At 46.8% G+C, this 62,096-nt stretch overlaps 2 protein-coding genes across 4 annotated transcripts; one reads left to right on the top strand and one right to left on the bottom strand.

Annotated features, from left to right (window-relative positions):
- Positions 1–16,770: 16,770 nt before the first annotated feature.
- On the bottom strand, positions 16,771–47,421 carry TSPAN32 (tetraspanin 32). 3 transcript variants are annotated; one of them, XM_053946847.1, is made up of 8 exons: positions 47,285–47,421; positions 45,156–45,270; positions 43,774–43,871; positions 37,204–37,278; positions 24,923–25,024; positions 23,336–23,428; positions 21,152–21,235; positions 16,771–19,016 (listed from the first exon to the last, which is right to left on the bottom strand). In XM_053946847.1, the coding sequence occupies exons 1-8, from the start codon at positions 47,348–47,350 to the stop codon at positions 18,921–18,923; spliced, it is 729 nt and encodes a 242-aa protein (XP_053802822.1). In that variant the 5' UTR covers positions 47,351–47,421; the 3' UTR covers positions 16,771–18,920. The 3 variants fall into 3 exon arrangements, with proteins under 3 accessions (XP_053802822.1, XP_053802823.1, XP_053802824.1); XM_053946848.1 differs by lacking the exon at positions 21,152–21,235; XM_053946849.1 differs by lacking the exon at positions 23,336–23,428.
- A 7,708-nt stretch (positions 47,422–55,129) lies between these two features.
- On the top strand, positions 55,130–56,645 carry ASCL2 (achaete-scute family bHLH transcription factor 2). Its single transcript, XM_053945817.1, has 2 exons — positions 55,130–55,729; positions 55,829–56,645. Exon 1 carries the CDS (start codon positions 55,203–55,205, stop codon positions 55,716–55,718), a length of 516 nt encoding a protein of 171 aa, XP_053801792.1. The 5' UTR covers positions 55,130–55,202; the 3' UTR covers positions 55,719–55,729; positions 55,829–56,645.
- Positions 56,646–62,096: the final 5,451 nt, after the last annotated feature.

The raw sequence follows: 62,096 nt of genomic DNA, 5'->3' as shown, positions 1-62,096 counted from the left end.
GAAAAGGCATCAGTGAGCAGCTCCAGCCAAGGTCAGCACCTCACTGAGCTAAATATGAACCTGGGACCCGCCTGCAGAGTCGTGTGGGGAAACCTCCCCTCTTCCTGCCTGGGCACTTCCTGCCAGTGAAGGATTTCAGGGAGCAGCTTCTGAGCCAAGCATTTGCACACTCTGATAGAGTCTTCCCACCCATGCATCCCATAGTCAGGAATGAGCTGTTAGCCATCACACATTTCTGACATATGTATGTTAAAATCAAGTCAGCTTCTTCCAAAATCATCCCATTGCCCTCAGGGGTGAGTTGGTCCAGGGCTTTGTCATGTTCATCAAAACTTTCTGTGTCCCTCAGTAACAGCCCATGCACTGCATGGTAGCAGGGACCAGCAATGAACAGAAGTTGGCTCCGTTCCCTAATTACTTATGCTGAGTATGTCCCTGATTGTGGACTAGCCATGGATTCATAACCCCTTTGTCTCTAAGCCATATTCACTCATCCAGACTTGCCAACAAAGCTGGGGGATCACCAGGCTATTTATGCATGTAACTGCTGTCCTGAATTATCAGCATGACCCATCTGGTTACAGCAACAGCTGTAATCCTGTGTGGCTCCTGCTCATTCATTCCAAATGATAACGGCAGGATCCCAAAGCTGCTTGCTTGCTCCATCACACTGTCCACAATATCTTCTTTTCTACACCTCTCTCTGTCCTTTACAGCTATAAATAGCAAAACACCCCCACCCCCTCCCCAAGAAAAGAAAAGAAAAGAAAAGAAAAGAAAAGAAAAGAAAAGAAAAGAAAAGAAAAGAAAGAAAAGAAAAGAAAAGAAAAGAAAAAAAGAAAAGAAAAGAAAACAGAAAAAAGAGAAAAAAACCCTAGAGGTCGAAACCAGGAAACTATATGAACCAAGAAGCCTCTCGTGCACTTAGGCAGCTGTTCCCAAAAAAACTTTCAGAGATGCTGCTTGGAGAGCCTGTGAGTGGGAGAGGAAGGAACCAGTAGCAGTAAGGCCTTCAGCAGAAGCAGCCCCACTGCCTATGAAGGAAAATGTCTCTCAAATCAACTGTTGTGCACTGGAGAGCAGTGCAATCACTGCCACAATGTTGGCATTGAGACTGCTTCCAGGGAGCTTAGGATTGCTTTTTTTTTTTTGGTGTTGTTTTTATCCCCCCACTGTGGCTTTTCTTTTCTTGCTTTCTGTCCTTTTTTCCTCCTGTGTTGGGGAGCGAAGGAAAATGCAAAATAAGAAATAATTTTTTTGTATCCTCCAAAAATTGTATTAGGCAACAATTTGGTTTGGAGCCAACAGAGTTCTGTTTCTGGGACCTTCCTTAAGGTTCTGTTGGAGCACATGTGCTCAGGGACAGATGTGGCCCTGGCAGGGGCAGCAGGGCCACAGTCCCACCATCTCCTGCAACAAGAAGCTCCCAGTTACAGCCTAAAGCCTACTGGGTTTAAACTCGCCATGCCAATAAAAGTTGGAAGTGGAAAAGTATTTCAAGGTTTGTCTTTTCTTCTTCTTGTTATTTTAAGCAGCTCAGCTGGGTATATTTGAAAACTTTGGCCTTTAGGTACAGGAAGAAAAATGCCATCACCATAGCACAGTGACAAGATAACAGACATTGTTTCCCAGGACTATTTGTGATTTCAGGTGTTGTACACTCATTTCTCATGTTTCATACTCATTTCTCACACTGCATTACTTGACGTACAGCCTATAAAGTATCACAACTACCTTTCCAAGGCTCTCAGTAGCTTTAGCAACTCTTTATAAATAAGTAAATCTAATTTGCAAAAATTCAGTTCGTATCTGGGTGTCACATGCCAGTATTGAGTGTGAGTGCTATGAATAGGGCTGATGACTTCCCTCTTCAGGAGGAAAAGTTGGTTCAAGTGCTCGGGGGGTGAAGTCATTCACAGAGCAGCCAGCTGCAGGTAGGGCTGTGAGAAAGCCACCTACCTCCCCCAAACCTTTCATCCCTGAAAGAAAAAAGAATAAACACTAAAAATATTTTTTAAAAAATCTCCCAAACCCTGCCAGGGCTCACACCCAGATTGGGGTGACCCCAAAAGATGGAAAAGCCTCTCCAACCCGCGCCTTCAAAGAAAGACTCAGTAGTCTTCAGTCATCCGGTCTCAAGGTAGTTTATTGTATGTTATCTAAAGATTTTGTTCCTGAATTGCTGCGGTCCATTCAGCAGGTCAGATAAAGGCACACACACACTCTCTGACACACTCTGATTGCCCTGGAGGCTGGTGCCATCTTTTATATCATACATTACATGTTAAATGTTTATGGTTTTTCCCCAATGCCTATTACATATACTGAATGGTGACTTTCTACTCTAAACCAATATGTGAGTGCCAACTTCACCATGAACATGGAGGTTAGGAAGGAGAAAGAAGGAGGACAGGGCACGCCCAAATCCCTCCATCTTAGAACTTCTGACCCCCATGTACAAAACTTAGACCCCTCTGTACAAGGCCTAAACCCCCCCTGTACAGCACTCAAAGATTCTTCCTTTCACTTTGTGACTACTTCTACTATAATATCTAAACTTTTGTGATTTCTTGTTCTTCCTGCAAGGTTAGTAAATTGTTCCATGGATCAAATTCAAAGCCACAGGGGTTTCCAGCTACATGCCAGGGTCTCAAATGCTTCTGACCTGGGCCCGGAACATCCAAGAATGTCCGAGGGACATTCTGGGTTCTGACAAAACCCCAAATTAAAAAAATAAACCAAGCGGCTGTTTGAATGTACATCTGCAATTGGGTTTGCAGGCAGAATGAAGCAGATGAGAGAGGAGGCACTTGTAGTGTTTTTTTCTGTTTGGCTTGGGTTGTTGGAGTTTTTTGTGAACCTGTTTATAAAAGCCAGTGTCATGCCTGGGGGTTTTGGCACCTCTGGGTATGACTCACCAGGGTCCGTTAGAGCAGATGCTGCCTCCCAGTCCGAGTTTAGCAGAACATCCCTTACCAGCGGGACTCAGCAAACCCAATCCCTGGGGCTTTGAGCCTGATTATCCCACAGAGATGCCCACCTGCCTTCCAGCAGCTTCCCCTTAAAACCCCTTTTGTTTTATAAAAAGTGAAGGGGGGGATGAGGGGAGAGGACAGACACACATCCTCCCCTGCTCTTACACAGGCCTGGACAGCTGGCAACCAGGATGTGAATTGATTACCATCAAGGCAGGCTCTAAACACCTACTGACAGGTCTCCAGGAGATCTGGGAGAGCAGATGGGAATCCCTTATCCACTGGGGACCACAGGATGGCTGCTGATGTCATACTCTGGCTGCACGCTTTGGGCTTGCATGACAATCCCCCTGCCCTCCTCAGCCAGCTCAAAACTGACAGATAAATCATGGGAAAAAAATGCACATTATTTTGCTGGTGAGGTCCTAGTTAGCTTTTAACCACCACTTCTTATTTTTATTGCAAAATACTACAGAAATAGTCTGAATTTTCAATTTACCTCTGGTGGTAAAAAAAAACCACCAAACAACAGCAGCATTACCAAAGATCTTTAAATAGGACATTTTGGAGACACATGATAAGAAACTCAGAAATTCATTCTGTGGGAGGTTAGTAGTCCCAGAGCACTCAGGGGTAACTTCCTTGGCAGCCAACATACCACAATGCTGTTTTTCAAGGAAGAGACTTGAGCAAAGGCAAACTGCAGTGTATATACTGGCCTATGGAGCTCCATCACCTCAGGAGAGACCTGTCTACACCCCTGGGGAGCCAGCCAACACCTTCATTTTGAGTAGAGAAAAAACAATATGAGGAATGTAATCCCCAAGTCTAAGGGGGCATTTTCAGAATACCTTTCCTGTGCCCCAGCAGGAGAGGATGGTGCCTGCTTATCCAAAATCCCCATGACCATCTCTACAAGCTGAGTCAAAGCCTGTGACAGTGCAGGGTTGCCTTGCAGCCTCAGGGGAGAGGGATGCAGCAAGCAGAGACCTGTAGCTGAGCCTGATCTTTCTGTTTCTAATAAACTCAACAAATGGTTCCCATCTGCCTGGCCTGTCTCTCTGCCATCTTTAAATATTTATATCAATGTATCTATGGTGATAGGTCAGGTTATATAAGTGTGTGGGGGGGAAGGACAGCATCAGCTCCTGCTGGAGCTCCAGTTGAGGGAGTGAAAACCCAAGTGGGCTTCCTATCCAAGCAGACGCTCTCTTCTTAGCTCATGAGCCCAGAAAGTGAACACTCATTCTTCTCAGGGCATCAGAGAAGAGTGAGTCACAGCTGGGCTGAGCTGTGCTTTGGGAGGTGCCAGAGCCCAGCTCATCAATGCAGAGAGCTTTTATTGTATAATCAGTGTGTAATTCATTAGTAGGTGAATAAAGACTGGAATAGTTTATTGCTGATGTAATAGGGCTAAAAAGAAACCAAGCACGTCCGTGAGCAAGCTGCTGCACATAGGGGTTAAACAATAGCACATAGTGATGCTGAGGGGAGACGGGGATTCTGTCTTGGGATAATATAAACAACCCAGCAGCTGATTGCCAGTGACTCTGGGATGAGCAACACAGGGATATGCATCTTCTTGGCAAGAAATGCTGGGAAGGAAATTTCTTCTTTGCTTGCTGGAGTCTAAGGGAATAGCAACTAGCAGACAGCAAGGCTTTAGCTGTTGGTGAGCACCTCCAGGCTTGTCTGAACATATTTCTCCCAAGATGTGCCACTTCCTTGCAAGCTGAACAACCACCACATATATCCGTTCCAGATTAAGAGATGGGGTTTTCCCCCTTGACCCTCCTGGCAGGAGTAGATATGCAGTTTGCCTCCAGGTATGAATCTGTTGAGGCACCCCCAAACGCCAGGTGATGAAGGTAGCAGTAGTTTTTGTGAGAGGGATGGCATGGTGGGAGTGGAGTGGGTTCACCAGCAGGCCTGCAGTCAGTTATGGGTTTGACAGCTCTGGCCAAAAGCTGCAAAACACACACAGCCTGTGTTTTTCCAAAACAGCCTCTGAGACTTCTCCAGAGCTCTCTCTCTTCACTCCCGGGCTCGTCCCCGCTGTCCCACACATTGCTACATCTCTCAGTGGACAGGTTTGATCCTTGCTGCCAGTTGCTCATTCTGCCAGAAGAGGAACTACACAGTTAAGAAACAGATCACTTTTCCCTTCAGCAGCATTTTACGAACAGAGAGAGCTGCAATGACACTTCAGATGAAAGTTGCAGGATGTGTGTGATCTAACTGTGTTCACTGCAGCTTCTGACAACTGCTTTCAGCTGTGCTGGCCAAGATCTGTGTGGGGCATCTTCCACCTCTGGCTGCATTTCTAGAGGAGAATTATAGCCAGCTGCTTTTCCAAATGCATTACTTTTGCATCTGGTTAGAAAAACATGTGTCTATCAACTATTACTTCCAAAAATATTTTGTGCGTCTGCAGCTTATAAACACAGCTTTACCTTGGCAGGAGTTGGCTTCCTTACACTCCAGCACTGCAAGGGTCCACCCAGATTTGCCAACTTCTAAGGCTTTGGAAGGACTTGCTCAGCAGTGTCTTCTCTAGGAGCATGCTGCAGGCGTCAATCCAAACTGCATAGTGAAGGGGCTGCTGTATGAAGAAGTTGTATTTCAAGGACAGTAGGAACTCTCAAACCCATGGTCAAAAGGGCAGGAAATAACAAAGCAGTTTGAAGTCAAGACAGCACACCACAAGATTGAAAGATTCTCACTCTCCTCACCACCAAATCTCTGTAAAGAGTTACTGTATTATATAACCAGTGCTTTCCACAAGTGCTCTAAGCATCATCCACTGCCATCAGAGAGAGTGGAAAAGCTGGCAAAGCTCCTCTGGCTCATAAGCAAGCTGTGGTCAGTCCAGCCATGATCATATGGTGAGCACCATGCAGGGTCTCTATGGAATTTAATGCCCCTGTTGGCAGAGCAGTGCCTGAGCAGTGCATGGGCAGTGAAAGGTGGAGAGTAGCACAAAAGGTGCTTGCTGCTCCTGTGGGCTGATGCTCCCCAGCCCCACAGGCTTATAGGTAGCCCTAAGGGTGACCATACAGACCAGAGCAACCTGACCTTATGCTGGTCCCTCTTCCTGTGTCCTCAGATAGAACTGGGGGGTTGTCTAAAGTAAAAGGAAAAACGTAACTCATGAGCAGAAGCATGCTCAGAGAGAGGCAGACTGCAAAGTGCCCAGATGATCTTAGCGGAAATAACTGATAATTGCCGCAAGTTAATTGACAAGTATCTGGAGCCAATTCACAATGAAATATTTAATTTTGCACCTTTGGTCTTAAAATTCTATTTTTTTTTCTCCCTCATATGCCTACATAAATAGGATTTCTTTCCTAGCAGAATGTGAGTGTTGACATGCTTATAACAAACAGCTTCCTCTAGAGCAAGCCCCAGGAAGGCTTACTGCTCTGCAGGTGTTTCCTTGTCTAGCTGCAGGTTTGCATCCCCAGTGCTCAGCTCCGTGCTTTTCTCCCAGCAAAATCTCTCTCACACAGGTTGCAGCGTGCAGCTATGCAAATGGAGCAAAAAGGCTTTGTGAATTTGAGATGGGAGTTTCTATTTCCTAAACCTAAAGCTGGAGTTTCTATTCTGTATTTTTACATGTATTCATCCTTCCCCCTGGAGTTATTCCCATTGGATTTTACCTATAATGTATTCACACTGGGCATTGTTCTATTGGTCTCACCTTATCTCTTATTTTCCCTATAAAACCTTTGTCTGGACCCCAGATCGGGGTCACTTGTACGTGTGGCGATCAGGCAAATACAACCTACTTTGGACTGCACAGCAAGCGTCCAATCTCTTGAGTCTCTTTATCCCGGTCTTGCTCGCGCTCTCTAAACAACTCTGTCCGTATCAGACGAACCCACAAAGGTGTTTGTTGCCTCTCTCTCTCTCCGGTGGTTTCCGGAAGCGCCTGGCCAGTGCTCCGGGAAAGTGTAACCGGGCGAAAACAAGGAAGTCGGAGAGAGGAGAAAAGAAAAAAAAAGCAACAAGTGGCGCCCAATGTGGGGCTTTGATGCGGAAACTGTTTTCATAGCGCGGCAGATAGCGCTCCGGTCTGGGGCTTTTCCAGACGCGGGAGACACGGCTGCTGGCGCCACCACCATTGAGCCGCCAGAGTCTGCCCGGCGGGAAAAGCCGATTGGACCACAGCGAGTCCGAGGGGGCTTCCGCTCCCTCCGCTCAGCTCCGCAGAACTATCGCCGCTGAGAAACTCCTCTGGCTCCTGCCAGCTTCCAGGTTTCCAGTGGACCGAGGACGCAACTTCTGCACACCCCAGAAGACGTCTTCAGACCGGGAACCGCTGCTCTTTTTTGTTTTCTAAGGGTCGATGGATCGGTAAGATTCAATACTAATGCGGGAAGGCCCCGGTTAGTGGATCTGGGTGGAGGCAACCCCTGTTCCCGCGGAGGGAGAGGGCACGTAAGCGCGCTGCGTGCGGGGTAGCTGCCGTCAGGTTTTAGACTTTTTTAGATTTTTTTTTCTCTGTTTTTTCAGCAGCAGGCGGGTGAGGCTTGCTGGTGGGCAACATGGGTGGGAAGTTGTCCAAGCAGCAAAAAGAGATTTATTACCAAGTAAAAGTAACCCTGACAGAGTCAGGAGAAAGTTTTTCTAAAAGTTTTGTGAAAAAGTTTATAAAGTGGTTGACTTTAAAGTTTCCAAACGTCTCAGCTCAGGATGTGAGGCAGAAAGTCTTTTGGAAGGGGGTTGGCACAGTTTTAACAGAAGGCACCAAGAAGGGGGATCCTTCAGTGAAAAAGGCTTTCATGAGGATCTTTTTGTTAGTGTATGACATTGTTAAAGTGGGTGCAGACAGTCGGGAAACGCGGGAAACTGAAAAGAGTCCATCTGCTTTAGTTCCCCCGTCTCCCCGACCCCCACAGTCTGAAAATGCTAATCGCTCTGTTGAAACTTCTGTTCCTAAACCTTCTGCTTCTTTTCAGAGTTGTTGCTGTTCCCAAAACTTCTGTACTCCTTCTAACCCCTTCCCTCACCCCCCACGGGACGAACCACCACAAAATGGCAGCGGCCGCGTGGCGGGGTCTTTGTCTCATCGCCAGATGGACAAAGAAGCGCGGCAGGAACTCCTCCTTCCCAGGTACCCCCCCCCACACCAGTTCCTGACCCTCCTTCCCTTTGTCCTGACCCCTCCTCCTCCTCTCTTGCAGCAGACCAAACCCCTCCAAAATGCTACTGCAGGCCTCCGCCCACAGCACTGCCCCTCCAGGTGGTTCCTTCAGCTCCACCCCTTGAGGTTGCATCACCCAATCCCGCCCCGCTCCACACGGCATCACCAACCTCAGCCACTCCCACACAAACCTCCACCCCCGAGCCTCCGGGCCCTGCCCCCCCTCCTCCTGTTTCCCAAGGCCCGGCCTCTGGTTCCCATGGCGACGGGAAAGGTGGGGAGGCCGAAGCCGGGAAACAGAAAGCAGGCAGGGATTCAAACTCCTTGTTTCTCGCGCCAGTGTTGTACAACGCGAGAGGGCAAAACCCCAGATGGGAACCACTTTCATACGAAAGCATAAAGGAACTCTGCAAAACGAAACGTGAATTTGGGCAAAAAAGCGAGTTTTTTAAGAGCATGTTAAAAGCAACTTTCAATTCTTACACCTTAGTTCCCACTGATTTAAAGCGCTTATTCAGTTGCTTGCTCCCTCCATCAGAATACAGAATGTGGGAAAGAACTTGGAAAAGGTTTGCAGGAGACCTTCTTCCAGAAATTTTGCAGAGTCCCAATTATGCAACAGATATAGAGGATGATGAGATCACCCTCGAACATCTTGTAGGTGCAGGGGTCTGGAATCAAGCCCAAAAGCAGGCAGCAGGGATTCCAAAACCAGTGTTAGATCTCACAAAAGATGCAGCAGAACGGGCATTTCTTAGTATGCCCTCAAAAGAACCTATAATACCTTATATTGCTCTCAAGCAGTCTGTTTCAGAGCCATTCATGGATTTTGTTGATCGAGTGAGAGACACGGTCGAGAGAAAGGTGGAAGGGCAAGAAGCACGAGACGAACTCACGTTTGATATTGTCACCACAAATGCCAATGATGCCTGTCGGCGAGACATCATGGCTCTTCCAGCGTCACCTCCACCTACGCTGGATCAGCTCATCGAGGAGTGCACAAGAAAAGCCACACTGATAGCAGAGGACTTAGTGAAAAGGCCTCGAGAGAAGGTGGTTGCTCCAACATCGGCAACCCCAAAAACTCTACCGTTAAGACCTCCTCCACCCAAACGCAGGTGTTTTTACTGTAATCAGGAAGGCCACTTCATCAGCCAATGCCCTTTTCAGGGGAAAGCGCCTCCCCAGGGGGGGAGGGTGGGAGGGGGAGAAGTCTCCAACCAGAAAAAAAACTAATTGGGGAGCGCGGATCCACCCCGCGCGATGACACAAATGGGGTGGGTCAAAGCGTTTGTGCTAAGGCAGCTGTACACCGCATTGTGCCTAGTGTCAGCAGCCAGGTTTACACCACTGACAAAATTGAACCTTACCGGTTGCGACTCACTGAACCCATTCATTTCTCTAACCAGGAATGGCATTTCATCATAGCAACAGCAGAACTGTTGCCCAGCATTCAGGACTGCGAAACTCGCAGAAGGAATGATCTACTAAACTGCAAGTACCTTGTCACTGGTGACACAAAGTACACCCCACAAGAGATAGAGATCCCTCCTGCCATCCTTTCACTTGATCCTAGGACCTTCTATCCCATGGCACGTTGTGTCCACCCCCCTCTCTTCCTGTCACAGGGACAGCAATTCCAGTGCCTCAGCTTTTGTGTGATGATCTAGACCTGTCAGTCTTCTACACTGAGACGCTGGGAGAGGAGAAACCCCTCGTGTGGTGTGGCCTTAAGAGCAAGGGGCATTCCATTCAACTTCAGGGGATGATGGACACGGTGGCAGATGTAACAGTCATTCCCTCACACAAATGGCCTCAACAATGGGAGCTTGAAAGTGTGGGCAACCCAGTTTTAGGTGTGGGAGGTCCACAATTGGCACAGCAGTCTAGGAACACAGTCCAAATTGAGGGGCCGAATGGGCAGTTAGCATCTCTGCGCCCGTTCGTTTTGGATTCAAAGTTTACTCTCTGGGGAAGGGATGCTCTGACTCAATGGGGGGTAAAATTAGAACTGCCAACCCCCCAGGGTTTTTAGGTGCAGCCACTGAAGAGCGCCCTACCCAAAAACTCAAGTGGCTCACAGATACGCCCGTTTGGGTAGAGCAGTGGCCGTTGCATACAGAAAAGTTAAGAGCGCTCACTCAGATTGTGAGGGATGAATTAGTGAAAGGACATATAGTGGAAACCAACAGCCCTTGGAATTCGCCGGTTTCTGTGATTAAGAAACCGGGGACAGACAAGTGGCGACTCCTCCACGATCTCAGAAAAAATTAATAACGTAATTGAATATTTGGGAGCTCTTCAACCAGGGATGCCTTCTCCATCTATGCTCCCCCAAGATTGGAAATTGGCAGTGATAGACATCAAAGATTGCTTCTTTCAAATTCCCCTGCACCCAGACAATGCACCATGCTTCGCCTTCTCTGTACCTTCCATAAACAGAGAGGCTCCCATGAAACGCTACCACTGTAAAGTCCTACCTCAGGGCCTCAAATGCTCTCCTACCATTTGCCAGTGGTACGTTGACAAAGTTCTATCTCCAGTGCATGCCAAGTGGGAAGACTGCATTTTTTATCATTACATGGATGATGTCCTTGTCTGTGCTAACAGTGACAGTGTACTTGCAGAGGCGTTGGAGGACACTATCACAGCCTTGTCGGAGGTTGGATTTGAGTTGCAGAAGGAAAAGGTGCAACACCTGCCGCCTTGGAAATATCTGGGCCTTGACATTAGCAACAGGACCATCACGCCCCAAAGGCCAATGATAAATGACAACCCAAAGACACTATGGGACCTCCACCAGTTGTGTGGGTCTTTGAACTGGGTCAGACCCTGGTTGGGGCTCACCACGGGAGATTTATCCCCCATTTTCAATTTATTGAAAGGGGGAGAAGAGTTAGACTCCCCGAGAGCTCTGACCCAAGAGGCCAGGGTTGCCTTGGAGAGAATTCAGTCCACCCTGGCAGACAGACAGGCCCACAGATGCCGCGAGGGCCTGCCCTTTCAATTTATCATCCTTAGTAAGTTGCCACACCTGCATGGGTTGATTTTCCAGTGGGACACAGACCAAAAGGATCCTCTCTTAATCACAGAGTGGGTGTTCCTGGGTCATCAGTTGTCCAAAAGTATCACCAAGCCACAAGAGTTGATGGCCCAACTGATCATGAGGGCCAGGGCTCGCCTGCGGGTGTTGGCAGGGTGTGATTTCATGTGCATTCATCTCCCTATTAGAATATCTACGGGGAGACTCTCAAAGGAAACACTTGAGTACCTGCTCCAGATAAATGAAAACTTACAGTTTTCCTTAGACAGCTATACCGGACAAATTTCCATTAACCATCCAGGTCACAGACTGTTTGAAATACAGTTTGAATTGATTCCAAAAATCATTCAGAGCAGTGAACCACTGAAGGCATTGACCATTTTTACCGACGCGTCAGGAGGGTCCCACAAGTCGGTGATCACATGGAAGGACCCCCAGACTCAGCAGTGGGAAGCTGATGTAAAGGTTGTAGAAGGTTCCCCACAAGTTGCTGAGCTGGATGCTGTAGTCAGGGCTTTTGAGAGGTTTTCAGAACCAATTAACATAGTTACAGATTCAGCATATGTAGCAGGTGTTGTGTCCAGAGCAGAACATGCAGTGCTCAAGGAAGTTTCCAATCCAGCAATATTTAGTTTACTCTCGAAATTGATCCATCTAGTTTCCTACCGAGAGCAGCCTTTTTTCATAATGCACGTGCGATCACACACTGGCCTCCCAGATTTTATCACAGAAGGCAACTGCAGGGCAGATGCTTTGGCCGCTCCTGTACAGCTGGCTGGCCAGCCAAGCATTTTAGAACAGGCCAAACTAAGCCATCAATTGTTCCATCAGAATGCACCAGGTCTGGTCCGCCAATTCAACCTGCGGTGTGACCAAGCCAAAGCAATTGTGGCTGCTTGCCCCGAGTGTCAGGAGTCCACTTTACCAGCCCTGAGTTCGGGAGTGAACCCAAGGGGACTCCGCAGTTGTGAATTGTGGCAAACTGACATTACTCACATTCTGGAGTTTGGGAGATTTCAACATGTCCATGTTTCAGTAGACACCTTCTCCGGAGCAGTTTTTGCCTCGGCCCACGGAGGACAAAAGGCCGCAGATGCAAAAAAACACCTCATGCAAGCATTCGCAACCTTGGGGGTCCCCACCACTATCAAAACTGATAATGGCCCAGCTTATATTTCAAAGGCGTTCGGTGAGTTTTTACAGGAATGGGGGGTGAATCATCGGACTGGAATTCCACACTCCCCCACAGGCCAGGCTGTAGATAGAACACATCAGACCTTGAAAAAGGTCCTCCTTCGCCAGCGGGGAGATACCCAAGTTGTTTCTCCACAACTCAGGCTCTGTAAAGCTCTTTTTACTATTAACTTTTTAAATTGTTCTTTTGATAGTCCTGAGCCGCCAGTCCTGCGACATTTTAAACAACATCAACAGCTCAAGCCTGACGAGAGACCTCCAGTGATAATTAGGGATCCAGACTCTGGAGAAATCCAGGGTCCACACCAGCTCATCACTTGGGGATGGGGGTATGCGTGCATGTCCACACCTTCCGGTCTCAGGTGGATTCCTAAGAAATGGGTCAAACCCTACACTCCTGGACGGGGAGGGAGTCCAACACAGAGTAACCCCCCCGATGCTTCAGAAGATCCCACAGATGACGCCGTTGCGTCAAACAGGAAACGCCGCAAGGGAGGAAGAGAACCCTAATTCCTGTTTTTCCTTTATACTGGCAGAATTTTTATAGTTAGTTTACCCTGTTGTATGATTTCATTTTTCTTTCAGATTAGCAGGATGTCAATTTCTACGTTCCTGCTCCTCATCTGGCTCCAGACAATGACTTTCTACCTGTCCACAGGGGACGCATGGATCGTCCCTCAACCACGAAAAAATGTGTGGGTCACCCTTGCCCAAGCCTTGAAACAAGAACACCTGTGTTTAGCCACTGCCTCAGCAGAAAATCCAATGTCCACATGCCTGGTAGGGATTCCAAGCAAGGGGCAAGAATTTCCAAAGTCTTTGATTCATTTGCAAACTGAGTTGAATGAAAACAATCCCCCGAATATCTGGGCAGAGTTCTACAAGCACAAGGATGTTGTAGAACGTGTTAAAATACCTGTTCAGAATCCCCTGCTCCTGTGGCAAAAGTTTGTTCTAAACTTGCCCGCTGCTGATGGGGAGCCCCAGGAATTAGAACTATTGGGCTCCACAAAAGCTGAATTTTGCGTTCAATTTAATTTTTCACCAGATAAAGAAATAAAACTATATGCACAGGTCAGACAATACAAGATGGAATTCAGAGCAAGCCAATGGTGCACAGCAGTTGCTGTTTTAGAGGTCCCTAGCACCACGGATTTCTATCCCCGCAAGCTGGAAAAGGGAATGTTTTTCATCTGTGGGGATAGAGCATATCCAGGAATCCCTTCTTGTCTGGTTGGAGGTCCGTGCACTCTGGGGCGCCTTTCCCTTGTTTCCCCCAACATGACTCAAATTCCAATCGGGCAAACGAAAAGTGAAACAAAAATTACTAAACGGAGTGCAAGTCAATTTGATGAACATTGTGATGCCGAAATTTACCATACGGCAAAATCGAAAAGGGTTGCCGTCTCTGTGTTCCTACCATGGGTAGCAGCAGCCAAAGCATTGAGTGAATTAGGCAATTTGGAATGCTGGGTGACGAAGCAGGCAAGTTTAACATCAGCAGCCTTGAGTGACCTGCTTGCAGACGAGGAAATTACCAGGAAAGCCACCCTGCAAAACAGGGCAGCTATCGATTTCCTGCTGTTGGCACATGGGCATGGATGCAAAGAATTTGAGGGATTGTGTTGCTTTAACTTGTCCTCAAAAGGCCAAAGTGTTCAATCGTCCATCCGGGAGATGAGAAACTTCATTGGCAGCGTGAAGCAGAAGAATGAGGACTGGTTCAAGGGCATGTTTAAGGGCTGGGATCTTTCTGGGTGGGTATTGTCCCTTCTAAAGGACATTTGTTATTTTGTAGTTGCAATCTTTTTAGTTTTGATATTATTTGGGATTTTCAAGCGAATCATTTTTAGCATTGCTTCCTCCAAGTTTGCAGCCTCCGCACCTGTTGTGGTTGCTGCTGCCACCATGGGAGGAGAATGGTGGGAAGATGGAAAACAAAACAACACTGCAGTTTGATAGCCGCAGTTTCTCCTTCCCCCAAAGCTCCGTTCATTTTATTAAACAAAAAAGAGGGAGATGTTGCAGTGTGCAGCTACGCAAACGGAGCAAAAAGGCTTTGTGAGTTTGAGATGGGAGCTTCTATTTCCTAAACCTAAAGCTGGAGTTTCTATTCTGTATTTTTACATGTATTCATCCTCCCCCCTGGAGTTATTTGTTGCATCCTGGAGTTTGGGTTTAGATTAGGGTTTTTAATTTATGTTAAAATAAGTCAAGTTCTGTAATCCTGTGTTTCCCCCGTGTTGTTCCCCCCTGCGGTTTCTGGCCCTACGCTGCCTGCTGCCGGGTCTTCCCCCTGTGCCGCTCCTGTAACCACCCTGCCGTCCGGCCCCAGGAAACCCCGTGCTGGCCACCCCAAGCCACACGATCCCGCTCAGCCCGAGGCTCAGTGCCCGCCCCTGCGGGGTTCTCTGGTTGGTCGCTGTTGCTGGCGTCACCGCCACGGCAGCCGCCCCTATTGGGGCCCCTATTGGGCGGCAGGCCGTGGATCCTCTCGCCCCGCCCCTCCATAAAACCCTATCCCGCCGGCACGCAGGCGCCATTTTCTCCCATGAGAGTGACGGGAGCGGTCGCGTCTTTCCATCGAACCGCGCCACATGACCAATAAACCGTTCCTGCCAAGCACGGAGTAAATGGACAAATTCCTTACCTCTTTACTGGACCCCTAGTGCACAGTAACAGAGGCTGGCCAGCCCATGCGCCCGAGACACGGAGCCGTGTCCGGGAACCCGTGGCAGCAAACCCCGGCAGCACGTGGAAGCTACGCCACAGCCGGGCTCCCAAGAGCTGCGTGCAGCCGGGGAGAGCGAAAACCCACGCCGCAGTTATTCCCATTGGATTTGACCTATAATGTATTCACACTGGGCATTGTTCTATTGGTCTCACCTTATCTCTTATTTTCCCTATAAAACCTTTGTCTGGACCCCAGATCGGGGTCACTTGTACGTGCGGCGATCGGGCAAATACAACTTACTTTGGACTGCACAACAAGCGTCCAATCTCTTGAGTCTCTTTATCCCGGTCTTGCTCGCGCTCTCTAAACAACTCTGTCCGTATCAGACGAACCCACAAAAGTGTTTGTTGCCTCTCTCTCTCTCCGGTAGTTCCCAGAAGCGCCTGGCCAGTGCTCCGGGAAAGTGTAACCGGGCGAAAACAAGGAAGTCGGAGAGAGGAGAAAAGAAAAAAAAAGCAACACTCACACTCTTCTCAACACTGTGTAAATCTTGGCACCACTTATCAGTAAGTTCCTGGGGTTTTGCTCTGGTCACACAAGAGCTGTAATTTGCCCCTAGCCAGCAGAAAATTAGGGACTAGTAAGTGCAAAAACATTCATTGTAGGACAGGGATTTTTTGTTGGCAGAGGTGTAAAAACACTGTTTAACACTCACCCACCCCACATGTTCCATCCAGCCATCCCTCAGTGCTGCCACTTCTACAACTGTGAACAAAATGTTAACACTGCACTTTCTGTAACAGGTTTCTAAAAATCAAGGAGCTGACGGTATCTGCTTTTCTGCTTCTGAAAATCACAGTGGGATGCCATCACATCCCTGCTGCTACACACAAAACTCTGGAAGAAGAGTGTGTCCAACTGGGCATGGCTCTGTCACCTCCTTGCTGAAGGTGCTGCTCCTTGCAGGGGAGCTCCAGCAGCCAGTGAAATGGGAATAAAGCTCACAAGATGGCCAGTGGCTGGACACACTCTTCTCCCAGAGCTTGTGTTGTGTGTAGCAGCAGGGGCTCCTGCCACCCTGCAATGATATCCCTCTGTAATTTTCAGCAGCAGAACAGCAGATACCTTCATCATATATATGGTAGTCCTGTTCACAGCTATGCCTTTACATTAAAAACTGACCTGGGAAGACAGAGCACCTAAAGCTTCAGCAGTCCTGGTGGTGATGCTTTTACAGAGATTTTTTGTAGCCGTTGAGGAGGCTTGAGCATGTAACCCACACTGATGACACTGACTCCACCAATTTGTCCATGATGTTTTTTGCAGTGTGCAAGACCTGACTACCTAATCCTTAAAAAAGTGAAACCATAGATATTTCTTCCATAGAAATACTCTGGTTGTTACAGCTTAAACATGTCCTTAAGCATTTTCCCTGCCTCTGCTTGCATTACTCCCTGAGAGGCACCAGCCTGCTGGCCCACTAGCTGGCTGAGGGTGGGTTGGGGTTGATGAGCTGCTCCTTTTCCTCCAAAGGGCCAAGGCCATCCTCTCCCTCCAGCACACTGCTGGGACAGACAAGCACAAGCTGCCTGGAGAGTATCTCTTCCCAGCACTGAAAGAATTACTGAGTTCCCCCATGACGTAAACCCCCAAGAAATGCTGGCAGCTTCATGCATGGCACAAAAAAGAGGAGGAATGATGGCCTTTTGCAAGAAATTCATCTTTATTGAAGCAAACATGAGTCACATGAGCTGCCAGCTGGCCTGAGGAATAACAATAGCAGTGGCCTGAGAGTAGCAGCTGGAGCTCACAAGGGAGATTGTCTCTTTCTGAATATATGTGATGATACATATACATGTATAAGTGAATACTTCCCCACTAGAAAGTGCATAAGCTGGGAAGTGCATATCATACCCAATTCCCTGCCAGACTGAGGTGTGGTGACTGCCAGGAGGTAGCTTGAATATACACTGTGGCAGTTTGAACTTCATCCTGCTTCCAGTGAAGTCAACAGTGAAGCTCTGCTGGTTCCAAGGGCATGGAATGAGAAGTGACAGCCCTCCACAACACAACTCTTTCCAATGCAAGGTATTTGCAGCCCAGATTAAAATGCCAGCCAGATGCTGTGGGCTGTACTGCTGTTCTTGTACATGAAGCAGCCCCTGCCAGAGGGCCAGGACTCGTCCTGGACATCAGCACAGGGTTGTCCATGTGTATCTCAGTAAACAATTGCTACTTACAATTTTTCATGCCTAAAAGCCACTATGTATGAGAGAAGTGAAAGCTGTTGCTGGCTCAACAGATATTTTACACAGCCATATAATTTACAGCAGGTGCTACATATATTGCAATGATGGGTTTCAGCTCAGAAGCTGCTCTGTCTCCTCAATATGAGGGCACAGCATGCCAGGGAACTGTTGTTTCAGCTAGACTGACAGCCTTTTACAAATTGTTTATTATTCATAAAGTGATGTAAAAAGGATGTGGAGTTGGACATTGTATTGTTTGACCTGGCTGGAGATCAGTCCTGTTCTCTTATAGATTTAAGCTTCTGTTTGTGTGTGTAATATCAAAGTCCTTTCACCACAAGAGCACAGTGGGTTAGCAAAGCCTGATAAACATAGAGCTGGGGCCAGAAGTTACAGAATCACACAATCAGCCAGGCTGGAAAAGACCTTGGAGATCACCAAGTTCAACCTATGACCTAACACCATTTTATCAACTAAACCATGCCACGGAGTGACATATCCAGTCTTTTTTTAAACACCTCCAGGGACAGTGACTCCACCACCTCCCTGGGCAGCCCATTCCAATGCCCAATCTCTTCTTCTGTGAAGAATTTTTCTCTAATGTTAAGCTAAACTTCCCCTGGCACAGCTGAAGACTGTGTCCTCTCATCCTGTCACTAGCTGCCTGGGAGAAGAGACCAACCACCACCTGGCTACACCCTTCTTTCAGGCAGTTGTAGAGAGTAATATGGTCACCCCGAGACTCCTTTTTTCCAGGCTAAATAACCCCAGCTCCCTCAGCTCTTCACAGGGTTTGTGTTCTAGACCCCTCACCAGCCTTCTGGCCCTTCTCTGTGTTTGAGCATCCCAACATCCTTCCTAAATAAAGGAGCCCAGAATTAGACAGAGGTGTGGCTTAACAAGCCCCTGTGAAATCAGTGTGGCATCAAGATTTAGGAGGCTGACTAAATCCTAAGAATAATAAAAAAAAAAGTTGTATTGCATTAGCAAGGAGGAATAAGAGGAATAACAGAAATATGTCCTTCTGTTGGTCAGTTGTTTCAAAGCTCATTCACTACTTTCTGACATTTTGTCCTGATCTCTACCAAAAGTTCTATAAATTTGGCAGCATTTGAAAATGGGAAAACTAGCTGACAGTCATTGGATGCCTGTGTACCCCAGCATGATCAGAAACATGCCCAAAGTTAATCATTGCACGTGTCCAGGCTGGGAGAGCACATTTCCCATCAGTGGTGACACACTTCCTGTCATTTATTTACTGATAGTGCAACATTGATCCTGGGCTGCTATCCAAAGCCATCTTCCTAAAAACATTGCATCTTTGGGGGTCACAGGGAACTGCTCAGATGACAGCACGAGAGAAGTTTGGTGTAATGCTGTGATTTTTGCTGGGTTTTTCTCTCCATTTGGTTGTAAAGAACTCTTTGTGTCCTTCTTGTGGAGCCACAGCCCGTACGTCTCCCATTGAGGGAATCTGCATCTCTGAGCTCAGTAGTAGTGCAGGAAAGGGAAATGTGTGACACACATCCCACCACCTGACCCCACGAAATACCTTCCCAGGGCATTTTGTGGGTAACTTCAGAATCTTCCTGTGCCAAGAGCTGGCTCTGCCTGTTAGGGATGCCCAGGCATCAGGTTTCTACCTCTCTCTCAGGATGTATTTGCCTTTCCGGTACAGGTTGCTGCTGAAGTGGATGGAGAACCAGAGGAATGAAGTTAGGAACATCCCATAAACCTAAAAGGAAATAAATGAGATAGGCATTCAATTATGTGTGTAACTGATTATGATGCTCCATCTGTGCAAATAAGCAATCATAAATATTGCCTGTTGTCACATTTTTCTGAGGATACCTGGTTTTCAGTGAAGTGCTGAACACCATTTCTGACATGGAAGTTTAAAAAAAAAGCAACACATGGTTAAAACATCTGATTGGAATTAGTATAGCAGAGCTCAAACCTGGCCCTAAAAATACCAAGAAATAATATGAAACCAGGAAATTCAGATTTAATTCCTGCCACAGAACATTCCTCTATGCAAACAAACATACCTCCCTCATAATAGTAGCCTTTTGAAAAGATACCATAGGAAGAAAAGACCACAACCCATGTCTTATTTGAAGAAAAAAAACCAACAAAACAAACAGAAAAACACCTAAACCAACCCCAAACAGTTATGAATGCAGAGGACAGTGTACTTCCTCTCTATTGTAATATTCTGCCTGGCATATCACACATCAGGATTAACACAAGTAACAAATCCAGGGTAAGGCTGCTGTGGGAAGGATAATGAGGGCTGTAACAATGTGCTCTTTCTTCAAGTATGCCCTAATGTGCTAATGCCTTTGCTTGCAGCTTGATCTGGGGGTGTGTGTACATTGTTGACTGAGGGACAGTGACATCAGAGCAGCTATAGCCCTCTTTATGTGCTTCCTTTGCATCCTGCCATCACAATAGTGAACTGTGCTGAGAGATTTCCTCTAGCACAGGCTTCAAAGACAGCTGCCTTATCTGGCTATAGCATCAAGCTGTGAAAAAAGTATATCTATTATAAAAGTGCTCCCGCTTTTATCTGAATATAGCTGCAGTGAAATTCTCCCTATACTTGAGAAAAATTGGAAAGTGACACCAAATATTTACACATGACTTTACATTTACACCTCCATAGCAATGCCTGATGGTTTTCCTAATTTACTGCTAGCAGTATAATATACAAATAATTTGTTCCTCTGGGTTTTATTTAGATCGGGAAGAATCTTTTAATCCATAATTGTGCCAAGGTGGACACAAGGCATAAAACAATCTCCAAATACACTTTCAATCAAGAAAGGTCATCCTAGCTGGGGAGGAGCATAGAGATATCACAGCAGATCAAACCTGCCTTCATGGTGGAGAAAGGAGTCTCCTGGCACATGCTGTTCTCTGGTGTGCATCACCACACATTCAAAGTCCTTGTGTACAGGTAGTTACAGTGATACACCTCTGCCAAGCAGTGGGTGGGCAAACAAGAAGGCTGGTTTTAATTAGGGGCTCTCTCCATCTCCAAAGAGACCATCCCCATGCAGCCCCAGAGCTCCCTCACCACTGAAAGACATGCTTCTCTTGCAGCATTTAATCTTCTCTTTTGTTCTCCCCAAAATTAACTGCAGAGCCTTTCTACATGAGCCATCATCTGAATATTATTTCACCCCTCCTCTGCATGTTACTCCTTCAAAGACAGAACCTGGGAACCCAGATGACATCCTCTTTCCCTCTCCTTTGCAAGCCTGCTCCTTACAAGCCTGTGATTTACCCACACATTGCCTGAGATGACCCTCATCAGATTCATAGTGGTCATTAATAGGATGAGACCTTCCCCTTCTGCACAGCTCTCCAGCTCCACTGCTGGTGCTCAGCAGCTTTCAAGACCTTCCAGCTCTTCCTGCACAAGCAACTTCCCAGGCTGATCTAGGAGGTAGCAAATTTCCTAAAATATGAAGGCTTTACTGCATCTCCTTTTCTACCATTGCTGCTGGCTTCCTACATAATCCACAAGCCCCCAGCGAGGTGACATGGTCTCTCACTCACAGAAGGAGTCACACAGGCAGGCCTGAGTGGATGAAATGCAACTGCTGCTCACTTCCAGATGCCATGCCTTGTTAGGGCACAAAAACTGTGCAGCAAGCATCTTCCTGCAGGAAAACCCCTCGCCTATCAACCTAGCCAGATTCTTGACCCTTTCCCAATTTCCATGGAGTCCATCACTGTTTGTTTCTCTGCTGCCAGCATGCAAAATCACACAAAATTCTAGCTTCTGGGGGCTAATTTAGAATACTTTTTCCTCACTGGATCATGCCTTTCAGGGCCAAAATGTGAAAGGACAGACACTGTTACCGTGAAGCCAATGGTGATGCCCAGGAGCAAGAAGACAAAGTCCATGTGCTTCTTCAGAAAGTCCTGGATCTCTTGCAGGCAGTCCTGGGAAGAGAGAAACAAATACCCCTTGCAGCACAGCAGCAGCTTGGTGGGGGGGGGGCTTTATCCCCACAACAGCACTTCCACAGCCTCAGTGAGAACAGGAGGCAAGACAGGCGTGCAGCATTGCACAGCTGGGCAGTTCTCCCTTTTTCTGCTGCTGCTGCAACTTGCGGAGACAAACATCTGTGGTATCTTTTCTGTTACTACAACACACCTACAATTTTATTGGTATGATGCATTTTGGACTGTGGGAGATGTGTGCTTACATGTGGGCAAGCAAAAGCTTTTTTCTTTTCACTGAAAAATGGAAAGAAGGAAATGGAAAGATAGAAAAGCAGAGCACACCACCAATGCCAAATGCATTCCCCAAGGTTACTAATGAACAGCTTGGTTTTGCGAGGTGTTGCAAGCATTAATATACATTAGCCTTAAGCATATCAATGGCCTCACAGAAATCCCCGAGGTGTTAGCCAAGATAGACATTTCAGAAATGCAAGACCATGCCCTTGATGAAGGGATTTGCAGAACGAGGAAAAAGCGTTCAAAGCCAGGAGCGAATGTAGTGTGGCCACCAAACTCTGTGGTTTCCTGTGTTACACAAAGGACATCCTCCCACTCACTTCCCCGGCTCCCAAGCAAGGAAAACAGACCACTAAGTGGGAGGAATGAGTTGCCCATACGGTGCCCAGCTTTATTCTGCTCTCCCTTCCTGCTCTTTGAGCCAAGTTCCACCCTGCCCTGGGATGTGACATTCCTGGAGGCTGTGCTTTGAAATGCTGCCCCTGCATGCTGATGTGCACCTGTGCATCACATGTGCTGTTAGCACTTGACATCTTCACCTGACAATGTGTTTATATCGCTGCAGCGGCGTGGCTTTGTTTTTCCTAGAAACACCATATATTGATGCTGGTGGTTTTATCTTCTCTGGTGGAAGAAACATAATCGTATAATAGATATGCTCAGAGAGTAGGAAGTTGTAGCTTCAGTGCACAACAGTCTAACACTGGTGGTTTCCCTAGCAGCCTCACTGAGATAGTTGAAAGAGCTAGAATTAAGAGTACTTGAGGAAGCTACTGCAGGGCATCATCACCTTGCTTCATGAGCTTCTCATTTTAATACCTATTTAATGCTCTGGAGAAAAAGGAATTACATCAAATTCTACATTTGCTGTTAACTGGAACACATTTTAAGTGTCAGAAATTAGTGTCATGTAGAAAAGTCAAACAGTTTTTTTTGTGCTCTGATACATGCCTGTGATATCTCACATTCTCTGCAAACACAGGAGATGAGCAGGAAGTTGGAGGGAAGTGACAGGCTGCAAACACAAGCATTTGGAAAGCTTTCTAGAGCAGTGAAGGAAATTGCATCTGTGGGTCTAAGACCTGCTGATCTGCCAGGGCTCTTCCTCCTAATTGACAGAATCATAGAATGATTTGGGTTGGAAGGGACCTCAAAGATCCCATCCAGTTCCAATCCCCAGCCATGGGCAGGGACACCTTTCCCTAGACCAGGTTGCTCAGAGCTCCATTCCATCTGGCCTTAAACACTGCCAGGGATGGGAAATTGCTAAATTCTCTGGGCAACTTGTGCCAGTACCTCACCACCCTCACAGTAAATAATTTTTTCCTAGTATTTATTCTAAAACTACTGTCAGTTTCAAGACATTCCCCCTTGTCCTGTCATTATATCCTTCTGCAAAAAGTCCCTCTCCATCTTTCTTGCATCTTTCTTCTTTTCTAGAAGGCACAATTAGGTCACCTCCATGCAGTCTCTTTTCCAGGATGAACAGAAGCAATCCTTTCAGCCATTCCTTGTAGGAAAGATGCACTATCCCTCTGATCCTACTGGTGGCCTCCTCTGGACTTGCTCCAGCAGGTCAGTGTCCTTCCTGTGCTGCACCCCAGAGCTGAACACACTACTCCCATACCATGTCCAGTGTTATTGAAACAACAAAACCCCAACAAAACAAATCTCAACCTGTTTCAACCCTAAACCATCAAAAAGCACAATTCTCATTAACACTTTAGCACCAGTGTGGTTTTGATAGCTAGAAAGTAGAGGCACAACCCCACTATGGTGTGGGACAATCCTTTCCCTTACCTGTCCTTCATCATGCACTTGGTCGGGTGGGCATGTCTTGTTCTCAACATTGGTTGTGTCCCCAAAAGGAGAGTGCTTCCCACAGCAAAGGAACTGCAAGAAAGGGAGAAGTTTGCCAGCTGCCCTCCCCTTGCTACCAGCTGCTGCAGCAGGAGGTGCTGGCAATGGGCCCCTGCTGTCCCAGGCAGGGCTATCCAACCAGGGTGGCAAGGAGCAAAGCACATAGGAATCAACAACTGCAATAATGCAGTCTAAATTCAGGGGAGGTGGATGGATCTGGCCTCAAACTTGCTCATGCTCCCCCAGGACTGCTGCCTGGGAGTGGGGCTGAGCCCTTCCTCTGTGGTCATATTAATGCTCACAGTGGCTGCTCCAGAAAGTCCAGGGATCCACAGACTCATATTTCCAGTGCTTGTTATGGGCCGAGGGAATCCCCAGCAACACGTACCGGGGAGCTGGTTTCCTATAGCTGTGGTGCACTGGACAGTTTGGTGCTCTGGCAGAAGGAAAAATAAAAACAGGAGTAGAAAGATTGCTTCTCCATCAATTCAAGTGGCAACTAAAATAAGCAATTGGTGAAGCCAGGCATTGTGCCTGGTTCTCCTTGTCAAATGGGACCCTGGAAGTGCTGCTCCACAACCCTGAGAGCAAGCACTTCCATGCCTGGGCATGGCTCTGAGGGCCACCACCACTACTGCAAAAAGGAACATTTGACCTCTTCTGTGTTTTCAGAAGCACAGATAGAAACAGCTTTGAAAAGTACTTGTTATGATTATTTAAGTACTTGTTATGATGATTAACACAGAAGGATACAAGGAGTTGTGTGGGAGGTGTCTGGAAACAGCTGAGCAGAGCTGACCTCTCCATCCAGCCTTGTGTGTGCCATGAACTCACTCCCCAAACAAGCCCTGCTGTGCGAGGGAATGGCATCTCCTTTACTCAGCAGGGACTCAGGAGTTTCTCACTGTGGGGGACATCCTCACTCATCTCCTGTGGCTTTGGGGGCAAGTGTCCTCCCTGTGCTCTGCGTAACCACCCTTGCCTACCTGCTGAGCTACACAGGCCAACAGCATCCTGGGTAGCAGTTTTTGGGAGCCTGACAGCAGTCTCCAGCTCTGTAAGAGGCCATGTAGCCTCCAGTACTCCTCAGATACAAACTTGAGGATAAATAGGAATAACCACGTGCAAATACTGCTGCTGGACTATGTGGAATTTCTGCCCCCTCCTCTTTACTGGACCAGCTGCATATCGACACTCTTACAACTCAGATAGGGAGCAAGTCACAGGGGCTGCTGAGACAGAAAATACTATGGCAGCTGCAGGGCAGAAGCTTTGCAGATCTTGCACCAAAGTGATGCTCAGAGAGGTGACCCTTTCTTCCTGTTGATAATCTGGTTGGTCAGATCTGAGAAAGGAAGAGTAAGAAGGGAGAAGCAGACTCCATAGCAGGCTGGAGGACTCAGTTCTTGAGGGAAAATGGCATTGCAGCATTCACAAGACAGAGCACATGTGTCAGCCCCAGTCTGCCAAAACCCTCAGAAGATACCCCAGGGCAAAGTTTTCTCCTGCAGCTAAAAGACAACTCACTGCTTCATGGATGGCTGTCAGCTCATGCCTCCTGAAGCTAGAGGTGTTCCTCCTCACCTCCTCGTACACAAAATCATACACATCCATCATGCTGTCTTCCACCTGCAAAGAAAGCAGAGGTCTGTACATACAAAACACTGATCACAGTCGTCTCTGGGGGGAATTGTGCTCTTGATTGCCACAGAAGCTCTCCCCGGTATAGCAATACAAGCAGTACAGCTACTAAAATGACTCCCAGGCAGCAGCAGGAGCTGGTGTGTGACCCGCCAGGCACTAAGAAGCTGGGGTCTCACCAGCTGATGGCTGGAGCTTTTGCCCAGTTTTAGATTTCATGTCAGAGAAGAACTTGGGTGCCTGAAACCACTGTGCCTCTGAGTCTCTCTGCCAGCCAGGGCTGATGCCATCTCCCCATCCTGAAGGTGGAACTGTGAGGAGAGGCACACATGACCAGGAGATGCTAAAATACAAAAAGTGAGAGGACCTCAGAGTGTTGGTTTTATCTAAGTGTCAGAGCCATTTGTCTGAACAGAGTAAAAAAAAATAATAGGAGTGATTCAGTGGTGAGTCAGAACCTAAATATTTACTAAATGTGTGAGAACTCGAAGCTTGACAGATCCCAGCCAACTCCCACTCGGGTGTCAGAGGAAAAAAAAAATATGACAGTTGCCTTCAGTGCCTGGAGTCAAAACCTTATTTCTTCCTTTCATTTTCCCTTGCTTCCTCAGCAGCACCGGTCCGAGTGGGCCTGCAGTCAGTGCTTGTCTTTCAGGAGGGACAATCAATGGGAGAGACAGGCAGAGCGGGTGGCCACGCAGGGAAGTTTCTGGGAACAGAGCCATCTCTCAGTGAGGCTCTGCAGCTCAGTCTAAGGGTTCACACTTGGAAATTCCTCTAAGGCATAAAACTCCAGCACTCTCTGGTCAGGGGTGAAACCAGGATCGTTCAAGGTGGTTACATCTATTACTGCAACATTGCTCTGTCCTGCCCAGCTGTCCAAAACACAAGAAACAAACAGAGGGTGATAACCAGGGAGGAGACGGGGTTTGAGAAGATTATTTGTATCCAGATTGGCTCTGTGCCTCCAGGAATAGAGTTTGAAGGCACATATAAAATTATTTTCCATGGCTATCGATGTGGCATAAGAGTGACCAGTGACAGACAGAGCTCAGATATTACGGGCCAAGAAAAAAATACTCCATAGAAAATGTGTGACACTGAGCTGTCCCACAGAGGTGAGGAAGGAGGATGCTCCTTTTGTCACCCTCGTGTATCAGAGTGCATAAAGTGAGATGGGTTCAACAGTAAGACCAGATTTCTAGATGACTTCTGCACCAACCTTCCCCACAGCAAACCTTATAACCCAATAAAAAGGAAAATATCCAAGCTTTTCTAACTTCTTGTGGGCCATGAAATAGCTTTCCAGAAGCAGCAATTAAATAAATGGATTCAATAAAAGGAACGTCCATTTCTACTGAAGAATTTGATTAAGAAAAATGAAAAAAGAATAATCTTTTGAGCTCCTCTTGTGGAGAAAGGAACAGCAGAGCAGCAGGTTTCTTAACATAAGAGATTATTACCTTTTGACTATCCTGATCCCAGTCTAAGATGTTGGAATAAAAACTATTTTGTGCTGTGACAACATACATATGTGTTTTGGTAAGGGAAACAGTGCTGCATGTAAAATATTTGTCTTTTCATATTTACCATGAGGGTCAGGATGCTGAGCTTTCATCAAAAATTGGATGACTTAGAAAAAAAAAAAAGGGATCAAGCAAGTGGCTATGTTCAAGCAAGGGTTCAAGGGGTGAAAGCAATCCAGAAGTTTAACTACTTTCTAAAGGTCTCTTGAAATCCGGGCAAGGTAGCTGTTTGAATGATAAGAGTGGATAGGAAAGAACTGAAGGAACAAGATTCCCATAACAAAATAGTGGCTGAAAATTATTTCTGCTGTTGAAAACAATAATTGAAGAAACCACAAGCAATCATTTCACAGCCAGCTCAGCTACAGTGATGGAAATGATGATGGTAATCTCCAGGTACATAATGACTATTAAAGACTTCACCTGCACCATTTCTGAGCTTGCTTGTGAGCTGACTTCTCAGTTACCTACTGATTTTTTTCTTCTCATTTTGTCAAGCAGCCTCCAAGAGCTGAAAACATAAGTCATTAAATGGAAAATGTTTAATAGCAATAATTTCCTTTTAGAATGTGTGTCTGGGCAAGCCTAAGAGTACCATTTGCTGATTAGTCATTCTCAGCATTTCTATCTAGCAATTATATCTAGCATTTATATCCAGACATTATTTGAATAGGCTATTCAGATCCTAGTAAGGGAATATCAAATTCTAAATCCATTTTTTAAAGAGTGAATTGCTTGTAGTTCCACCACATCCTCTTTCTGATTTTTCCTAGGATTATTTGATTTTGGAGGGAAAAACTGCTGTTTTCATACAACATAATGGTCTGTTTTCAAAGACTACTGCAGACAGCTTTCACATTTAAATACTTCAGAGGTAGGTAGATAGTAGAAAATCTCAGTATTTATCACTGGCTGTTTCCTTCTGTGCAGAAGACTGTGCCACAGAGCATACAAGAGGTCTGGTTTAATAAGAGAAGACAGGAGAGCAAAACACCACTGAGCTGCCTGAGATGGGGTTATGTTTATACTCAGAGCTGCAGCCAAGCTCTCAAGCATGGGTCATGCACGGCAGCATCTATCCAGCCTAAAATATTGTGCTTGCTCATGCATGCCTGATGATGTAAAAATTAAAGCCTGAAAGCATGAGACAATCACCAGATGGTTTCATGACTTATTTGCAACATAGCTACATCCAGCAGAAGTTCTTGCTCATATTTTCCATTGATCCAGCTCCAAATACAGTGAAGAGCTAGACTGCAGCACTGCTTTGTACTCAATAGCCATCCTCAACAGATTCCCATCACACACTCCCCTGATGGGCAACTTTAAGTCCATTGCCTCAAGACAATTTTCTTTTCCTCTATTGTTGGGGGGAAAAAATATTAAAAATACTCAGGGTGCTTTCTCTCACATTTAAGCAACAGGATGACTGTTGAGTTTGAGTGCTTACACTGATGCTGTTAATAATGTGCTTTAAGATAAAGAGCTGTGCCCCATCACTTAAAGAGTAATTAGCGCACAATGGGCTGATACAGCTGGAGAAGAGAAAGTCCATCTGTTTTTTGAAAGGTCTTTCACTCCTCCCACACATAAACATCATAACAGACAAGTGGCTTTTCCTGTTCCTAGTGATATGCTGTGATCCACTGCTGGAAGAGTTCTGCTGGACAAAGCTCTCCCTTGGAGGGAGACTAAGCCTGCAGTGCTCATCAGTAAGAAACACCATGAGCTGAAGCTAAAGCATCAGCTGGGCTTTGGTTAAGAAAAATCTCCACCTTGAGTGATATGAAGGTCACACCTGAGAGTAACTCTTTCCCTGGAAGAAGCTGGGTGAAATGTTCCAGCTCTAAATCAGGTAAATAATTGCTGCCTCCCACTTCTGTCTGCATTCCTTAATGAAATATTCATTTAGGAATGATATTATGGGTTGCTGGATACAACAAATGGAAAATCACTGAAATGGATGCAGCTGACTCCAACTGACTCAGTAAGTACCATTTTTCACCTTAAGTAAAAGAAAAAAGGAATTTTGAGATTATTTATCATCCTCTAAATCCTTTATCCTCCAAGAAGCAGAATGTATGACTGCAGGAAGACATGTACTCTAAGCTATTAGAGTTCTTGTCTTTGGCTATTAAAGCTAAAGCAAATTTCCACCTGACGTCCTCCAAGAGGAAAACTGACATTTTTGACTTAGGTTATTTATCAGGATAAGTTTTACCTGTAACTGGATTTGGAACAGAAAGATGAGACAAGGTCTGCCTTCAGTTCCCGATGCCTTTGCAAGCCAAAGATGCCAATGAATCCCAATCCTGCTGTCAGTGAATGCCTGTGTCTAGGCAACCTGGAAGTGTCACTTAGGTGGAAACTAATGTAGACTTGTACCAAGAGCAATGGTCTGAGTCTTAATGAACCACCTTTGCAACTGCTGTTGGATAAAAATCCCTCTGCAAAGCTCAAGGAGAACATAGTGAAAGGAGATATCAGGATTGTCTCAAAGACAAAACCACCTTCCTCCTTTCTAATAAACAGGAACACTCTTGACACAGCAGAGGAGGAAGACAAGCGTGGGAAGCAGGAGGAGGATCCTCCTCTCCTATGGGTCTTTGTGCCTTGAGCAGATGCAGTGCAGGCTCAGAAGAAACTGCAACGTCAGCACTTCATGTTCTTTCAGCATCACCAGAGGATGAACTCACCAGCCTCACTCAGAAATGTCCCTCTAGAGGTGGCTACTGCAGACTCTCATGCTCAGCTATGAACCACAAACTAGACGGTTAAGAAGTGGAACTGGAATAAATGAGTGAACTCAGTCAAAACTCTTCCTTGTTCCAGGAAGAAAAACACTTCTGCATTTTGCTGTCTCTGTCTTCCCTTTCCTCCCCAGCGTGCAGAAATGCATGCAATCACAGCGTGTCAGAAACAGGGGTGGGGGCAGATGCAACAGCTTGGGTTTGGGTAAAGCAATGATGCAACTGCAGTGAAACAGAGGAGAGAAAGCCACTCTGGGGGCATTAGTCAGGTTGCAGAGCAACTTCCACCACATGGATCAAACACATGGTAAGATGAGCTTCCCCCATTCAAGCTCAACCAAGTTCCATCTAACACAGTCATTGCAGCTTGCTGAGCATTTTTATTTCCTTCACTGCATATCAGCTTGTCTCCTTTAGAGTCTTTGTCTAGCCAGTCATTCCCAGATGCAGAAATCCAGCCAGTGCTGCAAATCAGAGCAGTCTTTGAGGTCTCCTGTGGAAAATGGCACAAAATAAGAAGGTGCTGCTCCCCCTCTGACTGACAGTGGTCACTGGAGACCACTGATGCCATAAGATCCAGATGAGGCTTTTAGCCAAATGGTTTCATCTTTTTTTCCCCACAGATCTGTATATGCAGACAGATTTTCTATCTATACATACATACATTAAAAAAACCCCAAGCCAAACCCTATGGGCTTCCCTCTACTTTCTGCTATATACACAGAAGAAGACAGGCAAAAAACTGCTGTGGAGCAAAAAATTCGGAAAAAGCAAAAACTCTTTCTCTCCAGCCTCAGCACTTCCATTCCATTCTTGCACAAAACATTTAAAACATGAGAAAGTGCTGAGCTGTTACACTGCTCACCTCCTCATTTCCTATCTCCACATCCCCAAAAGAACAGCCGATTCTAGCTGTGTGGGTGCTATACATCCCTCTTGGCCCATGGGCAGGGGGACATCACAGCCTCATGCTCAGCCAAGCCATAAAACCCAGAGGCCACCTTTGTGCTACTCAGATGTAGCATTGCTCTGTGTCTGTGACATAGCACTAGATGCCTTATAGGGAAGCGCAGAAAACCCAGGCAGGCAGTTAATCAATATCAACAAGGATTTTTTCTCCTAAATCCTCCAAATCTGTGGCTGCACACCTGTGAATGTCACCAGTATATCAAGGTCCTCTTGGAATTTTTTTGGATTAGCTTTTTTATGTTTGCTCTTTGATTGTTGGTTTTTTTTGTTTGTTTGTTTGTTTAAAGAAAACTTTAAATTTTCAGTCCATTTTATAACAGAACTGCAAAGCCAACAAGCTGCCAAGGGTCCACACTGATTCTTTATCTGTCTTTCAAAACATACAAAACAGTAATTTGTGAACACCCGCTCCCCAAAACTGTGGTCAAATTATCTCAGCCATCCCTGAGTCTTTACCTGTAGCACTTGAAACCAGTGCCAAGCAAGACTGCTTCCCAACAGAAAGCACTGAACAACACTGAAAACAAACAGTTTTAGCTTATAAACCAGTGATATCAGCAACAGAGCCAGTCCTGGGGCAGCCCTGTCACCTCTGAATGGGTGGTGGCTGTCCTGCTGCGGTGAGCATCCTACAGGTGCAGGAAGGTTGGATGTGCTGCAGTGATGGCAACTGTCTGAGTGGCCTCAGGTGCCACGGCTGATGCTGCTGGAGACCAGAGCTGCAGCTCCAGCTCTGCCACAGAAAGCAGCAGAAATGGGGCCGCGTGGGTTCAGCACTGGGGCAGCCATAAATTATAGAACCCGTGAGTGAAAATGCCTGTGTGGAGGCTCAGACAAAGGAGAGCAGTGTCTCGCTGGGGAGAGTGGGCTGCCACTGGGTGGTGAGAACATAAACACTAGGAAAGAGGCACAGTATTTAAAAACGTTAAGGAAGAGGGAGGGGTTTTCCCCCATTTTTGTTTTTCCCATGGAGTTCAGAGACTGGGAAAAGCTCAGTGCTTTTAAAGCAATTGTGCCTCCTAGATAAGAGTAAGAGCAAGGAGCATGTCAGATAATTCACAGTGTTTTCACAGCAACATCAGTGATTTTGTAAATGCTCTTGGAAGACCCCTGTGAGAAGCTACAATCCTGATCCAGCCCCCCTGCATCAAAGCCTGAAAGGAATCTACCTGTATGCTTCAGTCTGGTTTCAGAAAACACCTGAGCACACCTTCAGCTTGTGTTTAAATCCCATTAAAATCTCTAGGATTTCAGCCTGCATTTAATCATTTAAGTTGCCCCAACACACACCAGAGGCAGCAATGGCAGACACAAACACACCCTAGGAAATCCACAAAGGAAGGACCTCTACAGTCTCACTTAAGAAATTAACTGGGAAGTGATGGGCCGTTCCTTACATACCTGCAGAAATGAGATGCATGTGCTGGTTTTATGCACGGTAAGAGATGATTTCCCTCCTGGAGACCCAGGCAAAGCTGCCTCTGGCTTTGCAAAGGTGCTGCTTGGAAGGGAGACCCACAGACAGAAGACCAGTGCTGGTTCCATATGCAGAGAAGGGAGGAGGGAAGTTGCTTTGTTCAAGAAGAAGACCCAAGTGTGGCAATGTTTGTTATTTAACAGCTGCAGCTGTTAATTCCAGCTGTATACTCCAGCCTTTCTAATGGGTTAGAAAATCACCATCTCAAAAGGTACCACCTTGCTTGCTAACAAAGCATGGAAGACTCCATTTCTACTTCCCAGCATGAGGAGGGGACAGCAGACAAATTCCTCTGAAGGAAGCAGAGCAAGGCTGCAGGAGAATCATGATGTAGACAAATGGCTGTTATTAATTCCCTGCCCATAAAAAGCTAAATCCTTGCATTTATTCTTGAAGTACAAGCAGCACAGCACAGAGGGGCTAATGCCTTTCCACTCATATGGAGCCAAAAGCCACAGGTGAAACTCATTTTGAAATCACTCAGCAACCTGAGAAACCACTTGATAATTAAGAGATTACCATATCATTGCAGCTAGTGCAAATTCAAACAACCTCTTCATTCAGAGGACATGAGGAATCAGGCCTTTACAGAAATATGGATAACTATTTGCACCAGTTTCAAATTCCTGAGTTGGGAAATTGTAATTTAATCCATTTTACACTTTTACTTATGAATAAATCTCTGTAAATAAAATGCTCATTCTGTTGCAAAACTCCTTCTATGTTGCAGCAATTTTAGTGTCACTGACTCACCCTACCATCCTGGCTTATGGGGCCAGGGCCACAGGGTTGCTGGAAGAAGCTGCTGCAGAAAAAGGGAACAGCAGAAGTTGATGTGGAATAGAAACTCCTCTGGCCTCTTTCACAGCAGGGCCCAGAACATAACCCCAAACCTCAGGTTCAGCAAGGCCAAGTGCCAGGCCCTGTACTTTGGTCAGCTGAGGTCAACAACCTCATGCAGCACTACAGGCTTAGATAACAGTGCCTGGAAAGGGGCCCAGTGGAAAAGGACCTAGGTGTGCTGGGTAAGAGCTGACAATGAGCCAGCATGTGCCCAGGTGGCCAAGAAGGCCTAGGGCATCCTGGCTTGTATCAAAAATAGTGTGGCCAGCAGGGCTAGGGCAGTGATTGTCCCTCTGTACTGGGTACTGCTGGGGCCACACCTAGATGGCCATGCCCAGTGCTGGGCCCCTCACTGCAAGAAAGACATTGAAGTACTGGAGCATGTCCAGAGAGGGGCAATGGGGCTGGTGAAGGGTCTGGAGAGGAAATTCAGTGAGACAGAGCTGGGGGTAGTTTAGCCTGGAGAAAAGGAGGCTCAGGAGAGACCTTATTGCTCTCTGCAACTACCTTGAAAGAGCTTGTAGCATAGCGAGGGTTTGTCTCATCTCTTAGGCAACAAGTGACAGCATAAGAGCATCAAGCTGTTCCAGGTTCAGGCTGGACATCAAGAAGAATTTCTTCACTGAAGGGGTGGTCAGGCATTGGAATGGGTTGCCCAGGAAGGTGGTAGAGTCACTGTCCCTGGATATGTTCAAGAAATAACTGAACATGCATGTCTCTCCTACATCCCTCTCTGCATTCCACATCCCTGCTCTTTTTGGCCATGCTGTGAATGCCAGAGGGACCTCACTTACACAGACAGCAGTTTGTGGGAGAGGAACTGCCACAAAAATAACTTTGGAAAACAAGACTCAGCTCTTCAGCTTCAGGAGCTAGGATTTCCTAATGTGGCTGAAAACCATCCGAAAACCTCATGATTTCTGTGGTTACCACAGGAGTTCCAGCAAAGACCTTGCATAGAGGTCATCCCATCCCCTCTGCCCTCCCATGCACGTCAGTCTCTCATTTGCTACTATCCTTCCTCAGACAGGTTTGCAACACTTCCCTACCAAGACCACATCTCCCACTGAGAGGAGAAACAATTGGGATGCAACCTTTTAGGATAAAGCATGATAAATCTCAGGTTCATGACTGCTGCATGTCTGGCATACATCACAAGAAAACAGACTACGGTGACATCGAGTCCATCTGGAATGTGGATAACTTGAAATTAAAACATTTGACATCTGCCTGAAAGAATTCATCCAGAAGCTACAGTAAGTCATGAAAGTATAAAAGAATGGGAAATTGGAAGATTAATTTTGTTTACAGTGCCCAGGTCTGAGAATATAAAATATTTACAAATAACTCTTCCTTTCTCCCTGCCCAGCTTCTCTGTAGGAAGTACTGTAAAAAAAGACCCTAAAAGGGCCACACAGGCAAAAAGGGCGTCTTGTTTTCATCATATTCAAACTACATTTCTACCTATTGTCTCTTGATAATACCATGAAAACAATTTTTCAACTGAGTATTGGGGCTTACTGTTTCAGATGATTTTCTGTGAGAGGGTTCTGCTTTATGAAGAAAATGTAGATTTTTTTCTTTAATCTTTTTTTTTTCCAACAGGAGTAAACCACTGAAGCATCTGCCATGGATCAGTGCAGGGGAGACTTTCCATCCCCAGCTTGCAAAGGGAGGGGAGGACTCTGCTTTCAGTGCTGCCTGTGTTCGGCACCTTGCTAGCAGGGAGGGAGAGGACAGGAACTACTGACACCAGCTCCCAGCTGGCATTTCCAAAATGAACAGCCTAATTTTATGTCTGGCATGGAAAATCAATGTATTTTTCATGGGAAAAATTGAAATTTTTGTTCTAGCCATGAACGTGGGGGCAGTACCCCTCGGTGCTCTTAGTGATTCAGGCATGTGTAATGGCCATACTCATCCATATTCAGTTTTACATCCTCAGTTCTGTTCCTTTCTTGATAGCTGTGTACCTCCCATCAGGCTGGGTTTGATTTTCTCCCCCCAGATTACCACAATCAACTATTTTTGAGAGTACTGAAATGCAGTAGGCAGCACAGGATACCTGCTTGAATTTGGTTCTTTCTCTTGAGAAAGACAAGCAAACAAACAGCTCTATAATGAGACTTCAGAAGTCTTATCCCTATTTCATTCAATTTTCTGTATCACTGTCCTGTCCTGGAGGAGCAGACACATCTGCATTTCTTTCAGTCACCTGTATTTTTCTCTCACATCTGCATTTCTCTCTCTAGTGAGACAGGTTACTTTTCAGTTGAGACTAAATTTACACATGTTCTGTAAGTGACACTTCTAATTAAATCTTCCTCATTTATATTCCCTGCTTTTCCTTGTATTTTAGGAAGCAGAGAAACACAAGATGGTCTCTAAGGGTATTTTTTTCTGTTATCAGAAACACTCCTGGTTTTGTTTGCCCAGAAAGTCAACCTTTTACAAACCCCCCTAATTTTGCCTAGTGGAAGTTGAACCAATTACCAAAGCTAACCATAACCATGGATGCATTTGTGAGCAGAGCACTCAGAGCAAAAAACCCAATGAAAATAATTTGAAGTAAAAACAGATGTACTGATTAAGAGACATATGAAGCAATACTCCTTTAAATATTTTCAGCAAAATATTTTTTGCATGGCACATCCTTGGTTCAAAATCTATTTTTCTTGCAGTCTTTTTATGCCCTACACCATGTATGTGGATTAACAGTAAAACTAAATAGTCTACTTAGAAAACACAATTTCACAATGCCAACCAGACAGTTTCTGGTGCCCTTTCTTCTTCACTGACATGGCCTGTGCTTCAATCTACAATTTAATGTCGGCAGAAGAAGAAGGAAAGTGTGCTCCCTTCTGTGCTGGTCATGAAAACCAAATTATTTCCATATTAAACTGTTAGCGGGAATGTAATAAATGTTGATAGTTTTGCCTGAAACAATAAGAAAAAAAAAACAAAGAGGCTGTGGAAAGACATTTTTTCATGGATGTCTCAGCTTTGATTGAATCCACTTCAGCCAGTTAAGCCTACAGATAAAAGATGCTGTTGTGCTAACATTTCCAAAGCAGTTGTACAAATTCACAGAGGAAAAACCCAGGGAGAACATTAAAGGCAAAGGCACCAGCAGTTGCCACCAGCAGACACCTGGGACACAAGCTGCTGGCATCTGAAAAAGCATTGCTTTGTGCTTGCTGGGTTTTTATGCTGCTACCTTGGCTAACAGCAGGTCAAAAATCTCCTTGGCCAACAGCTCCTACCTTGGCCAACAACTTTAGCTTAGTCCAGTGTAGCCACATGCACATCTCAAAGGATTTTCAACTACTTTGGGCACTGGCCAGCTCTGGGAAAACTTTCTAGAGAAGCAGGACTTTATCTCTCACCTTAACCTTTGCTTTCACTTTCAGAAAGACTGGGTTTTAATTTATGCAGAGGACACTAAACCATTACAGGGCAGGGCTTCTTGTGCCTGCAAAGGCAATTGCCACAGTCCTAGTATGGACTGAGTCTCTGGGATTTTGATGGAGTTGTGCTCCTCCATCACAGAAAGAAATCTCAAGGCCAGCCTTCTGACACTTCAGACTGGTCTTTGACCACCCCCAGTATATGTAACCGTAAAAAGATTGAGCTGGCAGCATCAATCCCTAATTCACTGGGATGATGTTTCACATTACATTCTCGTTGGTGCCCAGAACATTGAAGGTTATTGCATGTGCCCAGGACTGGGGAGGAGCAAAGTAGAGACAAGGACTGAGCCACTGCATGAAACACCTATCAAAGTCCCAAGCACTTCTCTGAATTATTTAGGTACTCGCCAAAAATACTAGTGTTCTGCTTTCAAAAGAAAGATGTCATGATTTTTTTACACTCCCGAGTCTCTTAAATTTTGTATTTTTTGAGTGCAGGGATGTAAAAAGGGGAATAAAGACCAATTAACCCAGCACCTTGCATCTCCCACATCACCAATCTACCCAGCATCAGCAAGCTCTGGGTTAAAAATTCAAACCCCAACTTTCTTCCAAATTCAGCCTCCTATAATCTTCTCTTTCTGGCCCAGCCTCATAGTGACCCAAAACACCATTTTTTACTCTTGTGTTTTTCATGTACCACTGCTGCATGTTAGTAAACACATCTCCTGGGTGCTTCCCCTGGCTTTCAAATAGAGGCTCCCAATTGACATTAGCAGGAATTAGGACCAGCTGGAAATGACTTTTCAAAAGTCAAGCATCATATTTAAAACAAAACAAAACAAAGCAAACATCTCCTGACCAAAAAAAAAAAAAAAAAAAAAAAAAAAAAAAAAAAAAAAAAAAAATCCCAAAGCTAAGGAGACTTGCATTTTGTTTTGCCTTCAGCACAAAGCATTTGCCCTGCATGAGCTTTTCCATGGGCTTCTCCTTTCAGATGATCCCATTGAAGAGGTATCTGATGAAGGTGACCCTGATCTTTCAAAGGACTAATGCAACAGGGCATGGATCTGATAGACCTCAATATGGATGGCTTAATTAACACCAGATGTCCCTTTTATGGGAGGAATAGTTGCTATGAAAAAAATCTCTGACTAGATGATGGTAGTATTTCCTAGCAGCCAACACTCACCTCCATGCTGTGTGTGTATCTCCAGCAGGCAGCTGGGATCAATCCACAAAAGGCCAGAGCAAAACAGAAAAATCCCTGAGGATAAAAAGGAAAAATACCAACAATTACAGCCTGGGGAGAAAAATACCCATTTGCAAACACAATCAGGACATATTTAATATGCTTGTTTGAACAAGTTGCATTAAAGATCACCTTTTAATATCCCTCATAAGGTCAGTTACTTAAAAGAAATTAGATGGACAATAATGTGGTTCTCCATGAGGAGCCCTCTAATTACACTGCAGCCAATTGAAGAGTTTGACCAAAAAACCAGGCAGCTTCCTGCAGAGCAGTTAATCCATTCTGCCCAAATTCCTCTTGGACAAAGAAAAGGAGGTATAAAACATTGTATTTACAGTACGCTTCCCTTCTGCTGCAGGACTGTGCTCCATAATCATGGGATTCAATCCCCTGCATTTAAAACTTGGCTACTGGCTTCAAAGAGGGAGAAACCCACACAAATAGCCCACAAAGAAAGAAATAACTGGGACAGAGATAGAAATCAACCTGCTCTGGAAGAAGAGTTGGACTTACTCTGTGAGCAAGGTGGCAGCTGCACAGCCAAGCTGCTTTCCTTAGATCAGCACCATTCTAGTTAGACAACAGGATGACAGAAATATAATCAAGGCCAGAAACTGACCCTGAAGTGTCTAAACAATAACAACAATGATGCAGGACATGGCTTGACTTTTGTCTTCTTCCTTAGGCTTGCAGAGCTGGAAGTTACATGCTTTGTGTTTTTATTTGAACAAATCTGGACCAAAAATCCCACACCCTGATATAAAAAGCACTCGCCTGCTGTGACAGCTGGACCAAATGATCTTGTTCACATTTAAAAGAAAAAAATGAAAGGAAAAGTGCCTGTAAAGCCTTTGAAGGCTAAATGGGCTCATCCAATATGAATCCATTCCAGCTTAGCCTTGGAATGACAAAAGGTGATGAATAAGCATCGGTTGAAAATTAATGCCCTTACAAGTATTTCCATTAAACTGTGCCTCTTTCAACACAACATTACGTGGGAAACTTACCCAGCTGACTGCACCTTATTTTGATTTCTAATTTTTTTCTATGACTGTTTTCATTGTATGCTATAGTTGAAATAACTTGGAAAAGTTTAAACCTTTCATGAAATTTTACCAAATTCAAGCTTAAGAGAGGAAGAAGAACATTGCTTCTACCAGTTCTGCTTCACAAAAAATAAATTGCTTAAAAGATATAGTTAAAAAAAAAAAGCTCCAAACTCATGCATAAGCAGCAAGAAAGGAAAATGTATTACTTCAAATCCTGGAAATGAAAGTGAATGTGCCAGTAAAATCCTTTCGCTGGCTCTTGTCCATCTGCTCTGTTTCTCTGCCGTGCCTGGGGACTTTGCTCCTGGAACAAGACTGCTACTGGTATTCACCACTTTTTTTGGGGCCATCTTGTTTCAGGCTCTGCATCAGACACTGGGGAAAACCCTGGTACAGCTCTTATGAAAAATCTTAAATTATGTATGCCCAGTCTCTCCTTTCATTTATTTTTTTGGCAGCTGCCTGGCCATATAGCTAATGAGATCACTCGTTGCCTTGCTAGGAGCTAAAATGAGATTACCCGAGACCCTAAAGAAGATGAGAGGAAAAGTCTGATCAAACACTGACAAGGTGGTTACAAGTCATGAAGATGTGGAAGAGCACACAGGGCAAGATATCTCAGACCAAAACCCAACTGGAGTGGGGGGTTCAACCCTGCAGGTACAGCACAAACTGAAGGGAGGAGGTGAGGTTACACAGGCATGTCAGGATGCGCCTCATAGGACCAGATCCTGCATTTTGCACTGCCTCCAACAACTTCCCCACCAAACAAACAGCATTTTCACCACAATCAAGCTCAAAGACAAGAAAATCTAAAAAAAAGAAAATTAATCAGATGGAAAAAACAGCACTGATGTGACCATTCTTCTGCATATCATTCCATTAAAGTTTTCATTCAGGTGATCCACCATGAACCCAGAGAGCATGAGCAATAGGATGCCAGTGACAGCCCAGATTCCTTCCCCTGTGCTCTCCCCTTCCTTCCCTACCAGCTCCAGCACTTACAACATCTCTCTGGGGCCAGAAGCCCTAGCAGATAAAAGTACTCTTTCTCATCTTTCCTTCCTCAGCTCCACCCCACATCTCAGTCCTTCAGCATCAGCTTTCCCTTTATTTCTGTCTGGTTTCTCTGGAAATACCAAGATGCAGCCCCTTGGGAAGCTCCCCCTCCATCCAGCTGGTGCACAGCAATTACATGGCTCCGAGAACATCTTATAAATGAATTATAGCCTGCTTTTTCCCTTCCCAGCCAAAAGGTTTTTGGAATAGCAACTTTCTAATTACATTAGAAGACATTCAGAGAAAAAAGAAAAAGGCAATGTGCAGTTTGCATACAAAATGTGGAAGGGTTGAGGCTGGTTCACCATCTCCCAGACCCTTGGAGCTACTTGGAGCCAGCCACAGGTTGCTGCCTGCTCCCTTTGCAAGAGACAGCCACATCAGCCCTGTGGAGGGCTGTCACCAGGCAGACCTCAATTACTCTTTTATGAATGACCTTTTTTCCATCCTTGCTGCAAGGAACAATTTATCTTTGACAGATTTGGCAGAATCCACAGGAACAGCACCCTGTCTGTTGGCTGCTGTTTCTTTTGCACCTTTCTGATGCTTCCCCTTTGGTGAAGGGGGCCTGCTTTGGATAAGGGAGAGATATTTTAGCTCATACTGTGCTCTCTAGCTGTGTTCTGCCAAACTCCCACACTTCCAGGGAAGGAGCAGACCGCCCTGCTCTGCTCCAGCTGTTTTTTGGTGCTGCTGTAGTCATTGCAAAGGCCAGATTCCTGCCAGATTGCAGAGACCAGGGAAAGGGGGGGCAAACTTCAGATGGTATCCATCAGGTTGTGTCCCTCTTTGCCTGACCTAGTTCATCTAAAAGCATGCAATGTTTTTGCCCTTCCACAGAGCAAAAATGAGTCAGTGACATCAGTCCAAAAGAGGAACCTGTCCTTGGTACCAGCTCTGCCACTGGCATACAGATGCCTCACTCAGAAGTGTTGCACCATGAGGGAGAGCACAGGAGGCAGATTAAATTAGAAAGGAAGATGCTGAAGTGTGCTGCAGTGATATTAAGGACCCTCTACACACTGGCCTACACCTGGGTATAATAAAGCAAACAGCCTGTGCTATATGCTGGCCCTACTAGCGCATCAATCTTGATGAAAAACTGTTTTTAGTTTTTATAGTTTTAGACTATAAAGTTCAGATATGAGAATTTCAGCTGGCATGTTGCTCCCTATTTTTGTCTTTTCTTTCCCTTTCTCTGTCTGACCAGGTAACAACACATGGTGCTTTAAACCAGTGCCAGAGTCTTTCCCTTATGCAAACAGGAAAAATTCTGTTTTCCTTCCTTTTCCTCCCCTTCAATAGCGACATGGCCCCTCCAGGGGCTATAAAGCTGCAGGATATTTACATTCAGGATTGACTGCATGATGGGCCATGGATCACAAGAAAGCAGAGTTTGCCTGGGCTGGAGGGCAGTCAATAAGCCTGTTGCTATTCTCCCTGTTTAAGAGGAGCTTTAGTTGTAATAATGCTGGATTTTAGAACACAATTTTTTATCCCTAAGTTCCCAAGTACTTTCTTGGAACCAGCTTACTTACAAGCAGCACTGGATGCACAGTAGCATCTGGTCTCTTGATGCTGCTAATGCAGCTAGAAGACAATCTCCTGAGACCTGTGTGCTTAAACCAGTTTGACCTGTCCTGGTTTCTAACCACTGTTATTAGAACAGCACCAGTAAGGCCTGTAAAGACCAGAGACTCCTCCTCTGTAGGTACACAAACCTCCAGATAGCCAGGCAGCATGACGATATACAATCCAAAAAAAAAAACAAAACAAAACAAAACAAAAAAAAAACCAAAAAAACAAAAAAAACCCCACAAAACCCAAAAAAAAAAAAAAAACCCACCACCCAAAATGCTCCTGTAAGCCCAATCTGTACACTTGTCTGCTTTTCCCCAGGGTGGCTGGTTTACCAAGTGGGATTGTGGTGGGCCAGCCACATCGATGCAGACATCCCCCATGCACGGCTTGGTTTCCTGGACAGCCACAGGTGTCAAGCAAATAGTCTGGTGTCCTCCCTCTTTGATTAAAGAGTTAATTAAATGGTCTTCTAAATAAGACACACTCTATGCAGGGAGGAAAAGTCCTTTAAAATCAATAGTGGGGGAAGACGAAAGATTGTCTCTCTTGCAGATTCTCTCTCTTGCAGAAGGAGGAAAAGCAGCAGGGCTGATCGCTCCTGTGAGCTACAGCACAGCAGGGATCGGCAGGGATGGACAACACACTCACCAGTTTTGCTGCCCCGCAGGGCCAAACCCCACTCCTGCCTGCGATTACACCTCACTGCAGCCGTCAGGGCTGGCTCTCCCTGCTCTCGCATCTTACTGGCAGATCAAAGATTGAATGTGTGCCTTGGGAGTAGGAACTGGGGGCAACACAAGCAGCGAGCTGGCTCTTGGAAGATACGGTTGGGAGGGGAGGGGTGATTTATAATAGGCGAAGTACCCCCTGTGTGATTTAAGACGCCGATGAGCTCCGTCAACCACTTGGAGCCGAGAATACCCTTGCTAGTGGCCAACTCTTGAGTTTCTGCCAGGCTTCCCGTTAATTCCCGAGGACCGGGGACGTGCCACCACCCCGCAGCGGTCACGGAGGCTGCTCCCGTCCCGCGCCATCCTCGGAGCGGGCGGGGAGAGGGAGTGGGCAGGCCGCCGGCGGGCCCGCGGCCCCGTCCAGCGGCGGAGCGCGGCGCTGGAGCGGCCCCGCGCGGCTGCCAGCGGCCCTCTCGCCTCCTGCCCCACATCTCGGCACGGAGGCGGAGGAAACCGAGCTTAAGGCATCCCGTTATCCTTGCTTAGAGCAGCGTGGCATGAAGCCCCGTCGCCACAGCTGCGGGGAAGGCACCTCGCAGCTTTCCTCTGCTCCTCGCAAGGCAGCGATACCGTGACTTCCCTACAAACGTGCCCTCAGGGTCCTAAAATACAGCCGGCCACATCCCCCAGAGGACACAAACTGTATAAGCTAAAGACAAGCCAACAGGGTGCACTAGGAGCCACAAAAATAAATACCCAGTTTGAGGGTTCTGCCAACCAGAGGTTGCTTTGGCGGGCAAAGCTTGGCTGTGATACCCCAAACCAGCCGGGCTGTGGGAGATAATGGGTGGCTGGAGGAAAGGATCATCCATGTTAAAATGGGAAGGGAGAGCAGCACTGTGTGGCCCTTGGACAATGCTCTTTGGACAACAGCCCTGGAGTTCGCTCAGTACTTGTTGGTGCTCTTTTTAACAGCCTGTTCTATGGAGTGGCATGCTCCAAACTATACCAGAGAGTAAGGCAACAAATAAACATTATAGAGAAGTTTGACTGTGTCTTCAGACAGCCACGACATTCTCCGCTGATCTGTACATACCCTTCTGTTGGTTTAGATGTGGTAATTGCAGGCACACATTAAAGACACCTTAGCAAAAGAGAGGGGAGTTACACATTTTGCTTAATTAATGGGAACTGAAACCCCTTTGGGCATCTCAAACAGAGGAAGGAAGATGATGTATTGAGAAGGTGAAAACATTAATTTCAGTGGCTGCTTTGCACTGAATTTTCAGGTGTCAGCTTCTCATTTCTGCCATTGGTATAATTTCCCCCGATTACACAGATTAGATAAATCTCTTTAAAGTTAGTGTATGACAGCAATGCAATTATTTTATGTTAAGCAACAACCTACCTGTTAACTCCTGCCCTTCTTATGGGAAAACACACAGTGAGCAGCACTTTACCACTCATCCCTCCAGCTCCAAGGCTGGAAGCTGCTCTGTGCACGCTAAGGCCCACATGCAGGCTCTGTTTTGAAATGGAGCTTATCTCACAGTGCAGTTTACTACTGTCAACATGGTCCAGGCCCACACAGGCTGATGGAGAGGAGAAAGGGGGAATTTCAACTCTTATGCTACTTGTCCATTCTCTCCTTGTAGGCTGAAATTCAGGGTCCTGCACAAATCCCCCATGCCTACTGCCATGCTTTGTATGAATGTTCACAGTGAGGTGGGAAAAAGAGGGGCTAATTTTGCTGTCACTATCTGGGTGAAGCATGTGAGACTCAAAATCACACTGCTAAAGTTTCCTCACACAAAGCATGTGTTGACTTGAAGAGAAAAAAATACCCTGGGAATTGTCATCACCATAGTTGCTTGGCAGATAAATACCTTCCCTCTGAAAGCAGCATACACAGGACCTTGGCAAAAGAAACTAGGCACAGAATGATGCAATCCTTAGCCCAAAGAGCTCTGCAAGGTGATGCTTTTTAAAAAATGTCTCCTTGCAGCACAAGGAACAACAGGACCTCCTTCCCCAGGCATGCATTCTCCTGGGCATAAGGCAACGCAGACCCCAGCACTGCGCATTAAGGGGACCAGCCCTAGGTGACAAAAAGCCGCTCCCACCCAGTCCCTGCAGGTATGGATACGCACCGTGGCAGTGAGGCACTGTGATTCCTGCACCGTGGCGGCAGAGCTCAGCAGGGCTGCCAGGATCAGGGTCATGCTCAGGCAGATCCCAAAGTAGAAAGCTGCAAAGAAGACAGTTGTGGGCGTTATGGTCAGATGCCAGAGGCCTAGTCTGATGCTTCACCCAGAGAGGGACCAAAAAATGCATTTTGGGGAGCTGGCCCCAAATGACCAGGTTGCAGAACTGAAAATTTTCTGTAATTTATTCAATACCCCTTGTCTGTGTGTGCTTTGCTGTGTATGTCTGGCAAGGCTGTAAGCCTCTGAGTGGTTCCTGCAGCTCCAGCAGAGTGAAGCCTGCTGGAGCCTAAAATGATGTTGGTCCACCCAGCAGACCAGAAGCTGCCAATTACTTCAGCATTCTGATAAGGATCCCCCCCAAACGGGGGGTGCTGGTGTGCAGCAGCTGTCCCACAGCCTCTATCAGGACTCTAGGCACTGCTAATCTGGTGCAACACTCACCCTCTGGTTTCCTCCTGGCTCAGGCAGGATCACAGCCAGTACCCTGCAGCAGGGCTCAGGGACCACAGCACTGCAAACAGTGCTGCAAACACTAGTCTAACCACACAGAGGTAATGCCTGTAAACAAGGCAAGTGGAAGCGTGCTGGAGATGGGTGGCTGGGGTGGGAGAGACTGCAAGGCTGCAGTCAGTGCCAATGTGTAGGAACAGGGAAGGAATAAAGCTTAGCCTTGGACTAACGTAGTTTTTACACCTGCTTTGTTAAACTGAAATTGAGAACCTGATCTCGAGAGGATATGAGAATGTTTAAGCCCTGAGTACAGCTCAGGAGAAGCAGCAGATGCAAGTGCAGCAGTGGTGAGCAGGGCATTTTAGTATCCGAGCTATCTTTGCTCTAGCCTTGTACCTGAGGCTCAGTTTATACTTCTCTCTTGTGAAAGCGAAAATACCACACATTTCCTCAGAAAAGCTCAAGGTGCTGCCGTGCATTTCTCCTCCCAGCCCCAATTTTCTATGTTCTGCTTCAACTCCTGTAGTTCCTCTCCTCATTCTTCCAGTCTCCCGCCAGCGCCAGTGCACTTTTAGTGACTGAGGAGCTCCTCCTGAGCTCTTACCACAGCACAGGGGTTGGAAAATAGAGGAACAGGTGCAAACACAGAAGCACCTGAGCACCCCATGTGCCCACAGCATCCTTTGGTTACAGGCATGCAGGTCTGATATGGGGAAAGAAAGTGCCTGTGAGACTGTGTTAGTCCTAATGCATCCTCTAAAACCCAGCTCCCCTTCCTTCTCTTGAGATACCCCTGAATTTTCTTCTACAGCTTTAAAGAATTTTGCAGCTCCTGGTATCACCAAAGGTCTCACTGGGATGGGACCACAACGTACCTGTGTGGTGGATGACCTTGTAGGCATTGCTGTCCAGGGAGACATTGCTAATGAGAGTGAAACGGAGCCCATAGTGGGTGACTGTGCTCAGCGTAGCGATGGAGAGCCCCAGCAGCTGGAAAAGAAGGGTTTCAGGAAGGGATTTACAAGGCAACAGCTGAGTGCACGGAAAGGTTTGAGGTGTATCTGGATGCTCCTGAGCCCCATGCAAATGCAGACAGCCTCATCATCCAGATACCACCACATGTACCCCAAAATGCACATAAAAGGACAAACCCCAGACACTTAAAAATACTAAAGCTGTTTTTCTCTCTTGCATAATGAGTGCATGTGACACTGTGCAGCCTACAGTCTCTTGGCCAGTGCCTATGGATTAAATTCCCATCACATGAAGAGAACTGAGAGAATTGATGCTCTTGCAGCACACCTGTGCAGTACCACTCACACTGCAGACTGTGCATGTGTGGCTGTGAGGGCTGCCAGCTTCAATAGGGGTTTGAGGAGGGGTGAAGTTCTCTGCTCTCCTTTTTGCAATACCAGTCTCATTGCCTGCTGTTGACTCTGTTTCCTATGGCAGAGTGCAAAGATCCGAGTCCTGTACTACTCTAAGTTGTGTGTGCTGGTTTCTGTCTCTGCAAGGTGTTGTCTGTTTCTGTCCCACCCCAAGAGCACTGGTATGCTTAAGGCATGGGGTAACTACTTGCATATCCATACCTCTCCAGGTGATGGAGAGGGAACATTTCTGATGGCACCTGGCTCTAGGGCTGGGCTCCTTTCAGCATGACTGGTGGCAGAGCTGGGACAAAGACCCCAGCAGTGAAATGAACTCAAAATCTAGTGCAATGAGCCTGGAAAATACAAAATGTAAGGCTACTCCTAGCTCTGAAGATAAGGCTTCATCATTTTGTGCCTTTGTAATATGGAAACATGAGGCAGCTATACCTGTGTCAAATGTGACAATGTGATCTCAAAATAATTCCCACTGTGTGACATTTTCTAATAATTTTTGCTGAAGGCTTATGGTCTCAGAGACTAAATCCATCCAAACCATAGCATTTTGTCTAGCCTAATTTGTGGCACATTCTGATCATTCAGACTGGGCATTACTGCGTATCTTGACCCACGCCCAGCAAAATATTAAGTGCAACACCAGTTAGCTCCGATTTCTGAGAAACACCAGTCTAAAATCCTCCCAACAGCGAGAATGTGATTCTAACCATTCACAGCAGCTGTGCCTTAATGTCTCCTCTAAACATGCTTAGTAGCAATCCTCCTTTCATTTCCTCCAAGTGGCATATTCTGTTATTTGGAAGGGAGAACTACCTTACAGCCACTGCAGTCTTGGAATGTTGAAATTTGGAAAAACTACAAACTTCATTTATGGCCCAAAATAAGGTATTACCTTTTAATAACCCTTAACAAGCCACCAACCCTTTTTGAACTAAATACAGATTATTGTTATTACTGTTGTTATTATTTTTATGCTGGCAAGTTTTGATGAAGTGAAAAGGCAACAAGAACATACAAGTCAAAGCATCCATGAGAAGTGTTCTCCAGTTTCTACCATTTCCCATCAGCTCTAACAGCAGATGGCCAGAAACTCTCCTTGAATTTGCTTCAAAAGCTGATAAAAACAGTCCCTGGAATTGCTTTCACTTTGCAGTGCTGATCCACATGTTTCTCATACACACTTCCACCAAAGCCTTATGGTTTCATATCCTCACTGATATCCCACCTGCAGTCGACCACCCTCCCAGCAGCAAGTGTGACTGCACCAGATCCATCCTCTCTCTTTTGCTCCAAGGAGACAGGAGCAAATACCTTTTTTGTTCCCATCCATTCAGCCAGCAGCAACCTTTTCTTTCTCCTTGGAGGAAGCTGCTGAGTTGTGAAAGAGCTGCAGTAGTGTGACAGCCTTGAGAAACCAGAAGTCTATCAGAGGAGGGCGGGGGATGCTGGTGGCCAGCAATAACCGCCTATGGTGCAATGATAACTCAGGCAGTTGGCTGTGCTTGCCCTCCACCCGCCAAAAACAGAACGTGGGAAAACCATCCCCTCTCAGAGTGGGGATGGGAAAGGCAACAGCTCACCTCGGTTCTGCAGAGATACCCCCAAACCTGCCTGCTCACCATGACACAGAGGCTGGTCACCAGCAGTTGGCACTTGGTGGTCCTCAGCCCGCACCTCAGTTCCATGGCAGCTTGTCCCCAGAGAGAGCTGGCAGTTGGTCTCTCCAGCTCTTGATAAAGCCTGGGTTTCCACCAAAGGGAGGCATGGCCACAGTGGGGCCTCTCAGGAAGTGGAGTCCCCACCACGTGCTGATGCACCTCCTCCTGCCTGATTATTAAATCCTCTTTGGGGCAGTCACCTTCTGCACAGACTCTCAGTCAGCTGCTGTCAGGTCCCACACAGTCAGCTGGGAAAGAAGGAAAGGCATACAGAAAAACAGCCTTTCATGGAGTTTGGAGCAAAGCGCCTTTAAAAAAAAATTAAACTGTTTAGTCAAGAGTCAGTGTCAAAACATCCCGATTTTGACTTTCACTGGGATGCAGTTTTGCTTAATGAACACTGTCAATAACATTTTTTTCATAATATACATAAATAATATTTTGGGAAAACATTTAGGAAAACATTATTTTTAAAAATAACCTATTGTTTAAAGCAGAGATTAACCACACCCCCCCCCCCAAACAGATCTGTGTAAGAGTCTTCTCCCCCCGTGTAAAAGCACCACATGGCAATAACCTTTGGCTGAGCCTCTATTAGAACTTGCATTTGCAGATAATGGAAAAAAGCACATTTGGTAATATTTTGTTCAGGAAAATGTTTATATGAACATATAACCCCCTGCTCAGGAGACCCTCACTGTCTGTGGACATTTTAACTCTTCCTTTCCCCTCTCCTAGCACTGAAGACTCCATGGACCCCTGGCTGCGGAAGACTCAGGTGATTTCTGGTCTTCAAAACCAGCTGTCTCCTCAATGCATATTTCTTAAAAGTAAATTGCAAAGAAGTCTCAAGACAGATCTGGCCAAAGTGAGCCTGAATGACTGAGTGCCTTAATTATCCTTACTTTTGGAACCAGACTGGTGGAGAAGAGGTGAATAATTGCATTCCCATCAGGTGGCAAACAAAGGGAGTAAAAAAGTAAAACCATCCCACGACAGTAACTGCAGTAACAGGAACATGACAAAGAAGGAGGAGGGTGAGAAAGAGGAGGAGTGAAAAAAGGAAGGAAGATGCATTTTGTAAAGCAAAGAGAAGAGAAAGCAAGTTGCACAAAGCCATGAGCACAGGGAAAAGCATATTATGATTTTCTGATTACATCACTAGCTTTCTTGCAAGCTTTCCTGCAGATCATCTTGATTGCAGCCTCCCGAGACACCAGTGAGAGCTGCCACAGCCAGTGCCAAAACCAGGTATCCCCATGGCTCACGGGTCCCTGCCCTGATGCCCAAGAGGAGACATGTTCAGAGACCTTCTTCCTCTGGCCACCAGCTGGAGACCATCTGAGGAAAACCAATGGACAGACAGCAGAGCAGGAGGGCACTGGGGAGACGACAACAGGCTGGTGAGGCAGCTGATGCCAAGCCACCCACATTCAGGAGCAGGACCCCTGGGAACAGACCAGGTGGGGGAAATGCCTTATAAGACACTGTCAGAGTTAGGATTGTGTCAGAATTCAGAGCTGTGGGCACCCATCATTTCTGGTACTAGAGGACAGACGGGGGTGTTGTCACATGCATTTTCAAGGGGAAGGATCCCTAGTACAAAAATAACAGACCTGGCCCATCGGTGGAGTTACAGGTTAAATCTGGAAGGGCTGCAAGAAAGTATGAGCACAGCTCACAGTATGTAACACCAAGCCACGTCAGCCCAGCCACGAGCGACAGTCACCGTGTCACCTGCTATGAGCACACCCAGAACCTGTTTCACAGCGGCGGAGAGGAAAAAAAAACAAAAAAAACAAAACAAAAAAACCAAAAAAAACCAAACAAACAAAAAACAAAAAAACAAAAAAAAAAAAAAAAACAAAAAAAAAAAAAAAAAAACAAAAAAAAAAAACAAAACCATGGAACCGGTCTCCGTTTCCCCCTGGATCCCACTTTCTTCCCCAGTCCTAAACATCTGCCACCGCAGAAACCTGTGCGAAGCCAAGTCTCACGCTAGAGGTCCCCACAGGCCAGCAGAACCCTTTCCCGAAGGGCGAGATAATCGACATGGGCTTTCTGAAGGGCATTTCGGTCCCCAGTTCCATAAAAGTCTCCTCAGTTCCTGCAGAAGCCTCGCACCTCACCTCATGTCCACCTGAGAGGTCCCAAAATCGTCATCTACACGCCTTGCAAGGGCTGCTAGTTTTCTCACAAAAGATGTCCTGCCTCCTTTTGTCTCCAGTCATAAAAACAGGTACCTTCACTGACTCAAGGAGCTCTGAAAGCAGGTCTGTAACTTCAAACACCTGTGTTTAAGCAGCTCCTTCCTCTGTTTTGGCTGAAAATTACTATTCCTGAGTAGCTTGACCATGTCTTCTGATGCTTCTCCCACTTGCAGTGCTTGGTGCTTGCCTTTGTGCCCACCTTCCACTAACTGCTCTGCCTGCTGGGCTCAGGGGGGGAAGGATTTTCTGCTGTTTCTTTTTCCTCTCTCTTACCCACTATCCCATACAGGTATGCCTTGAAAGTTTCCTGTTTGTGGCACAGCATATGTGGATTTCTAACATCACAAAAATAACAACAGCAAAAGGAGTTGCTGCCTCACATTCAAAAAAGCCAAAAGGAAAGTTACTCCCTCACCCAAAAGAAAGCAGGAGCATCAGTAGAGCTGGGATATTAAGATGTTGGGCTGTGATTAAGGAAGGCACATTTGGTAGATGGAAGGGCACTGCTGAAGGGAGAACAGGGGACTCTGTGTGCTCATCCTACTTGTGCCCACCAACAAGGCAATCTGTGCAACACATCACTTTCTATGGGATTAAACTTCCTCTGGGTGCAGGTTGTTGGCACACACCTGCCTCAGCAGGCATGCACCTACCTCTCTGCCCAGAGAAGTGAGAAGCAGGGTGTCCCCTCAACCTCATCCCAGTGGGAAGAGAGGCAGAGCTGGTGGCATGCCAGGGAACCACCCTCACAGCCAGCATGGATGGCAGCATGGCTTTTCCAGCAAGACTCGGCCTCCTGCCCACCCTGGCAGGTTTCATCAATTGATTCCCTTTGCAAGAGCCCAACTTATCATTCCCAAAAGAGGTGCAAAAACCACAGATGACCACAGCTCCTGCCTGTGGCTTCGTACCTTATCTCTCATTATCAGCTGGAGCATGGAAAGATGGTAGTGAGTCTGAAAATACCCCAGGGAGCACAGATGCTCTCTTTCTAGCCTTGTGGCAGCTTGCAGATTTCTGTTATGAAAAACCTGATCCCCAGCTGCATGGGTCTCAGAGGGATGTGCGATCTCATCCAGAAGGGAAGGGTTGATTTAAAAAAGGGAACAAAGCCAGATCATATATTTTTTTGCAAAGCTACAAACCCCCAACCCTCTTCTGAACTGAAGGGAAACAATGCTCACTCTGTCAGAGAGATGTTCTGAAAGAGCTGGGGGATTTGATGTGTTAATGCTGCATGGGGTGAACTTGGGACACTAAGCACAAATGGAGAAGAGGCTGAATTCATACGGATGCTTTCTTGACATCCACTTTTCTGGCTCTCACTCCATCAGTGCAGCCACCAGTGATGGAACAGCAACATCCCAGCCGTAGCTGCTTGAACTCTGTCAATGCAGCAGGGAAGAGAAACTTCCCCCTTGGCTTTGGAGCACTGCTACTCATGCTCCTGAGAAAGGATGGGCTGGAAGCAAGAAGGAGGATGTCACCCAGGAGCCAAAACTACACCCATCATCCAGGCAGGACACACCTATGTCAGGGCCCTGCTGCTTCTCAGAAGCCTCCTCCCTTTCCAGCCCACAGCACCATTGGGGAAAATACCTCTCCTCCACAGCAGAAAGCAGCTCCCCAGTGTGTCACATTTACAAGAGTCAGTGGCTCAGCCCATTCGGTCCCTCAGCTACTACCCGTAACATGGCTGGATTCACCCTAGAGCTCGCTCATAAATAAAGCATGTCCATATCAAACCGCACTGAAGCCATAGGGATGATGGGAGACCAGGCAGACCTCACAGCCTGTGTCTGCCTTCCCGGGCACATCACAAGGATGCATTGTAAAGGCTGCTTAGCATTCATATAGCACATACACACAATCAAAGCTAAAAATCAACTTTTAAACCCAGGGCCATCTTTTTTCAAGAAAGGAAAGAGAGGAGGAAAAGGGAGGGGCGGGGTGGTGCTGGGCTTTGCCAAGCTTCAGATGCACTATACAACTCCACTGTGAATGGAAACAAGGCTGGCTGGAGGCTGCCGTGGAAGACATAAAACCAGAGAGAAATCATAATATTTCCAAAGTACTTCTTTACTTATTATTATTTTCAAAGTGTATCTCAGAAATCCTCTAGTGATTCCCAGGCAATTTGAAATTATTATAGGTGAGCAAATAAAATATCAGAAGAGTTATTAAAAATAGTTCATCAAGCCAGAGAAAGATTACATTGCAAAAGAGCATAAGCTGAAGACAGGGAGCTCCCTTCAAAGAATAAACTCATATGAACTTCTTTCTCCACTGAAAGTGAAAGAACTGTACTTATAGCTCTAAAGCACAGTGCCTTACTCAAGTTAAATTATTTTTTTCTTTTTCACATGCTATATAATTGCAAATCATAACTGCCCAGGAGCCAGCTGTGCAGGTGATAGACCCGAAGACACAATGCAAGCCCTGCCCCATGTAGCCCTGCTCCTGGCAAAACCAGTGTGAGCAGAGCCCAGCCTGGTAAATGGGCTTACCAAGAACAGGGCTGCTTAACTGCCCATCACCCTTTATTTCTCACATTCATCCTCTCAAGCTTTATTGCAACTGGACCTCCATTGCTTTCCACTGAAGTCCTGAAAATTTTGGTGAAATACTCTAAAAAGCTCATGTCAGCTGGCTGTAATGCACTGGTAGCACCAGGACTGACCCAGCACCCCACCTGCAGCCTTCCTGCTGACACATGTGCCAAGCCAGGGGCAGTGCTTTGCTCTCACCTTTGGCAGGTGCAAGAACTAACGTGCAGTGTAGAGGTCCTTTCCAGAGGCCCTTTTCCCTTCTCCCTGAGCGTCATTTGGCTACCTTGCAGCACACTGGCTTGTGGCTGAAGCCACATGGAGCTGCAAGGTGTCCCCACCAACCATGCAGTTACCATTTTTGCCTTACCTGCTCCAGGAGAAGAGAATTTCTTCTCCCCAGTCTCTGGGGATGGGTAGCACATTGCTGGATGCTCTCTCTCCCCAGATTATGATCAGGAAGTTGATTGTGAACACAGACAGTGTTTAATGATGCCTTGTTCTACTGGATCCTTACATAGTCATTAACTTTGTAAAGAGATTTCAAAGGAGATTGTGTTTGTCTGAGTACAAGATGTACCTATCCACCTACCTTCCTGCAGACTGTTGGGAAGCCAGCTGCACTGCTAGGAAAGTGTAAGCACTTGCTGCATGTTGTGCTCAGGCCCAGACCTGATGGCCACATCTGGCTGGAAACATCAGCGGTCCTAAAGCCAATTTGGACAAGTCAAGCTGATCCCTGAGCTGAGTGTAGAATCTCTGTGCTGGAGGCTGCATGCTCTCCCTTGAGACTAGGTTTACTGGTGTGCATTATTAATGAAAAAAATTCCCTGTAGATATTTTTATATTATAAAAATACAGTTATTACTCTTGAGTGCGGCACTTCAATACAGAAGGCTTTCTCTTGAAAAGTTTCAAAGGCAGCAGCTTCCCTTTTCCTGTGTGCAAGGTTTTCAGCAGAAATTAGAGACAAGGTAATAAAAGAACATCAGTATTACTCCACTGAAGTAATGCTCCTACTGACTAAGCTACATCTGACAGCGAGCAGAAGGGAAGCCCCTTGCTCCAGCCAGAGCAGTTTTGCAGATGCTGGAGGCAAGTGCATGCTATGGCCTGAGCTGAGCAAGCAACCTGTGCACTCCCAACAAGGCACAGACAGCTCCCCTGAGCTGCTGGGAATCCACCAGGAAAAACACTCCTGCCTGCGTTGCATGCCATGAGCTGCTCCTCTCGGGTCAAGTCCTTCAGGGAAGCTGTAGGGCTGCTCATTGCTTTGTCCCCAGGTCTACAACAGGGTCAAGAATGTCTCAGGAGCTGCTGAATTTGGGTGCTAAGTCTCCTGTGTGCTTGACTACCAGAAAATCAAAGTGCTCACAGGATCCTTACGGTCAGGAATTTTAGCTTGGCTGCCTATGACACTGCAGAGGGGCTGGCCCCTTCAAGCCACTGCCATTGCAACCAATCCCCAGTGAAAATATTTCTCTTTCAACATAATGGAGCCTTGCTGTTCCCTAAATACCCCACATAGGTACAAAAAAAGCCCCCTTCATGTCACATCAAGGAATCATGAACAGCTCTTTTAACTACCATTTCTGGCTTAGATACACCTGAGCACCAGCAGCAATGTGGTTCAGGGCAGCCAGGGGAATACAGATACTTCGATATCCAAATCGTGCTGCAGAGCCTTGCTGGCACCTGTCCGTGTGATGACATCCCCACCACCAAGTTGGTGCCAAAGACACCAGCTTGGAGCATTTTCCTGACATTGGGTTATGTTCATCCCCAAAAAGTGAAGGTCTGTAACTCAACTGCCTCACACCGTTGGATTTTTAATCTTTTTTTTTTTTTTTTTTTTTTTTAAAGGCTGGGTGGGAGCAGAGCCCTGAGGACAGCACATCATGCAGGTGTACTGAAGCCAAGAGTGGACACAGCTCCAAGGCAGTGGGTTCATGTAGCTCCCCTTACATCCATCAAGTTATTTCTTCCCACGAGTTCCCAGGACTCCAAGAAGAAGCTCCTTTGTCCTCCCAGCTCTTCCCACCGGACCTGGAAGAAAGGCTTGCTTGATGGAGAGCCAAGGAGGATTGCTTGGCATGGCAGAGTGAAGCTAGGCTGCAACCCCCAAGCTACAAAAGCTTTGCATTTTCCTTCTTGCCTCCATGCCTTTATCCTTGAAACTCCCATTGAAGCCCAAAAAGCCGGTCTGTGGAGAACGGCGTTGGTAAGACGACCCATGTCATTACTATAAATCTTTGTTATTATACATTTTTTTGGATGTACCAAAGCAGAGCCCCAGCATGTCCCCTCTCTCTGTCAGGCAAGCACCGACCGGCAGCCAGGTGCGGGCACTCTCCGCTCCGCAGGTAAAGCCCTGGCAGCAGCCGCGCTGCCGGGCCACCGCCTTCCTCACACCGGCACCCGCGGGGTACCCGGTGTGGGGAGGGGCCGGGCTGGTGGCACAACTGAAGGGACAGGACCCGGGGCCTCCACCTCACCTGGGGCAGCGGGGAGTCCCGCGTGCTCCTGAGCGCCCGCCGTGAGGTGCGGAGTAGGCGGGGCGAGAGTGCGGCCCCACCCCCGAGTAATAATAAAAACTAAATTAAAATAAAATGTTAAAAACTGCCAGGGCAGGGGCGGTGATTTGAGGGGAGGGTTGCAGCAGGGCCGCGGACGGCGGTGTGTGTGGGGGGGAGGATGTGTGTGGGGGGGGGGGAAGGGTGTGTGTGAGGGGAGAGGGGGCGGCTGCCGGCGGTGCCACGCGCCGGGCGCACGCGGGGGCGGGGGCGCGCGCGGGGGAGGGCGCGGGCGGGGGCGCGACGGCGGCGGGCACGCGTGGTGCGGCGTGCGCGGCGCGTGCGGCCGGCGGGGGCCCGCGAGCGGATGCGGCGGCGCGTTGATAAGGGGCCGGCCGGCAGCGGGAATCGCCGCAGAGGCGCGGAGCGGCGGCGGGAGAGCACGGGCATGAACTGCCCCGCGCTGCCCACCCCCGCCTCCTTTGTCTCGCTTTAAATGTAGTTTTGAAAATTATTTTTTTATTTTTAAAGTTTTGATTGTTGGTTTGCTTTTTTTTTTTTTTTTTTTTTTTTTTTTTTTCCTGCCCGCCGCCACCGTGGCCGCCCGGCGATGAACGGCGGGACTCTGTCGCCGTTGCCCCCCGCCGCACCCCGCGGCCGCCGGCGGCCCGCCTCCCCCGAGCTGCTGCGCTGCAAACGCCGCCTGGCCTTCGCCGCCCTGCCGGGCACCGGGGCGGCGGCGGCCGCCGTGGCCCGTCGGAATGAGCGGGAGCGCAACCGCGTGCGGCTCGTCAACCTGGGCTTCGCCGCCCTCCGTCAGCACGTCCCCCACGGCGCCGCCAGCAAGAAGATGAGCAAGGTAGAGACCCTCCGCTCCGCCGTCGAGTACATCCGCGCCCTGCAGCGGCTCCTCGACGAGCATGACGCCGTCGCCTCTTTCCCCGACGGCCGCGGGCGGGTGGCCGTCGGGGAAGTTGGCGGCGGCGGCTACTCCTCCGCTTCTCCCTCCTTCGCCTCCTCCGCGCCCGGCTCGCCGTGCTCCTCCGAGGAGAGCGGCTACGACGCGGCGCTCAGCCCCGAGGAGCGGGAGCTGCTGGACTTCACCAGCTGGCTAGGGAGCTACTGACACGGCAGGAGGTGAGGGGCAGCCGGAGGGGAGGGGGCACCGCTTCCTCCCCCGGCGCTCGGGGGAGCGGGGCACAGACCCACCGGAGCTCTCCTCACGTCTCTCCGCAGCCGCGCTCAGTCCGCAGCACATCGGCACCCGCGGTCTCGGAGTCGGCAGCATTCCCCCGAAAGTACTGACCTCCACCCCAGCGTGGCCTCGCTGGCTGCTTTTCTCGCCGGGTTCAGCCGTCGTATTCTGGTTGTGGAAAGTTCTATGGGGTAGTTGAGTGCGGGGTCCCTCTCCTTGCGCGGGGACAGCGACTCCGCCTGCCCGCCGGGAGCTGCCGACCCACGGAGAGGATGCCCGAGTAAACCTGCTTTCACCCGCCGCTGCTGTCTGGTGTTGCTTTGGAGGGGTGGAAAAGAAAAAAAAAAAAAAAATTGGAAACACTTGATGCTTCCTTCTTTCTGGAGGGGGAGGGAATTTTTTATCATGTCAGATTCTATTTTATATGTAACTTGAACTGCCTATAGGGACACTGGTGTATGAAGACTTATTTTTGTACAAGAAACCTTAGAAAAAAGGGATGAGATGGTTCTATTTTTAGCAGGTCCTGTCTACTCGTTCTTGAACACTACCAGCTGGAATGTTTTGGTAACATACACTTTATAGATGCAAAGGTGTTTGTTTGGGTTTTTTTTTAAATTATTCTCTCCAAACACTTTGGTAAAAGACTGTAAAGTTATGTTGTGTTTTAACGTGGTGTCTTGAGTTTGCCTAGTGTGAAGGCCCACCTCTCTGAAAGCTGAAGTTTAAAAAAAAAATTATTGAAGGCATTTTTGTATGCACTTGCTAGGATTTCTTATGTTATACATATGCAGTTTTTAAGAGAGTATCATATTTTATGTAAATTGACTTTATAAATAAAAATCTATTTATAAATGGCTTCAGGGCTGTAAGATATGTGTATTTGCCAGAATTACCCAAGGTGACTTAACTGTGGCCTGAAGGGGTGGGAGAGCGGAGTAAGGAGCAATACAGCAGAGAGGCAGCTCTCCCTGGACCAGGTTTCATGTGCAGAAGGGAATAAGGAGCGGCATAGCATAATCTCCAGGCTTACTTTTTTTTTTTTTTTTCCTATTCAGGTTTTATAAATTCAGCACTTGGAGCAGGTACTGCAGGGAAGATGTGTGGGAGCTGCAGATGTGCATAGGAGACAAGGCAGGTTCAGTACTGCTAACCCCTGTCCTGAACATGCAGAAAGTGCAGCTGCAGGAGGCTGTGTTGTCCCTGCCTGGGATGATGGGAGACTCATGGGAAGGTAAAGAGGAAGTGGGTATCTGAAGTTTGTTTGTCCTGGCAGCCGCTCTCAGGAGGTAGGTTGGGGTGCCTTTATTCAGGGGAGCAGCACCTCTGAGAACAGCGTTGTCCTTTAAAAACCACACATAACCACAGTGTCCCATCTTGTCCTACTCTGACTCGAGCTGCATGTACAGAGTCTTTATCTAAAGGCAACAAGCAAATGTGAATTGCTCCTTGGAAACTATAGTCAGACTCATAAGCTCTGTCCATTGCTTTTGGGCTCATACTGAAGACCTCATTCAGGGGAAGTAAACCAGAGGTAAAAACTGTGTGGATAAGAATGCTGTGAAATAAAACACAGGGCTGATGGCATGAAAAACTATGGCAGAGACTATTAATTCCCTTAGAGAGCTCTAGTGAATGTTAGGAGTTGAATAGAGCAAAATGGGCTGGCCTGTAGAATATGGTGAACGAACACAAAGCAGAAATGGTTATTAAAATTGGCCTACTTTACAGGGACCCTGTGTATAATCTCTGCTGCCTTAGTACTGGGAAGGTAAAATTTTTCAGGAGTGTCACTCAGCAATTCCAGATTCAGTAATTGCAGCAGATGCTCTGTAATCCAGATCGGATTCCATTTGAAGAAGGAAAAAAAAAAAAAAAAACTCTAAAACAAGCCATGGGAAAATGAAGGCTCTAAGCCCAAGCAGCATTTAGAAGCCTGCAATCAAGAGCAATAGTTGTTGAACTGTGCTTCAAGTTCATTCCCTAATAAAAGTTGCTCTAATAAACAGTCCCTTTGAAAGGCACAGGGAATTCAAGTGCTTAATAAATGTCTTGCAAAGGTTTTATACCCTTTGTGGCTCTTTAACAATACCCCAGGTAGGAGCAAGAGCTGTGAGCTGACCTGGGCTGTGCTCAGCAGCAGCAGGGAGGGCTGGTGGAATGGGGGAGTAACGTGGTACCTTTCCCCAGAGAGAGTTTAAGGGCTTCATCCTCACAGGTGACCTCCAAAAAATTAGCCAAACATAAACTCATATAGGCTCCCACATATTTATTCTCAGCCTAAACCAACATCATGTCATCTTTTCCAAGCAGTTTAGAAATTGGGACTGTTGCATTGGTCTGCACAAGTGTCCCATTATTGCAAAATGCATTTGTTTAAAGTATGTTACTACTGCTGGGCAGGATGTTTGTTTTCCTCCCTTAGGTGCACTGATCATTTTAGTATTTCCAAAAGCAGTATTTGGCTCAGTCAAGTACCTCCCAGCATTGTTACCATGTTCATCTGATCACCCAAGATACCATTGCAGCAACTTTGAAGCAGTATCAACTGTAACTCTATTGGCAAGAAATCAGCTGTAAGCAATTTTCACTTAAGCAATGCTAATATTAGGGGAGAAAAAGAGCTTAGTCAGCGTCACAAGTTACCTTAATGCTGTCAGTCAGTGCTTCAGTCAGAGCTAGAGGGAAATCAGGAAGGTACCATTTTATTGTAAAAATAACCACAGTGGTCATGAGTCTTCCAAACAGTTGAAGGGGAAGAAGGTGCAAGAAAAAGGATGTATGTGTGTTCTAGAAACACAGGATGGACAGAAGGACTCCTTTCCCCAACCATGGTCACAGTGACAAGTCATTAGCAGATTCTCAGATCAACCTGAGAGCTCTGCTACACCAGAGAGAAGGGTACTGAATCATTGTGCCCTTTAAAGGAACCATTAGGGAGGATGCAAGGTGGGTTCTGTGGCCGTTGCAGCAGGTACCTTCAGCCAGCCCAGCTCACGCATCTTCAGCACCACCTGAAGACTGCTTGGACCTCGTTGAGAAGACTTATTACTCTAAATACTCACACCTAGAACTCTACTCCATTTATGCAAAATACTTGCCAGTTCAAAGACTTGGAGATGAAAGCCCTCTGACTGTGAGAGTCACCTGTCAGCAGCAAGAGTAACAGCAGACCTGTCTCTCAGCCAGGTACTTCCCCTGCTTGGAGGAGCCAGCTACATTTGCTGATGGGACTCTCAGTGTCTGGGTTAGCTGTCATCAACCAGGAGCTCCCCTGAGGGATTCCAGAAAGCCTGGGTGCCTGCCTAAACTGCTACACGGGAACGCTTGTGGCTGGGATGGGGAATGCCTATGGTGAGAACATAATTTCTCTTTAGATGTACAACTAGAAACTCGGTGCCTAAAATGGAAACCCCAGCTCCCAGCAAGACAAAAACCCGTCTCTAAAGTACAGGGCTGTAGGAAAGTCATTTGGTCAGATTCAGGCAGAAGAAGATATGCTGAGGAATTCTGAGAATTAAAAAAAAAAAAAAAAAAAGGCTGGGGAGTCCAGGGGGCACACTCTTGTCAATGTGCAGATACAAAGCACACTTCTGTAAATCTCTCACATCTCCATCCACCGATGGGTTCCCATTTTCCCAAGAAGCATTTCACAGGCCACAGACGTGGCTAATGAAGAAGAAACAAGTTGCAGGATGGTGTCAAGTTTAGCTGCCCTCATCCCCAGGCAGAAAGAACCCTTCAGTTTTCAACCAGGGTCCCCTCCTTGGCATTTTTTTGTTACTCGGACTGAAGCTTTTCTTGTTACTCAAAGCTCTTAAAGCCTAGTACGTGGTAAAAATAGTCCCATGCATTATGGCCTGGTGGTGTTTAAATGATGATGTTGTCCATCATGGGCGACCTCAGTTTCGGTTCCATGGCTACACTCCTTCCAAATTTCTCCACATGCTACTGAAAATAATTTTGAAGGAAGGGCCTGTGCAGCCTGCTGGAAGGCTTCTACACCACAGGAAGACCTAGGAAGCAGGCAGGAGGATGCCCTGCAGCATCCCCATGGCAGAATGGCATTGCTGGTCCTCCTTGCAGGGAGAGTGGCTTCAGCAGAGCCCAGCACCACAGAAAAGAGAATATTTGGAGATAAGAGTCTAGGCAAAAAGGGCTCTCTCCTGTTCCTACCACCACAAGATATCACCAGTAAATACCCTCTTTGCCACAGATCGTGGTGCAGAAAATCGCCCACGATTGGTTTCAATGTAAAACAACTCAATTTACATTAACACCTCATAAAGATCTTGTTAGGGACAGCAGGCAGCGAATCAGCTTGTTGCTGCCTCCCCTCCCATCCGTGAGGAGCAGCCGCTAAGAAGATACTTCTCCTGCCAGCCTTTGGTCTGAGTACCAAGGCTTTTCAGCTGCCACGGTTTGTGGGCAGACGGCTGTGTGCCGAGACTGTCCCGAGGTCATTTCACTCTTTTCATGCAGGTCACAGAACGGCTGGCTAACAGCAACAATTTTCAGGCATTTCTTATCTGGATCGGATGCGGGCCAGGAGCCTGGGAGGGCGCATAGCTAGGAGTGAAAGGCAGCCCCTTGCACAGCTGATGGCAGGCAGAGCTGCACTGGCTTTGCCCAGCTTGGGCATTGGCCAACGAGGGTTCGATTTGCTTCCCAGAAACTGCCACCAACAAAGCCTTAGCCAAAGGCATACCTGGGAATAATGGGACTAACAATAGGAAAGCAGCACCAGGTGTAATCACAAGTTAATGTCACACCCTAAGGAGGCTATCGGGCAGTATAACAAACGGCTTAGAATTCCAGAGACACGATCAACACCCAGCTCCTTTGGAGCTTTGTGCACACTCTGGCACACAGAGCAGAGGAGCTCTGCCAGGTGCTTTCAGAGCAGCCCTGGGACGCACTGCAGGTCTTCTCAAGCCGGTCCCTGGGACTTGCTCTTTGGAGAAGCGAGTGGATGCTCCTGTGGCTGAGTCTGAGAACATGGAGGGGTTTTACACTTACAGATTCTCAGTCTTTTTATTATATTTGAGTACTTTCTTCCACCCATTATTTTCCCATAACAAAGATCTACTCAGAATAATGGTAAAGCTGGTACAAAAAAGAGAGAGGCATGGTTAAGGCCCTTCCCAGTAAGTGAGGCTGGTTTGCACCTCTGCTGTCACCATCTTCAAGAAGGGAAAATTGAAGGGGAGCATCAGCATCCTTAGCTTTGGGGAAGTGTTGCAAAAACATCAGAGACTGAGCTTTCTGCTGTAAATTAAATTGAGAGTCTCTCCTGTTCTCGAGAGCCTACAATCAGACAAAGATCATTGTTCAGATTAGCATGACTAAATTCTCATTTTCTGCATGTCACTGCCTGCCCCCTTACTCCTGCTGTCACCTCTGTTTTGTCCCCAGGCATAATGAAGTGGCAAAAGAGTACATTAAGTGATGCCCACAAGTCCTATCAGAGCTGTGCTACAGGTAAGGCAGGAGAAAGATACTCAGAGAAACCTCAGCCAGATGGTACACTCCAAAACCAGCATCAACACATGGTGAGCAGGAAAAACCCAAGACTAGACACACATTTGTTATCTGCCAAAGCCATCAGTGTTGTTATACAATAGGAGAAATAAGCAGTCATGTAGAGAAACAGAAATGGAAAGGAGAAGCAAGTGTAAGAAAGTGGTCAGCAGTGGAGAGCATAGCACATTAAATCAGAGCAAGAAGCACAGAGAAATTATTTCAAGTATTGGTCTGTGACACCCTTCCCTCCCCTTCCATAAATGCTTTGGTTTATGGGTAGATGTTAATAACAGCAGAAGCATAAACATCAGAAAAGGAGAAACTTGTGGTAAGGCTGCAGGGACCAGGGCAGTTCTTCAGGCTTTGACCAGTGAGCATCCACTTTGCTGCTGGAGAAGCTTAATTTCTCTCCTTTCATCTCCTGGCCTCAGACCCAGCACTCACAGCCTGCAGTACAACAGTTATCCAGTCACCAGACTCAGTAAATTGTTCTTGCTTTTTAAGTTGTTTGGTTTTGCCTTTTTTTTTTTTTAGGGAAGAGAAACCAAAAAAGAGGCATGATAGCCCCAATGGGAATTTTCTGTCCAAGTCACTACCAAAAGAATGACCAATTTGTAAGTGAAATGTTGACACTTTTATAACACAGCAAATATCTTTCCCTTGAATGAAGCACTTCAAGACTTTTTTTTTTTTTTTTTTTTGTAGAAAAGATTAATTTTGTCAGGATGTTAAATACTAGTAGGAAGTGTTGCAATACTATAACACATTTTCCCTTTCACTCTGTTT

The sequence above is a fragment of the Vidua chalybeata genome, chromosome 6, assembly GCF_026979565.1.
Source record: "Vidua chalybeata isolate OUT-0048 chromosome 6, bVidCha1 merged haplotype, whole genome shotgun sequence".
In the NCBI taxonomy this organism is placed as follows: Eukaryota; Metazoa; Chordata; class Aves; order Passeriformes; family Viduidae; genus Vidua; species Vidua chalybeata.
This window is presented reverse-complemented; position numbering and strand designations above follow the sequence as displayed.

Bases quoted from the DNA above. Each gene is read 5' to 3' on its own strand.
- TSPAN32 (XM_053946847.1), bottom strand. From the start codon at position 47,350: ATGGAACTGAGGTGCGGGCTGAGGACCACCAAGTGCCAACTGCTGGTG. The intron at 25,025-37,203 runs GTGAGTGTTGGC...CTTTCTTTGCAG, and splicing joins GATACACACACAGCATGGAG to GTGGAAGACAGCATGATGGA. The intron at 21,236-23,335 runs GTAAGGGAAAGG...CTCTCTTCCCAG, and splicing joins AAGTGCATGATGAAGGACAG to GACTGCCTGCAAGAGATCCA.
- ASCL2 (XM_053945817.1), top strand. From the start codon at position 55,203: ATGAACGGCGGGACTCTGTCGCCGTTGCCCCCCGCCGCACCCCGCGGC.